This window comes from Nansenia antarctica, assembly GCF_963989245.1.
Source record: "Nansenia antarctica genome assembly, chromosome: 8".
NCBI lineage: Eukaryota > Metazoa > Chordata > Actinopteri > Argentiniformes > Microstomatidae > Nansenia > Nansenia antarctica.
The window spans coordinates 56,129,243-56,201,331 of NC_137678.1; the positions used below are offsets into that span (position 1 = coordinate 56,129,243).

The 72,089-nt window shown below is 43.6% G+C and overlaps 1 protein-coding gene across 1 annotated transcript; it reads right to left on the reverse strand.

Moving 5' to 3' along the window:
* Positions 1-16,030: 16,030 nt before the first annotated feature.
* Positions 16,031-37,947, reverse strand: LOC308163236 (creatine kinase U-type, mitochondrial-like; the record flags this gene model as incomplete). The annotated part of the gene is made up of 9 exons (XM_080537416.1): positions 16,031-16,144; positions 16,802-16,927; positions 17,769-17,903; positions 18,623-18,746; positions 20,649-20,734; positions 21,695-21,916; positions 22,440-22,535; positions 26,975-27,173; positions 37,796-37,947. The coding sequence occupies 9 exons, from the start codon at positions 37,945-37,947 to the stop codon at positions 16,031-16,033; spliced, it is 1,254 nt and encodes a 417-aa protein (XP_080393542.1).
* Positions 37,948-72,089: the final 34,142 nt, after the last annotated feature.

Sequence of the window (72,089 nt, forward strand, 5' to 3'; positions counted from 1 at the left end):
GCCCGGGTCATCAACGTTCAACGTGCGTTCCAGACTAAAGAGCCGCTCCGCTCTTTAGTCTTGTGTGTGTGTGTGTGTGTGTGTGTGTGTGTGTGTGTGTGTGTGTGTGTGTGCTTGAGAGACGCAGATCATTCAGAATGTGATAACATTACATTCTTCCTTCTAGTCAGCCTCTGGAGAAAACAAAGCCAGTGACCAGCAGTGTGTTGATAGCTCTGGCCATGCTTGCCCTAAAGGAGGCACATGAGGAGTATTGCTGATAGCCAGGTTTCCTGAAGGACACCACTCTCATTGTGGGCGACAACGTTGACCAGTTACCAGTTCCCCCCTCTTCACGTGGTCTCACAGAGGTTTGTTTTGGTTTCATCACTTGGTCATTCCAATTAAATGAGAGAATTAAGGTTGAGCCATGAGGATTGAGTTTACCATCTCAACCATAAACCTCTGAATTAATCATTTTCTCTCTACACTCGCCCCTCTAAACTGGTGGCCCATCTGGGCTGGTGTTTTTTTTAAATTTATTATTTGTTTTTCAGATTTTATCCCTTTTTCACCCAATTTGGTATCCAATTGAACCCAACCTAGCATCCAATTATCCCCTGCCTATTGCGTAGGATCCGCCGCACGACCCCGTGGCCGGCAGCCCCAGAGGAGGCCGCCAGGCAGACTAGCTGACTGGCTCCTCGAGCCCAGCACCGTTATTCCGGCACCCCGGGGGCGCTGTTGCGCGACGGATCCTTGTCCGGAAATATTCCTATACCGCCCTCGGGAGCGGCCGCTCAATATGCCGCTCCCTGTGTGTGCCCCGGCCATATCCGGGTCTGGCGAGCTGGGATTCGATCCCAGTCCCCGGTGGGCAGCTTGCACTAGTGGCTAGTGCTTAGACCGCTAAACCACCGCGGGGCGGGCTGGTGTTTTTTAACTGTTCTTGAAATAATGTTAATACAACTGTGATGGATTGAGGCCCTCTAGTGGACAAAGTGAGGTACATATACAGTGCCCTGCGTAAGTAAGACAGTGAAGCATTGTTTCCTCTTTCGGCAAACCATTAATATTAGGTTAAAGTAGAGATTTTCAGCTTTTATTTCATGGTATTTGTATACATATTGGTTTCACCAATCAGAAATTACACCACAGTTTCTATATTCAGTTTATATGTGCTGCCCCTTGGCAGTATCATCAGGTGACATCAGGTGATCAATTTTCACAGCTACGCCGATGACACTCAGCTCTATATCGCTGTGTCTCCTGATGACACTCAGCTCTATATCGCTGTGTCTCCTGATGACGCTCAGCTCTATATCTCTGTGTCTCCTGATGACACTCAGCTCTATATCGCTGTGTCTCCTGATGACACTCAGCTCTATATCTCTGTGTCTCCTGATGACACTCAGCTCTATATCTCTGTGTCTCCTGATGACACTCAGCTCTATATCTCTGTGTCTCCTGATGACACTCAGCTCTATATCTCTGTGTCTCCTGATGACACTCAGCTCTATATCTCTGTGTCTCCTGATGACACTCAGCTCTATATCTCTGTGTCTCCTGATGACACTCAGCTCTATATCTCTGTGTCTCCTGATGACGCTCAGCTCTATATCTCTGTGTCTCCTGATGACACTCAGCTCTATATCTCTGTGTCTCCTGATGACACTCAGCTCTATATCGCTGTCTCCTGATGACACTCAGCTCTATATCTCTGTGTCTCCTGATGACACTCAGCTCTATATCTCTGTGTCTCCTGATGACACTCAGCTCTATATCTCTGTGTCTCCTGATGACACTCAGCTCTATATCTCTGTGTCTCCTGATGACACTCAGCTCTATATCTCTGTGTCTCCTGATGACACTCAGCTCTATATCGCTGTCTCCTGATGACACTCAGCTCTATATCTCTGTGTCTCCTGATGACGCTCAGCTCTATATCTCTGTGTCTCCTGATGACGCTCAGCTCTATATCTCTGTGTCTCCTGATGACGCTCAGCTCTATATCTCTGTGTCTCCTGATGACACTCAGCTCTATATCGCTGTGTCTCCTGATGACACTCAGCTCTATATCTCTGTGTCTCCTGATGACACTCAGCTCTATATCTCTGTGTCTCCTGATGACGCTCAGCTCTATATCTCTGTGTCTCCTGATGACACTCAGCTCTATATCGCTGTGTCTCCTGATGACGCTCAGCTCTATATCTCTGTGTCTCCTGATGACGCTCAGCTCTATATCTCTGTGTCTCCTGATGACACTCAGCTCTATATCTCTGTGTCTCCTGATGACACTCAGCTCTATATCGCTGTGTCTCCTGATGACACTCAGCTCTATATCTCTGTGTCTCCTGATGACGCTCAGCTCTATATCTCTGTGTCTCCTGATGACACTCAGCTCTATATCGCTGTGTCTCCTGATGACACTCAGCTCTATATCGCTGTGTCTCCTGATGACGCTCAGCTCTATATCGCTGTGTCTCCTGATGACAGCTCTATATCTCTGTGTCTCCTGATGACAGCTCTATATCTCTGTGTCTCCTGATGACACTCAGCTCTATATCTCTGTGTCTCCTGATGACACTCAGCTCTATATCTCTGTGTCTCCTGATGACACTCAGCTCTATATCTCTGTGTCTCCTGATGACACTCAGCTCTATATTGCTGTGTCTCCTGATGACACTCAGCTCTATATCTCTGTGTCTCCTGATGACACTCAGCTCTATATCTCTGTGTCTCCTGATGACACTCAGCTCTATATCTCTGTGTCTCCTGATGACACTCAGCTCTATATCTCTGTGTCTCCTGATGACACTCAGCTCTATATCTCTGTGTCTCCTGATGACACTCAGCTCTATATCTCTGTGTCTCCTGATGACGCTCAGCTCTATATCTTTGTGTCTCCTGATGACACTCAGCTCTATATCTCTGTGTCTCCTGATGACACTCAGCTCTATATCTCTGTGTCTCCTGATGACACTCAGCTCTATATCTCTGTGTCTCCCGATGACACTCAGCTCTATATCTCTGTGTCTCCTGATGACACTCAGCTCTATATCGCTGTGTCTCCTGATGACACTCAGCTCTATATCTCTGTGTCTCCTGATGACACTCAGCTCTATATCGCTGTGTCTCCTGATGACGCTCAGCTCTATATCTCTGTGTCTCCTGATGACGCTCAGCTCTATATCTCTGTGTCTCCTGATGACACTCAGCTCTATATCTCTGTGTCTCCTGATGACACTCAGCTCTATATCTCTGTGTCTCCTGATGACACTCAGCTCTATATCTCTGTGTCTCCTGATGACACTCAGCTCTATATCTCTGTGTCTCCTGATGACACTCAGCTCTATATCGCTGTGTCTCCTGATGACACTCAGCTCTATATCGCTGTCTCCTGATGACACTCAGCTCTATATCTCTGTGTCTCCTGATGACACTCAGCTCTATATCTCTGTGTCTCCTGATGACACTCAGCTCTATATCTCTGTGTCTCCTGATGACACTCAGCTCTATATCTCTGTGTCTCCTGATGACGCTCAGCTCTATATCTCTGTGTCTCCTGATGACACTCAGCTCTATATCTCTGTGTCTCCTGATGACACTCAGCTCTATATCTCTGTGTCTCCTGATGACACTCAGCTCTATATCTCTGTGTCTCCTGATGACACTCAGCTCTATATCGCTGTGTCTCCTGATGACACTCAGCTCTATATCTCTGTGTCTCCTGATGACACTCAGCTCTATATCTCTGTGTCTCCTGATGACACTCAGCTCTATATCTCTGTGTCTCCTGATGACACTCAGCTCTATATCTCTGTGTCTCCTGATGACGCTCAGCTCTATATCGCTGTGTCTCCTGATGACACTCAGCTCTATATCTCTGTGTCTCCTGATGACACTCAGCTCTATATCTCTGTGTCTCCTGATGACGCTCAGCTCTATATCTCTGTGTCTCCTGATGACAGCTCTATATTGCTGTGTCTCCTGATGACTCAAGCCCTATTGATTCCCTCCAAGACTGTATTATAGACATTAATGCTTGGATGGCTCAGAACTTCCTTCAGCTCAACCAGGGCGAAACAGAGGTACTTGTCATTGGAGCAGAGGCTCTGAGAGAGAAACTGACCTCTAAACTGAAGTCACAGGCACTCAGTCCTAAGCACCAGGGCAAAAACCTTGGTGTCATCATTTATTCCAATTTAACTTTCGATGCCCACATCAGGAATGTAACCAAATCTGCGTTCTATCACTTAAAAACTATTGCCAGTTTCTCTCCCATGCGAATACTGAGATACTAGTGCACACTTGTATTACTAGCCGGACTATTGTAATGGACTATTGTAATGCTCTCCGCTGTGGTCTACCTAAAAAAGCCATTGATCAACTCCAAATTGTACAAAATTCAGCTGCTCGTGTTTTAACCAGGACTAGAAGGAGAGCACACATTACACCTGTTTTAACATTGCTGCACTGGCCACCTAATAGTTGTAGAATTGATTTTAAGATTATTTTACTGGTCTACAAGGCACTACATGGTCTCACTCTCGACTACGTCGGACATGGTTTTAGAATACACACCCACTAGATCCCTCAGGTCCTCTGGTACTGGTCTCTAGATCCCTCAGGTCCTCTGGTACTGGTCTCTAGATCCCTCAGGTCCTCTGGTACTGGTCTCTAGATCCCTCAGGTCCCCTGACTGTCCACTGACAAGACATCAATCAAAGATGACACAAAACATAATGGAATGTAAAAACTTTGACGCTCAATATCTCTGAACTGCCCTAAACGGAGATAGAACCTTATCATTCTAAGCTCACAATTTCACATCTCAGACAATATGCAACATCGCAGCCATGTAGGTTAACTTTTTAGTGATCGGTAGGGATGTTATCAGGGTTGCACATTATTATCTAGTAAGTAACTTACCAGGGGGCGAAGAAGTGTGGGGAAACACATACAAAACAATCACAAATCCAATTTATTTACTACAGAAAATAGCTATACGAATTATAAACAGAGCTGCCTATCAAGAACCAACTAACAAATTATTCATAAACACCTATGATCTCAAATTTAAAGAATTGGTGGACTTCAAAATGGCACAAGTAATGTATAAAGTAAAAAATAAGATGCTTCCAGACTGTATCCAGAGACTATTTCAAGTTAGACAGAGTAATTACGAACTCAGAGGAATATGTATGTTTATGAAAACAAAGATTAGAACAAATGCAAAACAAAGATGTATAACAGTTAAAGGAGTTAATCTATGGAATACTTTTGAAAAGGAAATGAAAATGTGTAGTACACTAAAAGGATTAAAAAAATTATTTAAAAATAAGATGATTAACAAGTATAAAACAGAGGTTTAAATATAGTTTTTGTTTGGTATTTTTTGAACTTTTTGTTGACATGCGTAAGTGAAATTTTGTTTATAAAAGTTTCAATGTTTTGATTATGCATTCATGGGGGGACATGCATACATGTAACAAGGGTAGGCGCAATAAGCCACGGCTTCAGCCTACACCTTTTTGGTCCTGGTGTTATGAATTGTGACTGTGTACATTTTTAAATATCTGTATTGTGAATTGTATAGGGGACCAAAATAAACATTCTCAATCAAAAAACTCCACCAGGACCATGGGCAGGTCTGCCACGGTGCTGTCGAAGTCATCATCCGACAGGTGGAGCACATCGCTGGCCTGGGCAGCCCCGGCGGCGGCGAGCACAGCCAAGAAAAACTACTTCAACATTGTTAAAGAGATGTTCTTCGATGCAGGAAAAACCACAAAATGGGGACATTTTCCAACTGTACTTGTTAACAAGCCTGTTCTGGACCAGGCCCTTTGACTGACAAGCCTGTTCTGGACCAGGCCCTTTGACTGACAAGCCTGTTCTGGACCAGGCCCTTTGACTGACTTGTTAACAAGCCTGTTCTGGACCAGGCCCTTTGACTGACTTGTTAACAAGCCTGTTCTGGACCAGGCCCTTTGACTGACTTGACGGATTGTGGGGCCCAGTGTTTGGTTTGGGAGGCAACTGTTCGATAAAGAAAGAGAAAGGGTTTGGCGGTGGTTGTTGTAAGGATGTGCAGACCGGGACTTTGTCAGAGTAACCAAAGTGTGGCAGCTCTCGATTGGCGTTTTGAACAGCGTCACGTGTCAATTACCAAAAAGCTGAAAGGCTTTCAAGAATGTAAAGTCACTAGCAGCCTCGGTTGATGTACGGGGTCTTCATCAAGAATATATATATTTTTTTTTTAAACTGTTATCCTTTACCATCTGGTTAAATCTTGCTTTCTTTCACAGAGATATCACCAACTCCTTCATCACCCTCTTCATCCTCTTCACCATGGACCACTGGTATGCGCTGCTCGCTGACACCAGGAAGGTTCCGGAACTGGACCAGGCCACATGCGGCCTCTACATCATCCTCTGGCTTCTCATTGGCACCTTCATATTCCGTAACATCTTTGTGGGCATTATGGGTAATGTAGTTCACCTCCAGGCTTCTGATAAAGAGAAGACATACTGGTGGTGCTGGAGTGTGTGTGTGTGTGTGTGTGTGTGTGTGTGTGTGTGTGTGTGTGTGTGTGTGTGTGAGTGTGTGAGTGTGAGTGTGAGTGTGAGTGTGAGTGTGAGTGTGAGTGTGAGTCACAGTGAGTGTGAGTCACAGTGAGTGTGAGTGTGAGTGTGTCTGTGTCTGTGTCTGTCTTTCTTTCATTTGGGAATTCCACCTATAGATCCTAAACAAAACATGTATCATACAAGCTCACAATCCATTCACACCTTCTTCCTGTTTGTGTTTAAGTGAACAACTTCCAGGCCACCCCTCCTAAATTTCGTTGTTTGGTACCTGTACTGTAGCAATGACAAATAAAGACCATTCATCAGGAACGACCTGTCTAAGGAGGTCCAGCAGATTGAGATGCAGGCTAAAGCAGATCTCTTTAAAGCAGAGATCATAAACAGGTCAGATAGAGATGCAGGCTAAAGCAGATCTCTTTAAAGCAGAGATCATAAACAGGTCAGATAGAGATGCAGGCTAAAGCAGATCTCTTTAAAGCAAAGATCATAAACAGGTCAGAGGTCACATTTCTCTCTGATTCCTATTGGTCAGATACTACAGAGATTAATTTCATATCCATTTAATAAAAATAAAAATACATCATTTTCTTTTTGGATGAGAATGAAATGAAATGAAATGAAATATAATACTACTTTCTGAATGTTTTTTTACGTGCGTGTTTTTCTTTTAGGAGGATAAGTCATTCAAAATTACTCAGGTAAGACTATTTAATTGTGTTGTGTACTCTCTCCTTATCTTGCTTGTTCAGCAATCTTTCAATGAACAAACTAAAATGTATCAGTATTGACCCATGATGATATCGTCTACTGGCAACGCATTTTTCTCCTCCAGGATGAAAGCAGGCAGGAGATTAATAGATTGGTCTTTGTCCGTTCGTATAAGTCACACAATTCTGTCCCTTTGTACGTCGCACGCTTTATCTCCGACACCACTGGGTCCATTTCTTTACGAAATGTGGGTGAATGGCGCGTTTTGCCATAGAGATTATTATTAGGAATAAACGCAAATCTGTATGAAGCAAGAAAGATTGATAATGAATCAATTGAAGCACTAACACGTTCTCATCATTTGTGGGGGACAACATGTTTACTGTACACTTCTTTTTCATTTCAATGCCGGTGTAGGTACCCAAGTAGAACGGTTGTCGGAATTTGATCTGGGTTATGGTTATGGTTATGGTTAGGGTGGAGTTCACATTGATATTGTTTGCTAACGTTAGCAAACTAGCCCTCTCCTACCCAGATGGCTTCCGTTTACAGCTCTGCAGCCAATCATAATGTGTAACGTCATCACAGCCAATCATACAGTGACATGTCATCAGTAATGACAGGACCCCGATCAAATTCCGACAACCGTTCAAATTCTGTACCTACACCGGCTGCAGGCAACAGTATGTATACACAACTGAATATGCATGTACTCAAACACCTCCAGGCTGAGCACGGTGTCAGAGGAGTGTCAGGTGTCAGTCGAGGATCAGGAGCATCATCAGGACGTTGAAGAGAAAGGTGGGCTCTTCTCGACGCCACAGAGACACCAGGATACTCTGATAATAACATTGGTTTTGTGAAAAGACTAACGCAAAGAATGTGTTTGTGTGTGTGCGTGTGTGTGTGTGTGTGTGTGTGTGTGTGTGTGTGTGTGCAGACTGGGAGGCGTATGTGGAGGAGAACATGCTGGTGATGAAGGAGCAGGAGGAGGATGAGAAGGTCACATGGCCCAGAGACTCCCTCTTCAGGTACTGTACCCAGTAAACAAAGAGTCCAAAAGACGTCCTCAGGGAAGCCGGAATGTGGGTTCAGATTACGTCTTTCTAGGACGTCTTATGGACTACAGATCGTCTTCTGTAGTCCATAAGACGTCCTAAAGACGTCATCTGGACGTCCTAGAAAGACGTCATCTGAACCCACATTCCGGCTTCCCTGAGGACGTCTTTTGGACTGTTTACTCGGTAGTGGCTATATGTCAACAAAAGAGTTTCAAACAAAATTAAACTTACCAAAAACCACTGATGCACCATTTCAATTAGGCTGAACTCAGGTACTTCAAAGTCAAATGTCCAGGCCAGAGATCCACACTTAAGTTGATTTATTATTATCCAGTTCCAAGCAAACACTCATGTTGAACGGCTGCCTCTCTCAAACTCTGGTAACAACCATTTCCTCTCCTGGTGCATCACCTGACACATGCACACCTGCTACCTTTATCCCTGATGCTTGGCCTGGTGCCCCTAGTGGTTACAAAATAGAATAAACTAATACAAAAAATAACAAATAATAATATAATAATAATAATAATAATAATAATAATAATAATAACAAAATAACCCAGTAAACAAAGAGTCCAAAAGACGTCCTCAGGGAAGCCGGAATGTGGGTTCAGATGACGTCTTTCTAGACGATTCTGTAGTCCATAAGACGTCCTAAAGACATCATTTGGAGGTCCTAGAAAGACGCAATCTGGACGTCCTAGAAAGACGTCATCTGAACCCACATTCCGGCTTCCCTGAGGACGTCTTTTGGACTCTTTGTTTACTGGGAATCAGACTAATGCAGTCGCTCCTCCAGGTACTTTGAGCTGCTGGAGACACTGCAGCAGAACCTGGACGAGAGGAGGAGGCTGCAGGACGTGGCAGGTGAGGCCACACACACACACACACACACACACACAAACACACACACACACACACCCCACACCCACACAGTTCCTGATTAAGGCTCTTTGTTTGTTGAGCCGATTCTGATTTGATACATTTGGCAAATACAAATGTTGTTATGAAGTTTGGACTGATCACACCTGAGTGAAAGTGTTAGGGTTAGGCTTGCATCCTGTCAGATAAAGTCTTCAAATATTAAATCTGTACATACTACACTGTCCCGCCCTGGTTGGACTTTGATTTATGAGCTGCATGTGTAACAGTGTCAACAGTAAGAGGAGGAGACAGACAGTACTGGCCGCGTTCGTAAATTCGCCGGAGCGCACACTGGGTTCAACGTCATAATGGAACCAAGTCGTTTTATTGGACGAGAGGCAGTCACGTGGACGCTCCGGCGCTCTCAGAGCGAATTTACGAACGCGGCCACTGAGTGTGACTCAAGTCAATCTCTTTTTTCCTCATCGCCTAATGTTCTCTCTCTCTATCTGCTCTCTCTATCTATCTGCTTTCTCTCTCTATCTGCTCTCTCTCTCTATCTGCTCTCTCTCTCTATCTGCTCTCTCTATCTGCTCTCTCTGTCACAGTTCAGGCTTTCCTTAACCTGCATGACTCCTAGGAATTACCAGCACCAACATCCATCCCCCCACATCGATATCCACAATATTTTGAAGAAAATAAAACACATATTTCTTCCCGGTATCATTTGTCTTATCATTCATTACATGGCCTAGTTTACTAAGGGAGACCAATGCAGTTAAAAGAGGTGAAGTCTTCTTTTTTATTTTCTTGCTCTAGCAAGCAGTGGACTTGAATGACCTCACAATTCCACTGGTTATCCACTAGGGGGCGCTCTCACACAGTACAGTGTCCCTGAGAGGCCACCATCATTATCCTTCCAGTTCACCTTGAGCGATTTTCTCTCCTCCTGACCTATGCTCACACAGGCCACGTGATGGTCTTATGCGGCTTGGGTATTTGAGGAATAAAACAACATTTGTATCGATAGGGCTTAAGTTCTATCTGTTTGTGGAACCTGTGCAGGGTAAAAGGGTAGTCTATAGATTGCGAGGGGGAGGAAAATTCATCGCTTTTGAAGGCCAATGAATGCTTGGTTAGTGCTCACCTCTAAGTGCAGGATAAGTTTCATGTATCAGTGACTGTTCTCCCAAGCTAGATATCATATATCACTTACGTGTGTTTAATTCTCGTCACGCCTTATTATACTAACTCAATTCAGAGGATTGTAGATATAAATGTAGTACATAGGTGGCCTGGGGGTGGTCCAGTGGTCTAGCACCATAGCCTGGGGTGGTCCAGTGGTCTAGCACCATGGCCTGGGGTGGTCCAGTGGTCTAGCACCATGGCCTGGGGTGGTCCAGCGGTCTAGCACCGTGGTCTACAGTGCACACACACGCCCATGTCGACATGGGTTAGAATCCGGCCCATTCCCTGCTGACATGCCCTCTCTCTCCCTTCTTCTCCTTACTTTCCTGTCTGTCTTCACTACATCTGTCCAATAAAATGAAACATTTGAGTGGGAAAAATAAATGTAGTACATAGAACTGCCACGACTATGATAGACAGTGCTGCTGTCCACTCTACCTGTGACACACGGCATGTTCGACCCTATCACACTGACCCCAGGTAAGACAAATTGCAAGGAGTCCTTCTGTATTGCGTATAATACGCCCCATTGCTATCCAGCTGTATTCTGTCCCTCTCATTCTGGTAGCTACCTTGTAGACAGGTCACTGCCCCCTTGGAAGGCCTCAGCGGATCCAATTTCCACTGCTGGCAAATGACCCATATGAATCTGGTTAGATGCAGAGAGACTGAGAGAGGCCCACTGTTTACAGTAATCCTGTGGTAGGCAGAGGAAATCTCATTTACTCATGATGGAAATGGCTTGTATGGTATTAAGCCAGAAATAATGACGAGTGTAATTAAGTTCCACTGCCTAGTTGTCAAGGAGATAATAAGACATTTGAAATGGAACTATAGTGCTGTGATTTGGTGTATGGGAAGCAGTTTAGATTATAGATATAACAGTATCTGCCAAGCTTCTGTCCTATGGTGTTGTATCTTTTTGAATGAATGATCTTTGTTGTCTAGTATTTGTACGACGAAATTGAAATGCAAAACCCTAGGTGCTAAGAATCAAAACACAGTCCTAAGATAATAAAACACAGACCTAAGATAATAAAACACAGTCCTAAGATAATAAAACAGTCCTAAGATAATAAAACACAGACCTAAGATAATAAAACACAGTCCTAAGATAATAAAACACAGTCCTAAGATAATAAAACACAGTCCTAAGATAATAAAACACAGTCCTAAGATAATAAAACACAGACCTAAGATAATAAAACACAGTCCTAAGATAATAAAACAGTCCTAAGATAATAAAACACAGACCTAAGATAATAAAACACAGTCCTAAGATAATAAAACACAGTCCTAAGATAATAAAAAACAAGAATGAGACATGAGACATAAATCTCTGGAAGAGCTTGAAGAGCTGTACAACATACTTGAAGAGCTGTACAACACACGCTGCCTCAGGAAGGCCTCCAAGATCTCCAGGGACCCATCCCACCCTGGGAACAAACACTTTGTTCGGCTGCGCTCAGGCAGGCGGTTCAGGACCATGTTCGCACGAACAAACAGACTGAAGCTCAGCTTCTACCCTAGGGCCATTCAGGCCCTGAACACAGCAAAGACCTAGGTTCTAGGCCCTGGACAATCTAGACAATTTGATGGCAGCTACTCGATTGTAAACATAAGTGCAATATTGTAATACAACTGTGAACATTCTAAACCTGCTAACTGCGACACTTTAATGAATGTGCAACAAATACTATGTGCAATATGACAACCCTTGTGTACATAAGGTTCAGATATAGGAAAACGTTAGGATATTTATAGCATAGACGACACCATAGACGACACCACCGTGGTGGGATGTATCTCGGGGGGGGACGAGGCGGCGTACAGGGATGAGGTAGAGCAACTGAGCAAGCTGTGCAAGGTTAACAACCTGCTGCTAAACAAGTCAAAGACCCAGGAATTCATCGTAGACTTCAGGAGGAAAAAGTCCGAGATCCAGCCCCTGCTCATCGACGGAGAGAGCGTGGAGAGAGTCTCAACCCTCAGATTCCTGGGACATCACATGCGGGATGACCTGGCCTGGAAGGACAACACAAAAGGCACCATCAAGAGGGCACAACAGCGGCTATACACCCTGAGATGCCTCAGGAAAGAACACAACAAGCAGGAGATACTGGTGGCCTTCTACCGCGGCGCAGTGGAGAGCATCCTCACCTACGGCATCTGCAACTGTTTTTTTTTAGTCTTTTTTTCCTAGCACCAGGGGAGCCCCCCCTCCTAAATTTCGTTGTATGGTACCTGTACTGTATTAATGACAATAAAGACCATTCATTCATTCATAAATAGGGGGGATATAAATAGGGGGATAAGTGATTGGTAGGAATCTGAGAATGTAGTCACAACATACACTGTAATAAACATACCTTGTTTGTCTCTCACACTACAGATAGGGAATGTCTATCCTTCCCAACCATACTAGGAGATTTCATACCATATCACTGATATTATGCCTGGCAAAATAAGGGCTATAGAGAAAAAGTCCACATTGTTTTTGTTTTTTTAAAGCAAATGGTTTCTGTCATTATACGACAGCCCTCTCTCTCTCTCTCTCTCTCTCTCTCTCTCTCTCTCTCTCTCTCTCTCCCTCCCTCCCTCCCTCTCTCCCTCCCTCCCTCCCTCTCTCCCTCTCTCCCTCTCTCCCTCCCTCCTTCTCTCCCTCTCTCCCTCCCTCCCTCCCTCTCTCCCTCCCTCTCTCCCTCCCTCCCTCTCTCCCTCCCTCCCTCCCTCCCTCTCTCCCTCCCTCCCTCTCTCCCTCCCTCCCTCGAAGCACGAAGGAACGTGCTTGTTCCCTCGTAAGACGGTTTCCATGGCAACAGGTTTGGTGAGCGAGCCAGCCAGGGAACCAACCAAGGTCTGCATGCAGCACAACGCTTGCAATGCATCATGGGAGCCAGGCTATGATAGCGTGTGTGTGACGGTGGTTTCAGTAGCACAGCAGTAACAGAGTGGAGCTCGTAACACACAACACTTCAGGGACTCAGACGCAACTGTAAATAAAGACAAATCCTTTGTGATGATGTCAGTGCTCTGCACTAGTCACAAGACTATACTGCTCCCCTGGCAGTGTCCTAGTGCTGTGTGTGTGTGTGTGTGTGTGTGTGTGTGTGTGTGTGTGTGTGTGTGTGTGTGGGTGTGTGTGTGTGTGTGTGTGTGTGTGCATGATTCAGCTGACCGGCTGATAGATGAAGTCACTTCGGGCCAACCCACATAAGGTCAACGTCAATATCAGTCTAACTGCATTTTGCAGTAGTGTGGTGGTGGTATAGTTAAACTATGTTAAAATTCTAGTTGTTAGTTTTTTCCAGTAGCTTACACTTGTATGGTAAGATACTGTCCCTACTAACGTTTTTTCCAAAAGAAAACAAAACGTTAATGGTATTTATAAACTATTAATCCAGCCCTTGAATTTCAAATGTCCGTACTGTTGCACCCCTCGTTGCCTCTCTCACCATTTCTCACAATGTTTCTCTCAGTGATTTTAGAGTGTTTCAGTCTTCCTACCAGGGTTGCCAGATGGGATTGACAATTTCCAGCCTAACCACAGTCTAAAAAACGCTAAATCCACCGAAAACCACCAGCCCAAATCCAATATTGTCCGAAAACCGCTAATTACTTTTGGGCAGGTGCCCATCTCCTGCCCCTAAACTGTATGTCTGTTAAAAACCTTACATTGTAGCTACTAGGGGGGGTGTTTTAACTTCACACATTTCATAACTTTCAGGCACTGACATTTTGATGCCGTCTAAATGCTATTGATCCAGCCCAACCCGCCCAAATGCTTTATTTCCGGCCCAGTGTGATCAAAAGTAGCCCATTCGGCGGTAACCCACCCCATCTGGCAACCCTGCTTCCTACCATGCTGATCTCAATCAAGCTCAGCGAGCTTGGTGACCATGGTTACCTACTGTACTGTAAGTCACTCACACAGCTTTGCTTATGAGGTATAATCTGCTCAGAAACAGCCAAAGATTAACAACGCTAGAACACGCAGAAAAGAAACAATATTTTTTTATTAACGAATGACAGAGGGGTGACATTAAATAAGATGGTTTTCTTTAATAAAACATGTTAAAGAATGATATTGCTTGATATACACACACAGTACATAGTCAAGCACTGATTATTAGTTCAGTCATGTTTGTGACATTGTTTTTTAACCCGTGTCTTATAAACTACAACTCCCAAACTCCCAAGGAACCTGAGTCTTTTCAGTCTTTTACATTCAGTAGCTGCTCTCTACATTCAAATCCGTTCACGTTGTAAAAGTAAACTACAACTAAATGTAATGTACACAATCCACTATGGATGTATATCCCGGTACTACCACAAATGTATAGAGTATTACTAGTACCAGTTGTAGGCTACAATAATAGTCATGTTCATCCACGTCCAATATACCGGAGAGGAGACACACAAGGAGGAGTATTATCCGACACGTTGGGTATAAGACATGCTCTGTCTGTAGGAGTGTCAGGGTTAGCAGTCGGGGGGTTTGAGTAGCAGTGTCATTGAGTTAAGCAAACTGGCGGCCAGAATCTGAATGAACTAGACCTGTCTGTCTGTCTGAATGAACTAGACTAGACTGTCTGTCTGAATGAACTAGACTAGACCTGTCTGTCTGAATGAACTAGACTAGACCTGTCTGTCTGTCTGAACTAGACTAGACCTGTCTGTCTGAATGAACTAGACTAGACCTGTCTGTCTGAACTAAACTAGACCTGTCTGTCTGAATGAACTAGACTAGACTGTCTGTCTGAATGAACTAAACTAGACCTGTCTGTCTGAATGAACTAAACTAGACCTGTCTGTCTGAATGAACTAGACTAGACCTGTCTGTCTGAATGAACTAGACTAGACCTGTCTGTCTGTCTGAACTAGACCTGTCTGTCTGAATGAACTAGACTAGACCTGTCTGTCTGTCTGAATGAACTAGACCTGTCTGTCTGTCTGAACTAGACTAGACCTGTCTGTCTGAATGAACTAGACTAGACCTGTCTGTCTGAATGAACTAGACTAGACCTGTCTGTCTGAATGAACTAGACTAGACCTGTCTGTCTGAATGAACTAAACTAGACCTGTCTGTCTGAATGAACTAGACTAGACCTGTCTGTCTGTCTGAATGAACTAGACTAGACCTGTCTGTCTGAATGAACTAGAATTCACACAATAGACGTTTTTTACTGTTGTCTTGGAAAGTCTGGTGCCAATTGGCGGCGATTGATTGAAATTCTATACCTCAATACCCGATATTGTTGAACTGAACTCTCTCTCTAACCCAGTAAACAAAGAGTCCAAAAGACGTCCTCAGGGAAGCCGGAATGTGGGTTCAGATGACGTCTTTCTAGGACGTCCAGATGCCGTCTTTAGGACGTCTTATGGACTACAGAACTACAGAAGACGATTCTGTAGTCCATAAGACGTCCTAGAAATACGTCATCTGGACGTCCTGGAAAGACGTCATCTGAACCCACATTCCGGCTTCCCTGAGGACGTCTTTTGGACTCTTTGTTTACTGGGAGATCAATGGTTCTGATTAGGATGAGGCAGAGAGGTCTGTATGTCTGGAAGGGGGGGTAAGGTGGTGGTGGTTATGGTGGTGGGGAGGGGAAGGGGGGGGGTGTAGCTGAGGTTGGTCTACTTGAACTGGCTGATGGGCGGGGGGATCTTGATGTCCTGGCCTCTCTCCAGCTTCTTCTCACATTCTATCAGGTAGTTGACCCCGTCCACCACCGTCTGCACCAGCTGGACCTGAGACACACACACACACACACACACACACACACACACACACACACACACACACGCACACACACACACGCACACACACACACACACACACACCAGTAGTGAGGAACACTGCTCTATGTCTGCAGTCTAACCCTAACCCTGCACAGAATAAGTCCCTTTGTCTTCCTTAATCTATGTCACTCTCTTTCTCTTTCTCTTTCTCCCAGACAGACATGACAGCATGACTGGCTACACAAGAAGCTACACAACCCAGACAGACAACAGCCAGTCTCTCTCCTCTCCTAGGCCTTTCAGTACAGTCCACGTCTGCAACCCAATAGTCTACAATGTGACACGTTCTAATGCTCTGGTCCTCATGTCGGGAAATGGTAAATGGACTGCACTTATATAGCGCCTTTTATCCAAAGCGCTTTACAACGGCCTCTCATTCACCCGTTCACACACACATTCACACACCAATGGCAGCAAGCTACCATGCAAGGCGCCGGCCCCGCTCATTGGGAGCAATTTGGGGTTCAGTGTCTTGCCCAAGGACACTTCGACATGTGGCCAGCCGGGGCTCGAACCGCCGATCTGCCAACCTTGCGATCATTAGACGGCGGCTCTACCTCCTGAGACACAGCCGGCCCTACCTCGGGGTGTGTGACAGCCCCCTACCTCTGACTTCCCCAGGCGGTCCAGGTTGGAGATGTCGAAGGTGCTCCCCACGGCGGCCGTGTCCACCCCCCCCGTGCCTCGCTTCTGCAGACGCAGGTTGTCCAGGATCTTAGAGAAACGAGGGTCCTAGAGTAGGGGGGCGGGGGTAGAAGAGGGGTAGTCAGGGGGGGACAGGGTTAGTGGGTGTGGCTGGATAAGTGAAATAAGCATTGAAATGTTGCTGTTTGGGTTTTTTACTGGTCACACTGGTGGTGTGAAGGTGCAGGTGTGTGTGTGTGTGTGTGGTAATAATAATAATAATAATAATAATAATAATAATAATAATTCATTGTATTTATATAGCGCTTTTCCAGGGCTCAAAGACGCTGACAATATGGGAAAAACTGAAAACACAGAAACAACAAGCAACAGATAACATGAGCACATAGAACACAGAGTTAACGAACAGGGAACAATTAACACCGCAATGTCCAGGGGGGGAGGGGGGTGGCAGGGTTAGGGGAGATGGTTAGGGGTAGGGGAGGTTGTATGCGTGGGAGAACAGGTAGGTTTTGAGGTGGGATTTAAAAGTGGAGAGTGAGGGTGAGTCTCTGAGTGGTTGGGTGAGAGAGTTCCAGAGGCGGGGTGCAGCTCGTGAGAAGGCACGATCTCCCAAGCCTTTGAGTTTCGAGGGTGGGACAGTGAGGGGAACAGTGGATGAGGATGGGAGGGTACGGGTAGGGCAATGGGGGAGAAGGAGATCAGTCAGGTAAGGGGGGGCCAGGCTATGGAGGGCTTTATATGTGAGGAGGAGTACTTTGAATTTGATACGTTCTTTGATGGGGAGCCAGTGGAGAGAGTGGAGGACAGGAGTGATGTGGTCACGGGACCGGGTGTTTGAGAGCAACCTTGTAGTACCTTGCTGAGTCTGGGCAGTTTGACGTGGTGTGAAGGTACAGGTGTGTGTGTGTGTGTGTATGTGTGTTACCTTGCTGAGTTTGGGCAGGTTGACGTGCACCCCTGCGCGGAGGCCGGTGCCCAGGTTAGAGGGGCAGGTCAGGACGTACCCCAGACGCTCGTTCCACATGAACTCCCAACCCTTCTCCTGGATCAGCTTCTCCACCTAGGACACACAGGGACAACGGATCTGAGTGTGAGTGTGAGTGTGTGTGTGTGTGTGCCTGTGTGTGGCACACACAGACACACACAGACAGACACACACACAGACATACACAGACACACACACACACACACACACACACACACACAAACACAGACATACAGAGTCAGACACACACACACACACACACACAGGCACAAAGTATTTGAGTGTGAGTATGTGTGTGTGTGTGTGTGTGTGTTAAACAGTTAGACATACACAGACACACATACACACAGATACACACACACACAGGCACAAAGTATTTGAGTGTGTGTGTGTGCCTGTGTGTGTCTGTGTGTGTATCTGTGTGTGTGTGTGTGCGTGTGCCTGTGTGTGTCTGTGTGTATGTCTGACTGTTTAATAACAGTCCTTGCTTGACATTTGGCATCTGTTGTGTCCGTCTCTTAATGTGGAACTTGGAACACTTAGATAAATAATTAAAGTATTTGTAGCCTTTTGAAAGAATGCAAATATGTGTGTGAAGAGGAAAGAAACTGCCCCCCCATACCCATGCCCGCTGGCTGACATTACGACATTATGTTATTTCTCAAGCTTGAAAACATCCGATACACTATTGGTGGGTTGGTAGATAAAGCCAATAGAGCATGGCAGCCCTTCATGACATGTCCTGGATAAAGCCACCACAACGTGTGTGTGCGTGCGTGCGTGCGGTCACTCACTGCTTTCAGGCCTGTACAGAACCTCTCAAACACTCTCTTCATGTTGCCTCCCTTCTCCATGGAGATGACGCGGGTGTGGTCCTCCTCGTTGATCCAGATCAGGAACGTCTTCTGGTTGTTGTGCCTGCGCACGGTCAGGTGAGGTGAGGGGGGTAAACACAGCGCCACGGTCAGGTCAGGTGAGGTGGTAAACACAGCGCCACGGTCAGGTGAGGGGGGGTAAACAACGGCCAAAGGAGAGAGCAGAGCAGAGAGGGTTACTCAGATTATTAGATTATCCACCATGCATATCTGAGAGACTGATCTCTCTCCCTCTATACCCATTCTCTTGGCTCGGTAATCTCCTCACATTATTATTATTATGAATCCTTTATTTAACCAGGGTAGTCATATTGAGACAGTAGCCTCTTTTTCAAATGAGCCCTGGCCAAGAAAAGCAGCACTTAGTTAAAAAAGACACCACATACAGTATAAAAACATACAATATACAACATAACATAACAACAAACAAGCAACAGAAACAGTGAGCAGACACAGGCTATAATTCACCGTGCATATCTGAGAAACTGATCTGTTTTACCACTGGTCATGGTGGTGGCTGTGTGTCTAATGTCAATAACCACGTTGGTTTGAGAGGTCTAGGAGGATACTTCTACAACAGCATGTTTGGATACTGGATTCTGATTGGCTAGCAACAGTGGTAAATATCCCAACAACCTTCAATTCAGACCGCATTTCCAGTATCAATGCACCTCCCAATCAATCTGATTAAGAACACCTGTGCTGACCTACAATGCAATGGTTGATCTGGTTTATTATTCTGTGGCGGAAGAATATATGTATTCTGAAACGATTAATGATTGTAAATAAATGAATTTAATGTTACAACTGTGTATTTTTTATATTATGTGGTGGCTGAATTTACCATTCGAGGGCGGGGGTTGTGAAATGGTAAACAGACTGACTTATATAGCGCCTTATTCCAAAGCGCTTTACAACGGCCTCTCATTCACCCATTCACACACACATTCACACACCAATGGCGGCAAGCTGCCATGCAAGGCGCCGGCCCGCTCACTGGGAGCAATTTTGGGGTTCAGTGTCTTGCCCAAGGACACTTCGACATGTGGCCAGCCGGGGCTCGAACCGCTGATCTGCCAACCTTGTGATCATTAGACGGCGACTCTACGTCCTGCACCACAGCCACCCCCATGTTGTGGAGACACTTACCACTGGTACAGGGTTGTGGCACGAGGCGCAATGTCTCCACAACCCCCTTCCTCTCATGGTAAATTGCTTACACAGAGTGCTTGGTGCCCTTGTGATCTCAGATGGGATTTTACAGAACTGCATTACAACCCTCCCTCCACTTAGCAGTGCATTATATCTCCCAGAAGACCCCCTCCCTCCACCCGCAAAACTGTTAAGAGTTTTAATGAGCTGATGGATGGATAAGTCCTGGAGAAAGGAGAGCAGAGTGCGAGGGATGAAAGGATGGGGGCGGGGGGGGAGATGTCAACTGAAGAACGGACGGGAGGATGAATTATTAAAGAGAGGTTGGCAGCCTGGCATGCTGTGGGCATCGGAGGGAAGGGGCGGGAAGGGCGGGGGAAGGGTGTCCGGTGATCGATCCTGGAGTGAGCCGTGGCTGGGGCTAGCTGTAGCGTCAGGCTATTTCTGTAATGCTGAAGGGACGTTGTCTGCACTGCTAATGCACCTGACTTTGGCTCAGTGTGGAGAAGCTACTGGGCACAGGGTTGCCAGATGGGATTGACACTTTCCAGCCTAACCACAATCTAAAAAACTGCTAAATCCACCAAAAACCACCAGCCCAAAACCTATATTGTAAGAAAACCGCTAATGACTATTGGGCAGGTGCCCATCTCCTGCCCCCTAAACTGTATGTCTGTTGCCAATGATGTTTGTAAAATAAAAAAAACCCTGCACAACGTAATGTCACACATCATCATCAATGTTTATCTTCCTCTTCCCTGAGGAGTAGTGTTTGGGATCGAGCGGTGCGTACCAGATACCACGAGCATCTGGCCAATCGCGAGCCATCCCAGAACACGTCAGCAGTGGGGAGACGGGTTTGTCGAACAGGAAGTGGTCCTACATGAAACGCAGGAGAGACAGGAAATAAAAAGGTTTTATGGAAGGGAAGAAGACATGTTCATGGGTGCAGCTCAACAGTCTAAAACGGCCTCCTCTCCTCTGGTTCACTGATCTGAACAGACTGTTCCCTTAACGAACACGGCAACGCAACATGATGAGCCACATGAAAAAGGTCTGGCGGAATGATGAAATGTCATTCTTCACATTAGCTAATCTCTGACGGTAGTCGCCCCACCTGCTTGTGCCTATGTCATATTGCTTAAGCCAGGCAGACACTGCTCCTAGCAGCTGGAATCGCCTACGTTAAAACTGTGAAAACCACAGTGTCCGCCTGGCTTTAGTCTACCTTTAAAATCTTAGTAGGAGGGTCTAACAAGCTACAGTTCTGTACAGTACAGTAAACAGTTACAAAGGTAAAACTCCTGACAGATGGCATTACTACTGGCATAACACCTGAGGTCTCTGTGGATTTACCTGCTCAGGGACTGCTGATGCAATTTAGCCATTTACCCAGCTAATTCAGGGAGAGTCAATGACTGTCCATTGTCCCTTTTACAGGGTTCCCGCGCTGGTCTTAAAAAGCCTAAAAGTCGAAAATCCAGCAATCCAATTCATAAGGCCTAAAAGGGCTCGAATTTCAGTTATTCGGTCTAAAAACGAGGTGCTAGGTCTTAAAAACGAGATTCTGCAAGGAAATCAGTCCGACCACATCTATTTACGCGGCAATTAATCAAGCTGGAACCAAAACAAAATCCAATTCGCTTCCTTTTTTGTCTGTATGGCAGTGAAATCCCTGATTTCATCACCTTGAGGATGACATAAAACTAACATATGGTGTCGCGAATAGGTCAAAAATTAAAAATAAATAAAGTCTAAAAAGGTCTTAAATTTGACTTGTTGAAACTTGTAGGAACCCTGCTTTTAAATAAACGAATAAATACAAATAATAATCCTCACGTCAATGAGCTGCTGCTGCTCCTGGTCGGTCATCTGGGTGAGGCTGTAGTACTTCCCCTCCAGGTCCCCCTGCAGGCCGCCGAGGGCGTCCACCACCACGCGCTCCACCTCCCTGCGCTCCGCCCGGGTGCAGGCGGGGGGCAGGCTCAGCCCCCGGATGCTACGGCCCGTCCTGACCCGCGAGGAGAGCACGTAGCGGTCGTCAAAGTTGCCCGAATGGATCTGACAGAGAAGAAACAGCTTGTTTGAATTACTCCCTTCTGGACAGCGGTACAGGGCCATCATGTCAAAAACATCACGCCACTTGAACAGTTTCTTCCCCAAAGCCACAGCCCTCCTCAATATCTCCTGATCATCGCACCTTGCACTTTCCATGTTTTTTCCAAGTTATCTTTATAATATATAAACAGTATATTTATTCACTGGTATTGGTACTGTATATATTGTGTGTCTTGAGTATTGTTGTGTTGTGGTCTTGTTGTTGTATGTACTGCAGCTTGTTCAGCATGGAGAATACCAAGTCATGTTCCTAGTGCACTGCACATGGCGAATAAAGTTGAATTGAATTGAATTGACATAATAGTTGACATAATTATGAAGTTCCGTAGATATTATAATACAGTATAGTCAACAATTTAGAGGAAAAATCAACATGCCCTGTGTTTCTGACAGAATGTATGGTAGACAGACGCTACATCAGTGTATTGTGTATATTGTGGAGTTGCACCTCTGCGCCTCTACCTACCTTGCTAGAGTCCAGGTCAGTGGGGTGGGTCATGGTTTTAGGGTCATACCCGTTGTGTCTCTCCTTGATGATAGGGTCCAGGAGATCTGCAAACACCTGAACCCAAAATATGTCTTATTATATAACCAATATAAAATATATATATATTACATACCAATTTGTTGTTGCACATAAGCTGACAGGAGGGTAATACTGTGCCCTGTGTAAATAAGGGACAGTTAAGCATTTTGTCTTCTTTTGGCACTATTCTACTGTATCTGTCTGTATCTCTGAGGTCCTCTAACACGGGCCTCCTCATCCAACCCAGCGTCAAACTCCGGACCTTTGGGTACAGAGCCTTCAGTGTGGCAGCCCCCCCCACCCTCTGGAACTCTCTACCCAAGGATATCCGCGACTCTCCAACCCTGGACATATTCAAAGCTGCCCTTAAAACCCACCTATTCACCATTTAAAACCCACCTATTCACCATTTAAAACCCACCTATTCACCATTGCTTTCAACCTGTAGCCTGCATGTCAGCTTATTAGTTCATTCTGCTGTTTCACTGTTTCTTGTGTTGTGTGTTTGTCTCTCTGGCTCTGTTCTGTTTGTCCCATTCCCTTGTAAAGCGACCTTGGGTTTGTGAAAGGCGCGATATAAATTGAAGTTGAATTGAAGTGAAATCTATGTATAGATTTTTACACTTTTTTGACATAGTCCCCCTTTTTCAGGTTACGGAAAAAAAAAATGGGACAGATTAATATACCGTCCAAATTAATGTTTAATATTTGGTCGACAATATTTGGTCGACAATCCTTTACATGCTATTACTGCCTGAAGTCTGCAATGCATTGACGCAATGCTGGATATCTTCAGCAGTTACATCACAGTGTTTCCTCTATATGCATTTATTGGTGGCGGGCCGCCACGAATGAATTTCCTCCGCCACAAATTGATTCAGTCCACAAAAAAAACAAAAAAATAAAAAAATAAAATCCACCTCTGAACATTTTAGCTGATTAAAATATATCTGATCCTAGATCAGCGCTATAATGGATGTTGACTATAAGTGCACCTAAATCCACGCCCATCTCTCTCTAACCGCTGATCCAAAATCAGATTAATGACATTAAACATTCAGTTGACGACGTGACACAAGGGCTACTCCTGATTGGTCTAAATGTGAACCGGCATGAGAACCGTGCAGACTCAACCATCCCTGCTGAAAAACTGTCACAAATTGAAGAACTCGCGCAAGTTGGAAACACTGGGAAACTTTCGCCAAGTTGGACATACTTTTCCAGTTGTGTTTGAGACGGAGCCAAGACTGCTCGTTTGGAAGGACATTGGATCCGTGAGTAACGTAAACCTTCAGAGCTGATGGATGGAAACCGGTATCACAAGTTTATATTCTGTATATTTTTTATTTTTTTTTGCCATCCCCTCTAGTTTTGGTTGAAATTAGGTCGTTGTTTTGAGCGCGCGTGCCTGGAGGAAACACTGCATCTGCGCTCCCTGTCTAACGTTATATATATATATATCTAACATTACATGTTATAAGGCTGATCTGTGCATGATAGTGCTGCATTCTGACATATTTCTTGTCGCATCTCCCCCCGTTGATGGCACATGACGCTATAGTCAGTCCCAATGGTCCAAAAGTCAAGTGCTTCGTAACACAGACGGGGTGAATTTCATGAATGAAAGTGAAAGTTCTGTCACTAAACGCCGTTACGTATCCTCACACATGTTTAAGTGGGTATTGCGTGGGTAAAGTGAAATTACGTCTTTGTTTTGAGCGGCAGTGCGCGTTTTATGCTGGTGCGCGCAAAAGAGGACCCCCCCGCCACTAATGTAAAAAATCCTGGAGGAAACACTGCATCATCAATTAAGATCTTAAGACAATCTTCTGCCTCTCATCCACATTTTCCACACTCCTCAACCCGCCTCCTCCCCCTCCTCCTTCCTCCCTGTCTGCCGGTGACTTTGTCACCTACTTTGAGAAAGAAAAAAGGTTGATGACGTTAGCAGCTCCTTCTCTCCTCCGTTTCCAATGACCTCCTTCCTTTCTTTACCTCCGTAATCAACTCCTCCTTATCCACAGGATCTGTCCCGGCTGCCTTCAAGCCATGTCAAGCTTCTCCTCAAGAAACCCACCCTTGCCCCGTCTTATGTTCACAACTACAGACCGGTATCCCTTCTCTCCTTATTATCTAAAACCCCTGAACTGCATCTAAACGACTGACTGACTATCTCCATCAGAACAACCTCCTGGACCCACCAATCTGGCTTTAAGGCTGGGCACTCCACTGAGACTGCTCTCCTTGCTGTCACGGAGGCCCTCCACTGAGACTGCTCTCCTTGCTGTCACGGAGGCCCTCCACTGAGACTGCTCTCCTTGCTGTCACGGAGGCCCTCCACTGAGACTGCTCTCCTTGCTGTCACGGAGGCCCTCCACTGCTCAAGTTTCCTCCACTTCTCCTGGACCTGTCTGCTGCCTTCGACACAGTAAACCACCGGATCCTTCTCTCCATCCTCTCAGAACTGGTAATCTCTGGCACTGCACTCTCCTGGTTTGCTTCCTACCTGGCTGATCGCTCCTAACAGGTGACTTGGAGAGGATCGTTGTCTTCTCCACGAACCCTCACCACTGGGGTACCACTGGGCTCTGTCCTAGGGCCCTTACTGTTCTCCCTCTATGCCAAGTCTCTTGGCTCGGTAATCTCCTCACATGGGTTCTCCTATCACAGCTACGCAGACAACACTCAACTCTTCCTGTCTTTCACCCCCGCTGACCTACATGTGGCAACACGTGTCTCTGCGTGTCTCGCTGACATCTTTACCTGGATGTCAGCCCACCATCTCAAGCTCAACCTCAACAAAACTGAGCTACTCTTCCTCCCTGGGAAAGCCTGCCTTCTCCAAGACTTCTCCATCACAGTTGAGAATTCTACTGTAACCTCCTCCCAGACAGCCAAGAACCTTGGAGTGATCCTGGACAACCGCCTATCCTGTGCGGACATCGCAGCGACGGCACGCTCCTGCAGATTCTTCCTCTACAACATCAGCTCAACTCTTGATCCAGTCACTGGTCATCTCCCGCCTTGACTATTGCAACGCACTCCTGGCTAATACCACTGTCACATGACCAGCGCACTGACAAATCGCCTTCATATAACTGAGCAGAATCATAGCTGTAACAATGAAAATAGATAACCTCATTATAGAGACAATTAGGAAAAGTTAGAAAATGAAGGACCCCTCCCTAACCTAAAATCAACCCCCATCTTGTTGCAGTGGCCTCAGTCTAAATCAGGACAAGACAGGGGAATTAGTGAGTCTGTTCTTCATACTCAGATTAAGCATAGATCAGATGTTAATAGAATAGACCATGGTGTGTGGCCTGGGGTGGTCCAGTGGTCTAGCACCATGGCCTGGGGGGGTCAACTGGTCTAGCACCGCGGTCTACAGTGCACACATATGCCCATGTCGGCATGGGTTTGAATCCGGCCCATGCCCTGCTGACATGTCCTCTCTCCCTTCTTCTCCTTACTTTCCTCTCTCCCTTCACTGTCTAATGAAAAATAAAAATATGAGTGGGACTGCCCCACTAAGAAAAAAAAAGAATGTATGATTATGATTCTAAGTGTATTATATCTGTGCCCATGTTACATCCCAACTTCAAACAGATGCGTTGCGTGATAGCTAAAAAGGTTCAAATAGTACCTCTTTCATGAAAAGGTTCCAACAAGAATTTCGTTTAAAATGGCTCTATTTCATGACTTTGTTGCACCTCAATGGTGCCATAAAGAATCCCTCAGAACCTTTTTTTCCAAAAGTGTACACACAATTCCATTACACTCTGTGACCTACAATTAATACTTAGAGTCCCTCTTGGAGATGTATCAAGAGAATCAATAGGGACAGATCCTGTGGATAAGGAGGAGTTGATTACGGTGGTAAGTAAGAAAGGATGTCAGAGGAAATGGATTGAAGAAGAGAGGAGGGGATGGGATCGCGAGGGCAGGTGGTTGCCCGCTTGGATGTGATCAGTGTGAGAATCTCATCAGGGAGAGACTTTTTTTGGAAGTAGGTGACAAAGTCATGAATGTCATGAATGTGCTGCTGGATGTAGTCTGATCCAGAAAGACAAGTTTCTCTCGAACATTGTTGGCATACTGCATAGATGCAAGGCAAAGAATGTAGATAGGCCCTTGCTGGTTGGCCAAACAATGCTATCAACATTTGTGACCTTAAACCCGCCTGATATACATTTTAAGAATTGTTGCCAATAGACTTGTATCAAAGATGAGTTGAAATAATCACAAAATAGTTCTGTACAGTTCAGTTTAAATACAAATATAATAGGTATGCGTAAAAATTACTTGTAATTGCACCAATATGGTTTAATGATAAAAAAACGGTGATATACGTTATGTTCGGTAACGTGTCCTTATTATTATTTATTTTTTAAATGCCGGCCAAAAAGGTTGAGTCAGCTGATAATAATAATTCATTGTATTTATGTAGCGCTTTTCCGCCCCTCCCCCCTGACCTCGTATGACTCCTCGTCCCCGGCCACCATGCCCACGGTCTTGATGAAGGGGTGCCCCGGGTTGTCCACGCCGGTCTGGATGGCCTCGTCCAGGGTGTAGCCATTGGGCGTGTGTTTGTCACACAGCTTGGCGTAGATGGCGGGGGTCAGGTGGCTGGCCATGCAGTTGTTGTGCTTACGCAAGTCGGGGTACTCCGCACTGTAGGGAGGGGGGGGGGGGCACAGGCAAAGTTAGTCATTGCCAGTTGCCACTGAAGAAACTAACCGTTTTCATTTATATAATGACCTCATCAAATAGGATATCAATCTATTATCCATCTCATCATCAAATAGTATATCAATCAATCTCATCATCTATAAAAGCACTAAGGGCGTTCTCCAGCCTACCTACCTGCCCTTTGACATTCACAGTGGCTGGCTTACTGCATGTAATGCGTGTGTGTTTTACACCTGGCAGAGAGTGCTGACATGACGGAAACTTCACAGTATTTAGGCGACAGTGAGATTACCATTATGCATCGGTTTCGTTTAATCTGAATGTGCGCGTATACATCTCAACCGCATAATCTTACAAGAGACACGGGACAATAGAGACTAGTTTCGAATTTGACCACAACAGTAAATGGGTCAATGACGAATAAGGCTTCTTAAAAGTTTTTTTTAAAAACGTTGTTCAAAATACATACAATTTATATTTTTGAGTATGTGACAATGTGCTTAAACATGCCGCATTTGTTAATTTGTTTAAATATTTTTTTTTACTGTATTTCTAACTTAATTGCTCAAAAACTGTCAGGTGGCGCAACCAATTATTTGTAAAAGTATTTATATTTTCCTATTATTTCTTTATTAAGTGAAATCTTTGTCATGTATCTATTATCTATATCTATCTACAGTATGGGCCGGTTTCAGAGACAAGGCTTAAGCCTAGTCCTGGACTAAATCACACTTTCAATGTAAAATCTCCATTGAAGATGTTTTTTAGTCTAGGACTAGGCTTAAGCCTTGTCTGTGAAACCGGCCCTGAATCTATTAGACAAAAAAAAAAAAAGTTTTTGGGCTGCTTTTTCCTTCACTGACAGTGGCATCTAAAATGATTAAAATTAAAGACATTATAATCGTGAAATGTTTAAAAGTGTTAATATATATTTAAGTAGACACAAATACACATTTTAGAGCATCTTGGAGCTTTAAATAACATTATTTATTCCATATAGGGCCGGTTTCACAGACAAGGCTTAAGCCTAGTCCTAGACTAAAAAACATCTTCAATGGAGATTTTACATTGAAAGTGTGATTTAGTCCAGGACTAGGCTTAAGCCTTGTCTCTGAAACCGGCCCTATATAGTGGCATTAATTGTGGTTGCGCCAACTGACATACCGGTTGCACCAGCTGACTTTTGCCACTGATTTCAAACAGGCTTCTACTTGGACACCTGCATTAGCTTTGACCTATGCTAGCAATATCATACAAATCATTTTAAAACAGAATAGTAGTTTTATGATAAAATAACATTTTCCTAGTTTTACATTGGTTGTACCACCTGACATGGAAAATATACCCTCCTACCTCTGAGGTGAAACTATCTATTTTTATCGATATTTGAGAGCGCTCTACAAATCTTTTCACTCAGCCACAGATGTCAGACAGGGTCCTCTGGATGATGAAACATTTGGCTGATGCAATAGTCTCTTGATTTCAAAATAAAAGTCCCATGTTTACGGTTGTGCCACCCTGACATTTGAGGAATTTTTTTTACGGGACAAAAGTTCCTCAATTATCTCAATAGCTTTAAAACTATTGTTATTTGTAAATGTGTGTTTATTTGAAAGGTTTCAAACATAAAATCATGACACAGTATTTTATATTGAATATATTATTATTAAAATACCACTTTTAACAGTGTTCTTAATCTGTTCCTTTGTTGAGACGGTTGCGCCACCTGACATTTTGGGGGTTTGAGATGCTAAAACACAAAGTAATCCATATTATTAGAATGTACTGACAATACATTCAAACTAACCATGTTGTATAGAATAAAATCATATATGACTTGAATTGATTAATCTATTTTTAAATGGAAATAATATACATGACACAAAAATATGCACGTCACGTCATTGACCCAAATGCGAAATTTTGTTTGGGAAAACAGTAATTCTAGGATTTATGCACACAGAAATACGCAATTAGGGTAGCCTATCACTATGATTTATAATGATACGAGCATGGGCGTCACCACCATATATTTGGGGGGGGACGTGTCCCCCCCACCTTTGAAACAAGGTCGTTTGGACCCCCCCACATTTGCCATCAAAAATATGTTGCATGACTGGTCAGCATTATTTTCATTGCTTCACAATCAAATCCGTTCCACTTTATGAGTAGGGGATTGCCCATATCCAGAAATCCACTCCGTGTTTTACTTCTGTTTTTAACACGGCAGCAGCAGCATCAGACACGCACGCAGATTCAAAACATTCAGACTGAGGCAAGATATTTAGATCATCCACCAAGATGGATATAAGGAATTTCTTTTCTAAGAAGAGAAAAGTAAGTCAAAGTCATCCAAGTTTTCCCGTGAGTGGCCAAACAGCAACATTGCGTTCTCCCAAGGTCAAACACAGCCAGCTTTTCTGATAAGAATGTTAGCACCTTATGAGACATTCTCTGTATTAGCAATAGAATTAGCATAGCCTACTAGCAACCAAATACGAGCTAGATCAGCTATATGGCACTAGCAGTTTTGTTAGGCATTACTAGTGCGGTTAGACATGTTTAAATGCAGAACAGACACAGGCGAAATGTCATCAAAGGCACAGAATGGCGACAAACACCTCACAGTGCTTACCTGTCCTGTCATTATTGCATCTCCTGCCCGTGTTCATTGCCCTGAGCATTTGCACTATTTAATTTGGCCATTGCACCCACCCAAAGAATCAATTTTGCATCTGATTGCTTGAGCTAGGGTTAAAAAAGAAGAAAACACCTGTTCCATTTATTTTTCTATTTCTAAAATGCTTGTGATTGTATTTTTTGTATTGATGATTGTATTTCTATGTCAAATGTTCTATTAGAGAAAAACAATATGAACAAGTGCTCAATGCATCCCCATTTCTCCTGATGGGTCAATGACGTGACGCCTACTTTTTCTGTCCAACTGAATTTTTTACCTTAAAAAAAACATAAAAATACATAAAAAGATAACATGTATGTCTATTACCTTCCCCATATACATAACCACTCTAACTTCTCCAAACATTTTAGTTATTGGTAATTTTTCTGCTATCTGAAGTGTCAAAACATCATGTGGGGCGACCGTCCAGCCTTGACTTCTATTTAGACAACCGGTTTAAAATCACTTTAAATCGATTTAAATATATCCCTTGCTCTATTTGGCATAATTTCAAACATGTTTTACATTAATTGACAAAATTATTAAGCATTTGCACTTATATTTCCATCATAAAATACAAACGAATGTTGTCCGAATATGTTAATTTTATGAAATATCATCTCGGGCGACCATCAAGAAAACACAATTGTGGGACTTTTATTTTGAAACCACCTCAAGGACAGATGTTGCATCCGCCAGTCACATGTGAAGGACCCAGAGAAACAACTGGCATGTTAGTAAGTCTCTCTCATATTTGCAAATAAATCTATTTTTTAACTGCTGTCATGTACTTGCCACTTTTGGATATCATGTGGGACGACCCCCACAAAACTGTGAATAATACGTTTTATCTGCAAATCTATATTTTGATGATAAATTTGATAGTGACATGTGGTAAGAAGTAGCTAGTTTGGTTTCTGTAGCTAACTGTTAGCCTGTAATATTTGACTGAACTTGAAAACATCATCTGGGGTGACCTAGTATCATGTGGGGTGACCACTGCTGAGTGTCTTACATGATAGATATACGTCCTGTATTTGTAGTTTCTGTATATTTATATTTTATTAATGATTTATATACATACAGTTCTTTGTTTTAGCATAACTCTTTGTATACTTTAACACATATTTGTCTACATTTCAGTCATTTTCCATTCCTATTTAGGAATTAACGTTTCTTTTTGATTATTGTGCAATCTTATGAAAGAAATGTAAAAAATTGTATAGCATGACATTCCATTTAGGTAATTGTAGATGTATTAGTTATGTTTAACTAGTTTAACCTATTTTCTAGATGGCACCACAAACAAGCAAACAGAAGACTGCTCGATACAGGCAGCGGGTCAACGCAGACCCTGCAGCAAGAGCCGACTATCTTGCCAGGAAAAAGGAAAGATAAAAAACTATAGGTAACATGCAGTAGGCTATATCTTTCTCTGGTGTATTTGGAACTGTCATGTTAGTAGGATTAGGAATGACCTTTTCTGTAATATCTTGAACTTAAGTTTGTATGTAAGTTAGGCCACCAGAATGCTTCTCGCGTCTCGAAGCTGACTTGCCAAGATTGCGTAAAGTTCAGAAATGCCTGGGGGCTCATTTATAAAAATGTACTTGAACGTCATCTTTAACTTGCACGTAAGCACATTTTTCTAAATGGACGTAAGCATTATTTATAAAACGGGCTGTGCTTGTTTAAAATTGCGTACGTCTGTCGTACGTACTTCCGTCTATAAATAACAAATATACTTGAAATTGAACGCAGGTGAATGAGCTTTGTATTTACGCCCTGTGATAGCGGCTCAATTATAGCAGCTGAATTAAGCCAAGTGCTATAAATAGGCTTGATTGAGGTGTTGAGCAGCACCTTTGACGAGTTCACATGATGGTAGACAAACAAAAGAAGAGAAACTTTACTGAGGAGGAGATCGACTGTCTTATCAGAAATAGATGCGCGGTCGCAAACGCTCGCCCCCGAATTCCCCCGATCACATCAGGCAGGATGCGGCTGAAGGAGGGCTGGGATATACCCGACTGCCTTTATCACGCCTCAATTTAGAATGATTACACCATACAATAGCCTAATGGCATATAAAGGAAGACTGAAATACAATCATAAACATCAGTTCCCTTTAAATCTTGAATTAAACTAATTTTCTCGGCTGATAACAACATTGTTAATTTTATTACGAGCCACTTTCACTTCGCATGAATTACAGTTAAGTAGGCATTAACGTGTTCGAGTGCGGCTCACATGCCTGTAATAACTTTACATAACTAGTAGGTAATGTGCGTACGTCAAGTCAAGACCTGACGTAGAGCTACGATCGTTTCCACTGTCAAATTGACTCACGTTGACATTTTATGATTCACTATTTTGACATGGTTTTCTACGTACGCCAAGGGTAAGATCACATTTTATCCAGATTCTATAAATGAGGCCCCTGGTGTTAAAGAAATGCCTGCAGTTTACCATGAGTCTGGTCACAATGATTAGATGGTCATTGGTCACAATGCAATGAGTAAGGAAAATGAAATGGCAATAAAATGGGGAAATAAAGGAACAAAAAGAAAATGGAAGTGACAAATGAGAATGAAATGACAATAGCAAAGACAATGAAATTACAGTAACAATGAAATGGAAATAGCCTAGTTTGTTACATGCTGATGTTCCTAAACATCGTTTTAATGTAACAAATGATCCACTGCTCCAACCAGCCTGTGTTGTAGGTCATATACAGGGAACTGATACAACTGTGTTGTAGGTGTTTAGTGTTGATTTCATCCATGCAACTATGTTGGTGTTTATTGTTTATTGACTCTATAGAACTGTGTTGGTGTTTAGTTTTTATTCCATATACAACTGTTTACTTTTTATTGACTGAAATTGTTGATCCCTGTGCAATGTGACTACCAGGGTCCACAAAAGTGATGCTACTTAACCCTCCTTCTCTCTCTCATAGATTGACAAAACCAAAGATGAGATGACAAGGATGTGAAAATTTACATTTGTGAAATATTTGTTCTTGAAGAAGTTCCTGAAGCATATAATGTGCATTGCACTAACTTTTTAAATGTTTAATGTTTTTAACATTTGTGATATTTGAATGTTCCTGACGAAACTTGTAACCTACGCGTTTTACGTTTTACATTTTTTTAGTTCTGTGAAATTTGAATGAATTTAAGAATATTTTTGACTTGACCACTTGAAAAGATTGTAATAAAAACTTTGTTCCGTTTTCTTTAGTCTGAACTGTATTGTGTACATTTTAAATAGACTTTTAACTACCTGCGGTTTTCTCATCATTTGGGGCGACCATCTGTCATGTGGGGTAACCAACTATTGGCAATTACTGTACTAAATTCAAAATAGAATATCCATCAGTTTTGGCTCAAATATTAATCAATTGTATACTATGCTTAAGTGGATATTATCTGTACACATTTTAAATCAGTTTTATGGGTTTTAGAACAAAAATGGGTATTGTAACTGCATTACGAGGGAGACACTGCCATTATAGAATAAACTTGTGAAGTCATGGTTTACAAAAAATGAAAGGGCACACAAGCCTGTCTTTCTTAAACAGTTTATTTAATTACTGATACTTGTTAAAATATTAGTAATGTTAAGGAAATATATGCATTTTTAGATCAATTACGGTCGCCCCAAATGACTTTTTTTTAAGGGCGTGTCCTATTAATTCAACTTTAAAAACACTAAAATCTCTTAATTTGGGGTTTTTGCATAAATGCATGTGTACACTACATTCCAAATGTTTGAATAATGGCCAAATATATTGTTATTGTTAGTATTTTAAAATTGGCCCATTCAAAAGTCTTATCCGTCAATGACCCTGATATAGGTGGTTGAGAGTGAGAGTGAGAGTGAGTCAGAGGCAGGGGCAGCAGGCAGGGGCAGTGGAGACAGCTCTGTTGCTGAGGTAAGTGCTGAAAGGTGACAGGCAGTTAAGGAAAATTTAGCATTGCTTATTATTATTATTATTAAATATTATTATTATTATTATTAATAATAATAATAATAATATTTTCACAATCTTCTAATGCCCAGTCCCTCAGTATAAACCAACTTTTGCAAAGGCATAATTTAGCATGCCTGAAAGCATGAAAGTTTACTGTGAATTATGAAAATTGATAATCAAATTAAATGAATGGACAATTTCATTCTTATTTTAATTTCTAGGAACAGGAGACATTAGATACGGAAGAGAGAGAGGGAAACATTGAGAATGAAGAGAGAGAGACCCATTCTGATGGAGATGCAAGAGAGAGGGATGTTGAAAGAGAGGAGGGTGAGAGAAGCCAGTCTGAGAGAGACGAGGGTGAGAGGAGCCAGTCTGAGAGAGACGAGGGTGAGAGGAGCCAGCCTGAGAAAGAGGAGGGTGAGAGGAGCCAGCCTGAGAGAGACGAGGGAGAGGATGTGTACCACAAGGCAAATCAACCTGACCCGAGAGTCATTCCACCCCAACGTCTGCTGAACAAGACTCTTACCTTTCAAGAAAAATGGTTTAGGGACTTTCCTTGGGTTCATTATGTGCCAAATGCTGGGGGCGTGTTTTGTTTCTATTGTAAAGAAGCATTCAAAAGGCAGGCAAGCCCTCTTGTGAAAAATGTGGATCTAGCCTTTGTGGTTTCTGGTTTTAAAAACTGGAAAAAGGCCATTGAAAAATGTCGAGCCCATGAAAATAGTCATGCACACAAAGTTGCTGTTACAACTCACACACACCTTCACAGGACAATAGAAACACAGTTATCATCAGTTAAGATGCAGCAGCAAAGAGAGGCCAGATCTTGTTCGCTGAAAATAATGCAATCAGTTCGTTTACTTGCCCGTCAGGGTCTAGCATTACGTGGACATAAGAGTGATGGGGGAAACTTTGTTCAGCTACTGAAGCTTAGAGCAGGGGATGATGAGGTTCTAAAGCGTTGGCTCAGTAAGGTTTGTCACCATTACACAAGTCCAGAAATGCAGAATGAGATGCTAACTATTATGGGCAACTCCGTTCTGAGAAATATATCAAAGGAAATACATGAGGTGTCCACACTCATGTACTCCATCATAATTGATGGAGTACAAGATTTGTCTGGGAATGAACAAGAGGCCATATGCCTACGCTATGTAGATAGTGATTTGCTACCTCATGAGGAGTTTTTGGGCCTCTATCAAGTCTCCTCAACAACAGGGAAAGAGTTGGCTCGGATGGCAACTGATGTCCTCCTTCGATTGAACCTGCCCTTATCCTGCCTTCGCGGGCAGAGCTATGATGGGGCAGCCAATATGGCAGGTGGAGCTAAAGGCGTTCAGGCAGTCATAAAAGAAACACAACCTCTTGCTCTCTACATTCATTGTGGTCCTCATTGCATTAATCTGGTGACTCAGACAGCCTGTAGCACAAGCACTATTGTGTCTGATGCGCTGGATTTAGTCCACAAACGTGGCAATCTGTACCATCTATCTGGGAAATACAAAACCATATTTAAGGAGGTTGCCCAGTCGGAAGCAGGGAGTTTCAGAACTCTGAGGCCCCTCTGCCCCACACGATGGCTCATGAGGATGGTAGCTATCCAGGCAGTTGTAGACCAATACGAACATATTTTGGTCAGTCTTGAGGAAATGGCACATGGCTCCTCTGACACTTGCATAACTGCAAGAGGGCTTCTGGAGAGGTTTCAGAAGGGGCAGGTTTTGCTTAGCCTGATTATGGCCCTTGAAGTTCTAAAAGAACTTGAATGTCTCAACCGCTCCCTTCAAAGCAAGACAGTGAGTGTCTCAGGGATGCTGGCTGCGGTTGATTGTGTGAAAAACACAATTTGGGTAAAGAGATGTGATGAAAAAGTTCATCAGATATACACCAAAGCCTGTGACATGATCCAGGAGTTGGACATAGAGGCTGTTAAAGGAGCACAGTCTAATACTGTGCTACTGAGATGCTAACCCGCGGACTCTGGTTGACGCGCCGTGCGTTCTAGTTTGATGTGTTCTGTTGGTTATACACGATCCGTAGTCATTGGTTTGCTGCACAAAAAACCTTTATTGCGTACGAATGTGCCACATTCCATTTGGCTTAATCACTGGTATAAAAACGATAACAACAACAAACTCAGCGCCATTGCGGTCAAACCTATTTGCCCTTCCGGGGTCAACACCTGACGATAACAACAATTGTACTACCTTATAAAGACCTGCCTCAGGTATTGTGACAGCGCCACCCCATGCCCACACAGTGAATTACCACACATATGACAGGACCATATTTGGCTCTTACAGAGGCTATCCAGACTCCTCATATCCGGAGACCCCCAAAGCGCTTCACAGGAAATGCACCAGCATTTAGGCCTACCTCCCCTGAGGAGTTCTACAGGATAGAATTCTTTAAAATGCTGGATGTAGTGGAGATCCAGTTGACAAGGCGCTTTGACCAAAGCAGCTTCGAAACACTCAGTCTACTGGAAAGAGTGTTAATAACTGGAAAGGTGGAGGATGTGGATGTGGTCCGTTCGTACCCAGAACTAGACCGTCATTCATTGGAGGTACAGCTAGCCATGTTCAAACTTCAGTATCCCTGCAGCACAGTCAGTGAAGTGGTGGATACACTGAGAGCTATGCTGCCAGAGGTTCGAGGTCTGTTCACTCAAGTAGAGGTGTTGGTCAGGCTTCTTCTTGTTGTGCCATGCTCCTCAGCAGAGGCTGAGAGAAGTTTTAGTGCCTTAAGAAGGCTCAAGACGTGGCTGCGCTCTTCAATGTCTCAAAAGCGCTTGAACAATGTGGCTGTTTGCCACATCCACCAAGAGCATCTTGACAAACTTGACTTAAAGGAGATTTGCCAGTCATTTGTGTCTGCAAATGACAAAAGAGGTCACACTTTTGGAGCCTTTGTATGATGTCTTATGTTCTAATTGTAGAAATCCTGCTGTATGCATGGTACAGATAATAGAGGATGCAGAATATGATTATAGGAGGAGATATGGAACATTTAATGAAAGGACAAAAAAGGGGAATCTTTGACATTTTGGGGAAAGAATGGAGTAAAAGCAAGTCTTTAACAGGTTGTATTGAGTTATAGTTGAATGTTCTGCAATGCACTGAAGAGGGCTAAGTTTGATTGTAATAGGCTCTGAGTAGCTTAGGTACATATTTTATGTTTCCTCATAACTTTTTTTTCAATTTGTTGACTCAAAGTTACCTCATTCTTTTCTAATTCACTCTTTGATTCTTTTTGAATCTTCATATTTAATAAAGTACCTAAAAAGTGCCAAGTGTCAGTGTCAGGCCTCTGTGAGTTAAACCAAACCATAATAGTAGTCAGTAATTGCAGACCATGCCAGCTCCAAGGAAAAACTAAGAAAGAGGGAGATTATTTTGGGTGTAAAACGCACAAGAATGCAGGAAATTGAATCTACTATTTAAAACATTTCGGGGGGTGGACCCCCAGACCCCCCGAAAAATAAGTGTCCCCCCCACATTCAAAAAGCTGCTGACGCCCATGGATACGAGACCCATGCAACCCAGGCAACCCATTAACATTTCATGAGATGAAAGATTGGTGGCAATTGTCACTGATAAGAAAAATATGACTAGTAAAAACAACTGACTGAAAAAATACCAATTTCATTCACCACTGCTGCTGAAATATAACGGCTCATCTTTTCACCCCAATTGTTTTAACGGCTACGCCTTTAATCCTGCATGATTCTGTCATGTATGACAATATCCCACGTCTCTCTCTCTCTCTCTCTCTCTCTCTCTCTCTCTCTCACACACACACACACACACACACACACACACACACACACACACACACACACACACACACACACACACACACACACACACACACACACAGTTTGAAATCCATAAGACAATCCACGAAGGGATAACGGGGTGTGTAAACCCGAGGCATGTGTGTTACCTGGCGGGGTATACTCTCCGTACTTGCGACCCGGCAGTGACGGCATGTTCCCGGCTCAGCAGAAAGCCCGCTGTCAGAGACCCGGCTCCGACTAAGGACAGTATCCCAACATTTCGTTTGGAGGACAAAATCCTGGCGAAGTTGTGTGCCATTGTGTCTAACCGTTCGAGGTGTGGGTGTGAGTGGACGTCTGGAGGAGAGTCCTGGTGATGATACCGCCTCTGAAATGATCGAAAAGCAGAAAGAAAGGATGAGAGAGGAGAAGGAGGAGGGCGCGTGCGTGCGGTGAATGCAGAGGAATCCCAGCAGTGGCGGCTGGCCAATAGAGGGCGCTAGGGCGCCCCCACCTTCCAACGCAGCCCCACTTCTTGTAAAATATTTTTTAAAAATAAACATTGTTTATTCATAAAATGCGGCTGATATTCTGTCGGCGCCTATCAGCATTCATTAAAAATCCTCCAATACAATAAACATTTTATCTGTGTGTGTGTAAAATTCACTGGCTCGGGGCTTACACGTGAGCTGTAGCAGCGCTCCAATTGGCTGTCTCCTATTTCAAAAAATGCGCCCCGAGCATGCGCAGATTATAGGCTTACCTAGGCTGCAGCCACTAGGGGTAGTGTCATGGTTTCTTAGGTTTTCATTTTGGAGACATCTAGTGGACATGTTATGACATTACATTCGTTACTGCCTTTATTAATTGGATATCGGTTTTGTTTAGTCACATGACGTGAGCACACTGTTCAGACGTGATAATAACTCGTAGCAGCAGCTAGCTGAGAGAAAGAGCTCCGGAGAATCTCATTGTTTACATTCTTGCCCTGGAAAAGGCTTTGCTTGTAAGTTTGCCTTTTATTTTCTTGCTTAACTACAATGTATAATGTATATGTTTATAAATACATAGCTTATATTATTTAAGTATAAATATTTTGGAGCTGTATTTGTATTGCTATATTGATATTATATGTTGGCTACATACTGTTGATGTTGAAAGTGTAACAGTATAGTTTTGAGCATTACAGTAATTGTACTCTTATGTTTATTTACAGTTTTACAAAATAACCAAACGACCACTCATGTTTCTGAAGATTTAGTAAAGAACTAAACTTTACTCCAGCGTCTGAGGATTCATTTATGTGTCAGTGTGTGTTCGCTATCTGTTGAAGTTGCGCCCTGGTTATGCGCAGTGGGAACAGAATAGGTAGTAAAAATAAAAAAATGCGTGAGACTTGAGAGCCCTGAATATCCATCCGGTTGTTAAGTCTGACGTCAAACGTGACGTTTTGCAATTTCCGGCTCCAAACCAGAAATTCTCCGCACCAGGGGGGTATTCCATCAATGTCGCTAAAGGAAAATCCTGGCTTATTTTTGATAACTCTCGCGAGACCTATCAGAATATGCCTGGATATTTTTAAGAACTCTCGCGAGACTTATCAGACTAAACCTGGATTTTTATTTAGCGATGTTGATGGAATACCCCCCAGAATACCAGTGTACTACAGAGGTAGAATGACAGTTTAATCGTTTTTTAGACTCGGATCTATTCATACAACAAGGGACACAGCACTTTCCCGTTTTCCCCATTGTCAGGGTATTTGAGCCTCGGAAAAGCGCTATATAAATATAATTAATTATTATTATTATTGCGGCATTTCGAAGACAGCGCCTCAGCCAACTTTGGACCCGGAAACACGTCGCGACTTAACAACCGATATTCGGACAGACAACAGGAGAGGAGAGCAACAGAGAGACAGACAACAGGAGAGGAGAGCAACAGAGAGACAGACAACAGGAGAGGAGAGCAACAGAGAGACAGACAACAGGAGAGGAGAGCAACAGAGAGACAGACAACAGGAGAGGACAGCAACAGAGAGACAGACAACAGGAGAGGAGAGCAACAGAGACAGAACTGAGGTGAGGTGAGCAACAGAGATAGTTCAGGATGATAACAAACAGTTCAGTATGACAGAGACAACTAATAGAAAGACAACTGTATGATTATAGAGTTTACATGTTCAAGGAAATATTGTATGATAATAGAAAGGTACACTTTAATTCAACTAAGTAACAAAGAACACATTTATTATCACAATTGCATTGTGTTCCATGTCTTTCTCCATTGAATAAATAATGCCTAGTTGAATGGCTAAACAAGACAACTGTCTGGACAGTACTGCTAGAATTATTCACCTTACCGCTGCACAGATAGACAAAGGGTATAAGTCCATTCTGTTAACATTAGGTCTACTCTGCTAACAAAGACTATTCCAGTTGATTTGTCAGTTGTTGTGCATTATACTTTTGTTGTGTTTGCAGTTTGCCCTTTAATAAGTTATATATAAAAATAATTAAGTTATATATATTCTCATGCTAAAATCGACTGTAAATCCAGATTTTAAAGTTGATATTCTTTCCCGTGGAGCATGCCCCCATAACCTGTGCCCCACCCAAAATGTTTATCACCAGCCGCCACTGCCAGTGAATGCAGCACCAGGCGGTCAGAAGTACAGTATGTCTGGCAGCCTTCCTTCTCTCAAATCCCTCAGAGGTGACAAATAAGGACCTGTTTTATGTGCACACACCGTGGAAGCAGGGCCGCTTTAAGGTGGTGCTAGCTGGGGAGGTGGCACAGGGCCTCGCGCTTTGGAGGGCCTCGCGTGAGGCAGGCAAAAAAAAAAAATATATATATATATATATATATATATACAGTATATCTCAAAAGTGAGTACACCCTTTAGATTTTTGCAAATATTCTGTCATATCCTTTCAGGGGATAACACTATCTTAATTAAACTTTGATATAACTTAAAGTAGTCATTGTGCTGCTTGAATAACAGTATAGATTTATTGTCCATTGAAAATTACTCAGTACACAGCTGTTAATGTCTAAACAGCTGGCAACAAAAGTGAGTACACCCCATAGTGAACATGTCTAAATTGTGCCCAAAGTGTCAATATTTTGTGTGACCACCATTGTTATCTAGCACTGCTTTAACCCTCCTGGGCATGGAATTCACCAGAGCTGCACAGGTTGCTTCTGGAATCTTCTTCCACTCCTCCATGACGACATCACGGAGCCCACGGATGTTGGACACCTTGCACTCCTCCACCTTCCTCTTGAGGATGCCCCACAAAGGACAAGGCCAAGTTGCAGCGGGTGCTACGTTCAGCAGAGAGGGTGATCGGCTGTCCCCTGCCCTCCCTCAACTCCCTGCATGACACCAGGGCTCTGAGGAGGGCAAGGAAGATCATGGCAGACCCCTTCCACCCCGGCCACGGCCTCCTCACCCTGCTTCCCTCTGGAAGAAGGTTGCGGCTGCCTAAGGCACTGAAGGCCCGCCACAGGCTCAGTTTCTATCCCTCAGCCGCTAGGCTGATAAATGACTCTGGCTTCCCCCTCCCCCCCGCCCCCAAGTCTGCTCAGGTCTGAATATGCACTGGACTCACTGTAAAAAAAAAAAAAAAAACTCTGCACTGCACTTTATACCGCACTATCCAATGCACTGTTGTCTGTCCTGTGTTGCTGTTGTTGTTGTGTTGTCCTGTTTTTGTGAAAAAAGTATAATACGCACTTACTGTAATGACGAAACAAATTCCTATATGTGTAACGCATAATGGCAATAAAAGTTATCTGAATCTGAATCTGAATCTGAATGTGCTCAATTGGGTTTAGGTCTGGAGACATACTTGGCCAGTCCATCACCTTAACCTTCAGCTTCTTCAGCAAGGCCGTTGTCATCTTGGAGGTGTGTTTAGGGTCATTATCATGTTGGAAAACTGCCCTACGGCCCAGTTTCCGAAGAGAGGGGATCATGCTCTGCTGCAGGATGTCACAGTATATATTGGAATTCATGTGTCCCTCAATGAAATGCTGCTCCCCAGTGCCGGCAGCACTCATGCAGCCCCAGACCATGATGCTGCCACCACCATGCTTGACTGTAGGCAAAACACATTTGTCTTGGTACTCCTCACCAGGGTGCCGCCACACACGCCGGACACCATCTGACCCAAACAGGTTTATTTTGGAATTTAGTGAAGAAAACCAAATGTAAAGGTGAAAGTCATTAGCTAGACGGTTATAACGGTAATTAGCTAGATGGTTATAATTGTCATTAGCTAGATAGTTATAACTGGCATTAACTAGGTTATAACTGTCATATGGTTATAACTGTCATTAGCTAGGTTATAACTTATGGTGACTACTTGCTATGACCTTCACTACCTATCTACCTAGCTAGTTTCATTGAACCACAGGTAGCTAGCTAACACTAAGAAAAACACAGCAAGTTGTTGGCTACAGACTAAATGTTTTTTTTTTAGCAAGAGTTTAGTGAAGAAAACAAAATGTAACAGTGAAAGTAATTAGCTAGATGGTTATAACTGTCATTCGCTAGATGGGTATAACTGTTATAACTGTCATTAGCTAGATGGTTATAATTGTGATTAGCTAGGTCAGGGGTGGCCAACCAGTCGGAGACTAAGAGCCCAAAAAAATGGTTGGGGTACCAGAAAGAGCCACATCATACATGCGGGCTCACAAAAGCTCTCACTCTCACACACACACACACACACACACACACACACACACGCAATACATTTCCAATAAGCTATGAGACCAGTGTTGTCATTTCAGCAAAGGCCAAGGTATGGCAAGGTACAGAGTGGGGGGGTTTCCCCCCCTTGGTGGATTTTTTTTTGCCAAATCAGTTGTGCAATAGTCCATTTTGGTGAGTTGTTTCTATACAATTGACTTATATGACATTAAGATAATGAATAAAGGAGACAACTACAGTATGTCGGTGGTAATCTACATCTTTCCTAGCAGGCAGACTGGTTCAATCTCCTTAGAAACCAAACATTACAGATTTAGCTATTCTCAACTCTAAATTAACTGCACTGTTAAAACACTAGTATTGTGAGACCTCACCTGTGTCCCTGTACTTGTCTCTGCTGCCCTTTGACCAAAAAAGGTCTATGTCCATTTTCCTTTTTTCCCTGGCATATTTTTGTTACAGCTCACCTACTAAAAGTGAGACGATTGACAATATCAAAACATGCTTGCACACACATCTAACTTACACACAAGTTAGTTTTACTGGCCCCAATTTGGTACAATTATTACAGAAATGATTGAGAATAGAGACATTGTTGACATACGTAAACTAGCTGTTGTAATCTTTAATGTTCGCTAACTAGCTTGTTAGAGTTAGCTTCACAATCGCGGGTGACGTTAGGTCCGTTTGTTCACTAAAATAACATTAGAACATGTTTGACAGAACATGACATGAACTTGTTCATTAATATATTACATTTGAACCAACAGTATTATGGCGTTTATACCGTTTGTTTAACCCACCTGAATGAACGAGAATCATGGACAAGATTTTAACATGAACGTTACTTGTGGCTTGTTTATTGAGGAACCGATGTCGCTCCACTAGTGTTGCCAGATTGGGCTACTTTTGGTCACACTGGACGGGTGAATTTGGCAGCTTTTAGACTGGTTGGGCTGGAAATGGTCAAATCCCGTCTGGCAACCCTGCGCTCCACTACAGCGCCTGGCTGGTGGGGTGAGATGGAGCCGGGAGGATTTTGAGTTACCGTTGTGTGGAGTGGATAAAATCACCAACATGACACAACGTGATTCAGATTACATTTTCTGGGGATTTATTTTTATTTTTGAATCCAGGTATGGCGAGTGCAATAGATTGCCATACCAAAACAATGTCTATCGAGACACAGAGAGTGAGCCACGCACTTTTAATGAATGGATTAAAGAGCCGCACAGAGACAGGCAAAGAGCCACATGCGGCTCGCGAGCCGCGGGTTGGCCACCCCTGAAAGATGGTTATCACTGTCATTAGCTAGGTTATAACTTATGGTGACTACCTTTAATGAAATTCGCTATATTAGCTATCTACCTAGCTAGTACCACAGGTAGCTAGCTAACATTATACAACAGTTAGTTCCGACCAAGTCATTTGATTGGACAAGAGGCATTCAATGAGTTACGATATATAGTATAACAGCACTGGGACTTTTAACTATATGTATCACTCCGCCGCACAGGTGTTAAATTACCGTTAATTAGACTACATTAACGGTCATATAGCCTAGCCTACAACAGAAAGAGAAGATGGATATATTTCCAAATATAACATTTGACTTAAATTATGAATCAGAAGGAGAGGACGAAGGTACTTCAGTGCAAACCCCCAGGTGTGCTGATATGACACCGGCCGACCTGGACAAATTGGAGAAGAGTACAAATGAAATTAACACCGTAAGGCAAACAACATGGGCCTTGAACTGCCTCCAGACTTGGCTAAGCCTTAAACATATAGACATCAACATTCAGTCCATTGAGAAGGCAGAGCTAAATACAGTCCTGAGGCAGTTTTTTGGGTCCATCCGGACAACTAAAGGGGAGCACTACAGCATCAGCAGCTACCTTGGGCTTCGTGCTGGTCTAAACCGTTACATCAACGAGCCACCGGTTAGCCGGTCTTGGAATCTGATGCAGGACCCAGAATTCACATCAGCCAATAATGTCTTCAAAGGTGTTGTGAAAGAGCTCAGAAGGGCAGGGAAAGACAAAACAACACACCGCCCCCCGATATCACCTGAAGACCAGCGCACCTTAAAATATTCTGCAACATTAAATCCAGACTATCCAAAAGGTTTACTGAACAAGGTCTGGTATGATATTCAGTTGCACTTTGGACGCAGGGGTAAAGAGGGGAACCGGGATCTCAAACCTGACTCATTCGTACTAAAACGTCATGAGAATGGAGAAAAGTATTTCACCATGAATGAATGAATGAATGAATGAACGCATTTATTTCGAACATGTGTAGAGATAAATAGTTATAACAACAAAAGACAAAACAAAAACAAGACAAAAACAAGAAGAAAAAATAAATAAATAAAAACAAAACAAGAAAAAAACAAAACAAAACAAAAAACACTATTTACTTCACATGTCCGAAAAGGAGTAGGAAGAAGCATAAGCTTATTTAATCCTACCCCTTCTCCAATACTCAGAGATTAATAATTAATAATCTGCAGTTGACTTCAATATAAATATATATATTTTTTTTTTTTTTTATTAAATCAAATGTATTTACATATTGACCAACAATAGAAAACAGATCATGTAAATAAACAAATAATCTGTGAAAACAACAACTATCAAAGCCCTTCTTCCTCCTCGTACCTGGTGAAAACCATGTTTTTATACCACTTTTTGAACTGGGTCATGCTTGGACACCGCTTTAGCTCCACACTCAATCCGTTCCACAGCTTCACTCCACATATAGAAATACAAAAACTTTTTAACGTTGTACGTACATAAATATGTTTTAAATTTAACTCCCCCCTCAAATTATAACTCCCATCTCTATCAAAAAACAATTTTTGAATATTCCTAGGGAGTAGGTTGTTATTTGCTTTATACATTATTTGTGCTGTTAGAAGGTGGACCAGATCCGTGAATTTTAATGTTTTTGATTTTAAGAATAATGAATTTGTGTGATCTCGATAACCGGAATTATGAATTAACCTTATGGCTCTTTTTTTGCAATATTAATAGTGATTGTAGTCTATATTTATAAGTGTTGCCCCAAACCTCCGCACAATAATTTAAATATGGTAAAAGCAGTGAGCAGTAGAGAGTGTGGAGTGATTTATGGTCCAGAACGTGTCTTGCCTTACTCAGATGACATTCAATGAAGAAACAAAAAACCATAAAGACCCACTTGAGCGAGACAGAGAAAATCGTAGGGGCGCAATGTTTGAGGAGCGAGGAAATCCCCTCTGCCCGGTAGCATCTCTCGAAAAATACCTGACCAAAATTCCGCCCAATGAAAAAGCCCTCTATCTGCAGCCCAGGAGGGTAACAGCGGAGACAGACAGCTACTGGTACACCACCGTTCCCCTGGGAGTAAACCAGCTGGCACAGATGTTGCCGAGGTGTTGCCGAGGATGTGCAAAGAGGCAGGGACACACATATCTTACCCCAACCACAGCCTGAGAGCCACTGCCATACAGAAACTGTCCGATGCGGGACTCGAGGCGAGGGAGATCATGGCAGTGAGCGGGCATAGGTGAGATTACGATCTGAATTGTGATTTATAATGATTGAGTAGCGGAACATAAAAATCTAAACAAAAAAACGTATGTGTTTTGCAGGTCTGAAAGCTCGCTAAAAAGTTATTGGAGACCATCCGCCGAGAGCAGAAAACGATGGAGCAGTGTGCTGTCTGATGTCAACTCGTCTGTCTCTGAATCACATTCACACATGCCACCAAAGCGACTGTCAACCGAGTCATATTTCACTGGTTGCACAATACATGGAAATGTACAAATAAATGTACACGATACAAAGTAGCTAGCCACGATACAAAGTAGCTAGCCACGATACAAAGTAGCTAGTTTGTGTTCAGGTTACTAGACAACAGTCCAGTTGAACAGTCCCGTTGCGGAACAATTTTTTCTTGACGGAGCCAAAATAAATGATTGAATAAACAAACAAATAATAATCTGTTGTCACTTATTACTGTTAACTAATAAATTGCGCTGTAGAACTGTTGTATAAAAGCAATATCACACACTTCGGTACTCGGCCTGCGGCCTCGTACCTACGACCGAATCACAGCCGTGCTGATATTCAGTATAACACACTCCCTCTCGTGTGATATTGCTTAAATAAGACAAACGAAGTTGTTGGCTACAGACTAAATGTTTTTTTGTTTTGTTTTTGCGAGAGTTTAGTGAAGAAAACCAAATGTAAAGGTGAAAGTCATTAGCTAGACGGTTATAACTGTAATTAGCTAGATGGTTATAATTGTTATTAGCTTTCTTAATTCTTTTTATTGATTTTTTTAGACATATACGTTAGACATTACACGTTACTTATGGGGTGGTCGGGTGAGCTGGTTCATATCAGGCATAGCGGCATGTAGACAGCGTTACATGAAAAAATAAATACATGAGTATATAGATATATATATATATCTAAAAGGTAGTAAATACATAGAAAATGTAGAGCCACCTCCATCAGCCCCTATACAGCCTAGTATGCCCCTAGATGTTTCCCACCCCCAGTTCATCATTGATAAAAAGAAATAAATAAAACGTAATGGTAATACCCCTAAAAGAAAAGTAATGACATTAACACAAACCAAAAGCATAACCCCAAACAAACAATAACATAAAATCAAAATCATAATAGGACAATAAGGGTAAGGAGGGGGGGGGGGGATCTGGTTGAATGGTGATCTTACTCAGGTGGTCGGCGAAAGGCTTCCAAGTCATGTCAAAGGTTGTATTGTACTTTCTAAGTGAAAATCTAATTTTTTCTAGTTTAATGTGGTTCAGGATCTCTTTGAGCCAGCTATTATGTGAAGGGGGGAGGGTGTGCTTCCATTTAAATAGGATAAGTCTTCTTGCCAGTAGCGTTGTAAAGGCAAGGACGCGTCTCTTTGTAAGCGAAAACATGGGTGTTGTAGGCGGTGGGATACCAATTCCAAATAGGGCTGTGAGAGGTTCAGGTTCGAGGTTCCTGTCAAAAACTGTCCCTAGTGTGTCAAATACCTGGCGCCAGAAGTCTGTCAATTTCGGGCAAGACCAAAACATGTGGGTGTGGTTAGCAGGTGATTGTTTGAATGAATGAATGAATGAATGAATGAATGGACTTTATTGTCATTGCTACAGTACAGGTACCAAACAACGAAATTTAGGAGGGGTGGCTCCCCTGGTGTTAGGAAAGGGAAAAAAAAACACTTTTAAAAAAAAATCACAAGAAGGGAAGGAGCTGGTTTACATAAATAAATGCTATGTACACTATCCACTGTACTATACTGTACAGATAGACGACTAGGGTTGTCATATTGCACAATAGTATTATTGCATCTGTTGCAAGTGTCGCTGGTGTCTGGATATATTTTTGCCAGTCGAGCATTCGTGTAATGTACTCTGAAGAGGACCTTGCATTGCAATAAGCCGTGTCTAGCACACATAGTGGTTGAATGGACTAAATCAAGGATTTGCTCCCACTGATCGTCAGGTATCGGCACCCCAATTTCCTGTTCCCAGGTCTGTTTCAGGTGGGCTGCTGGAGCCGGGTTGAGGGAGTCAATGGAGTCATAAATTATGGAGATAGAGCGTTTCTGAGCGGGCTTTAGACTGAGTAAAGAGTCGAACGGGGACCCGGGTGGGTGATTGGGGAAGTGGGGATATTTAGTTTTAATAAAATGTCTGACCTGGAGAAAACGGAAAAGGTGAGATTGGGGCAGTTCAAACCTGGATGAGAGCTCTGCAAAGTCTGTAAAAATTCCGTCGTTGTAGAGATCTTTGACACTAGCTAAGCCTTTGTCACGCCAAATACGAAAGGTGGGGTCAAAAGAAGAGGGTGGGAATAAGTGATTTTCATAAATTGGGGCCAGGGTGGAAGGTTTATCCATTCCATAATGTTTACGGAATTGTAGCCAGATCTTAGTCGAGTTGGTGACAACTGGGTTTTGGGAGATGTTGTGGATTTTAAGGGGAAGTTGTGCCGTGAGGAGAGACTGAAGGGAGACCTTTGATGACTGTAGTTCTATCTGGGCCCATGAAGGAGGTGTTTCGGCCCTGTCTTTGAACCAATGACGAAGTTTATCAATATTGCACGCCCAGTAATATTGAATGAAGTTGGGTAAGGCTAAACCGCCGGATTTCTTGGGAAGTTGTAGGATAGCTTTCTTAATTCGTGGGGGTTTATTAGCCCATAAAAACGAGGATATCAGCTGATCTAGTTGACGAAAAAAGGGACGTGCTGGAACAAGTAGAGAAGTTTAGGGAGAATCACCATTTTAACCAGATTAACTCTGCCCGTCAGAGACAGGAAGAGAGAGGACCACCGAGTCATGTCGAGCTTGGCCTTATCAATGAGAGGGCGGAAGTTTTTTGCAAAGAGGTCGTCAAATGATGTGGTGACGAAAACTCCCAGATATTTAAAACCATCCAGGACCACTCTGAATGGGAGGGAGGACCGGGGTAATTTCTTAGCTGATTTGTTGATGGGGAGGAGCTCGCTTTTATTGAAATTTAGCTTGTAGCCGGAATATCTGCCGAATTGTATTAAGATGTCTTTGATGACTGGGAGGGATGAGACAGGGTTGGAAACATATAATAGCAAGTCATCCGCGTATAATGACAGCTTGTGAGTAGTGCCCATCCTGGTGATGCCTTCAACTCTCTCCTCCCCCCGGAGCCAAATGGCCAAGGGTTCGATGGCCAGAGCAAATAGGAGAGTGGAGAGGGGGCATCCCTGTCTGGTGCCACGGTGGAGAGCAAAGGGAGGCGACCTCACACCGTTGGTGAGAACACAAGCCATGGGGGATTGTGGCCTCAGGAAGTGGCCCAGCCAGAGGAACCCTAACCCTCTGGGCTCTGGTGGCGGTGACTGTGACCTCACCAAGATGGTGGAGCTGTCCCTGACCAGCCCTGTGCCGCACCCAACCCCAGCCCAGGGATCAGAGGGGTTGACGGTGGACCGAGTCGCCCCCAGGGGGGTCACTTCGGCCAGGGGACAGTCGCTGCGGCTGCCCCCTCTCCTGGAGCTTCCTCCGACGGACCAGAACCTGGATATCTATGTGTCTGTGGCCTGTCACCCGGGCCACTTTGTGTTTCTGGCCTGGCAGGATCTGCATAAGCTGGAGGTTCTGATGGGAGAGATGATCCTCTAATATAGTGGTCACCAACCCGTCGATCGCGATCGACTGGTAGATCTTTGAGACTTTCCCTGTAGATCTTTGACTGACTTTCCCTGTCCCAAAAAATAATAGAACATGAGACAAATAAATACACAAAGAGCCTATGTTTTGCACGCGCCTCTCTCTCTCTCTCTCTCTCTCTCTCTCTCTCTCTCTCTCTCTCTCTCTCTCGTGTCGCAAATGCTGCATGAAAGTGACCAATCAGATAAGAGAATAGTACTGCCACGTGACTCGCAAAAAACAATCGACGACAGTTGGTGAAATAGCTAGCATGGCGGAAGCTCCACGGAAGAAACCCAAAATATATAATTTCCATCCAGAATGGGAAGAAGAATTTCTCTTTACCTTGGTGAAAGACAAGTGTGTATGTATGCTGTGCAACCAAACACAAGCACTGGCTAAAAGAGGAAATCTGGAGCGGCACCACAACACCAACCACCAGAAATTCAAAGACAGCTACCCGCCAAAGAGCACAATCCGTGCAAGGAAAGTTAACGAGCTGAAATCAGGGTTGAAGGTCCAGCAATCCCTTTTCACCAAACCTGCTAATCAAAATAAGGCTGCTAGTGAAGCGTCGTTTCGGACAAGTTACCTTTTGGCTAAACACAAGAAGCCCTTTACAGATGGAGAATTAGTCAAGGAAGCAATAGCCATTACCGCGGAGACTGTTTTCAGTGACTTCAAAAACAAAGAAGAGATCAAAACCGCACTACGTGGTGTACCTCTGGGCCCTGCAACAGTGACAAGGAGGGTCGAGTCACTGTCAGAGGACGTGGACAGACAAGTGTTAACGGATTTGGCACACTGTGAATATTTCTCATTACAGTTCGATGAATCCGTGGATGTAATGGACACAGCTCAGCTTGTTGCATTTGTCAAAATGGTTTTCCAGGATTCTACAACAAAGGAGGATTTCCTCACTCTTTTGCACTTAAAGGAGAAAACGAGGGGTGTGGATATTTACAATGAGTTCAAAAAATCTGTCGGTGAAAATGACATACCCATTCATAAACTAGTGGCGATTACTACTGACGGGGCCCCAGCAATGCGCGGTGCGCGCAATGGATTTATTGGACTGTGTCGTAATGACCCTGATTTTCCCTCCTTCGTCAATTATCACTGTGTGATCCATCTGCAGGCCTTGGCTGGTAAGGTGTTGGAGTTTTCCCATGTAATGACACTGGTGGTGAAACTAGTCAACTCGATTCGAGCGAAAGCGCTTCAGCACCGCTTATTCAAAGCGTTATTGGACGAGCTCGACGCTGCTTACGGAGACCTGCTTCTCCATGCTGATGTGCGGTGGTTGAGTCGCGGCAAAGTGCTGCAGCGATTTGACGACTTGCTGCCCGAGATCAAGACGTTCCTGTCGACAAGGCAAGTGGTAGTAAATATTTTCATGGCAAAGGACTTAAATTGGTGTGGAAAGTCAGATCTTTACCTTTTCTTTTTACTGTTTTCCCCTGCTTTTATATTCATTCTATGCATGTATATGTTTTTATATATGTTTTTATTCACTTAATGTTCTTATTCCTGTTGTAAAGCACTTTGAGCTGCATTTCTTGTATGAAAGGTGCTATATAAATAAAGCTTTACTTACTTACTTACTTACAAGGAACGAGGAGCACAAGGAACTGTCAGACGATGCGTGGCTACTGGACCTGGGGTTCCTGACAGACATAACCGCAAAACTGAACGCACTCAACTACGAGCTGCAGGGAAAAGACCGACATCTTCCCCACATGATAAGCGCAGTAAATGGGTTCAAGGCCAAGCTCGGTGTTTGGACCACACACCTAAAGAATGGGAGGCTGACACACTTTCCCAACCTGGAGAAAATGGCACAGGCCTTGGAAGACAATGATGCTTTTCACCCTGAGCAGTACTGTGCTCCCCTGGACAAACTGGCAACAGAGTTCAATCGGCGTTTTGGTGAGTTAGATGTCATGGGAGATATTGCTGCATTTGTCTCAAACCCATTTGTGCCCATTGATATAGAGCAGGTAGCAGCCAAATTCCAGCAAGTATTTACTTTGCCAAGTGGAGTTGACATGGAGATGGTTGATTTACAAAATGACATAGGGACAGTGACTTTTGGGGACTTGTCAGCAGAGAGAAGTTTCCTCTTCTCACTGCATGTGCACTAAGAGTGAGTGCCTACTTTGGATCCACGTATCTCTGTGAAATGTCATTTTCACAGATGAAAATAATCAAATCAAAGTACAGGAGCCGCCTTACTGACAGACACCTCACAGACTGTCTCAGACTGGCAGTCAGTAGCTATGAGCCAAACTACAAAGCACTTGTAGACAGTATCCAGTCACAACCATCACACTGACTTGAGTGAGTAACATGACTGTTTCGATGTGAAAAGTAATGCTGCATAAGATGACTGCACTTAGCACTGACTGAGACACAAGTACACATTACAGTTCTACTTTATAAAATGCTATAATTGTAAATATGTTTGTCAATGTTAATAATATGAGAAAGTACACATTAGTTTTACTTTTGTTTTGATGTGAAAAGTGATGCTGCATAAGATGACTGCACTTAGCACTGACTGAGAAAGTACACATTACAGTTCTACTTTATAAAATGCTAATTGTAAATATGTTTGTCAATGTTAATAAGTAAGAATAATAATTAAGTCAGTCAAGTGTCAAAATGTCAATTTGTTAACGTTTCAGTTATGTACAATTCTTAAAGCAAGACAGCTGCCTGATATGCTTGATACAGTCTTTTTTTTGTTGTTGCATCAATTTTAATGTTGGACCAATGCATTGCATCTAATTAAAATACAGGCAAATAAACGTCATTAAGTTTAAAGTACTATCTTGGCTGTCTTTTTCTCTCAACGCTTCAATAGGTAGATCTTGCCTTTACCAAGGCCGAGGTCAGGGATCTTGGGCTTAAAAAGGTTGGTGACCACTGCTCTAATACAACAAGACAGAGGAGGGGACCAGAGTAGAGGATGTGAGGAAAGGAGAGATCTACGCCGCCAAAATGGAGAAAGACTGGCACCGGGTGGTGGTGAAGGGGCTGCTGCCTAACGGCCTGGTGTCTGTGTACGAGCTGGATTACGGAAAACATGAGCTAGTCAGTGTCATAGTATTGACGTGACTACAATACGTAATCTATGCACGACACAGACGTAAACAGATATGCGTGAGTTACGACAGTAGAGGGTATATAAGTCATGCTACTGTGTCTGTATGCCATGTGACTGTGAGCCGGGAGTATTGAATATATAAAGTTAACGAACCCTTGAGTTGAGTCCTCCGTGATTTATTACATGGTGTCAGCAGTGGACCATTTTTGCTAAAGTCAGTAAATCATGGCGAAATTTAACCCACCGGATAGTTTTTCTTTTGATAAACCGACGGAGTGGACCGACTGGAAAAGGCGCTTTGAGAGATTTCGAGTAGCTACCGAGCTCAACAAGAAGACGGGAGAAATACAAGTATGTTCCTTGATATATGCAATGGGGAGTGAAGCGGATAACATCTTCAAATCGTTCACGTTTACCGAAGCAAGTCATGCGAATAGTTACAACGTTGTGATGAAAACATTTGATGAGTACTTTTTCCCAAGATGGAACGTTATCCACGAGCGTGCCGTCTTTTACCAGAGAGTGCAGCGGCATGGTGAGCAGGCAGAGACATTTATCAGAGCTCTTTATGACCTATCAGAGCACTGTGAGTTCGGCGAAGTAAGGGATGAGAACATTCGGGACCGGATCGTAGTGGGGATTGTGGATAAGGAGCAGTCTCGTAAATTGCAGCTCATGTCAGGTCTCACTTTGGCGCTAACCATACAGTCTGTTCGGCAGTTGGAGACCGTTAACATGCAAGTCAATGCACAGGAGGAGGCTAATGTAGCCACCGCAGCCGTACAAGAAGTGCGGGGAGCGCGAAATAAAAATCTAAAATGGCGGCGAAATGACCAGAGAGGAGGAAGAGCCGCGGAGTGTGGAGGGAAGTGCGGCCGGTGTGGGAAAACGGAGCACATTGACCCAGAGAGGTGCCCAGCTCGAAATACGACATGCAATAAATGCAACAGGACAGGACACTGGCAGAGCCAGTGCAAAACCAAAGCGGTGAGTGAAGTAACGGATGAGACAGATGAGCAGGAAGAATACTACATGGGATCAGTGAATGCAAAAACAAGTGTTGAGCAGTGGAATGTGCAGCTTCTCATTGGTGCAACATCAGTGAAGTTTAAAATTGATACAGGAGCTGATGCCAGTGTTATGTGTGAAGAGACTTTTAACATGCTTATTCCAGAGAGGGAACTGAAACAGACCAGTGTAGCACTCACCAGCCCAGGGGGTCAATTAGACTGTCAAGGACAATTCCAAGCTAGCACTACATACAAGAGCAAGTCATACTCGTTCCCAGTGTTCGTCATCAGAGGACAGTCTGTCAACAACTTACTCAGCAGGTCCACAGCAGCAGAGATGGGCCTTGTGAAACGTATCGAGGAGGTCCATAGTGCCTTCGGTGGATTTATTGGACTGTGTCGTAATGGATTTATTGGACTGTGTCGTAATGACCCTGATTTTCCCTCCTTCGTCAATTATCACTGTGTGATCCATCTGCAGGCCTTGGCTGGTAAGGTGTTGGAGTTTTCCCATGTAATGACACTGGTGGTGAAACTAGTCAACTCGATTCGAGCGAAAGCGCTTCAGCACCGCTTATTCAAAGCGTTATTGGACGAGCTCGACGCTGCTTACGGAGACCTGCTTCTCCATGCTGATGTGCGGTGGTTGAGTCGCGGCAAAGTGCTGCAGCGATTTGACGACTTGCTGCCCGAGATCAAGACGTTCCTGTCGACAAGGCAAGTGGTAGTAAATATTTTCATGGCAAAGGACTTAAATTGGTGTGGAAAGTCAGATCTTTACCTTTTCTTTTTACTGTTTTCCCCTGCTTTTATATTCATTCTATGCATGTATATGTTTTTATATATGTTTTTATTCACTTAATGTTCTTATTCCTGTTGTAAAGCACTTTGAGCTGCATTTCTTGTATGAAAGGTGCTATATAAATAAAGCTTTACTTACTTACTTACTTACAAGGAACGAGGAGCACAAGGAACTGTCAGACGATGCGTGGCTACTGGACCTGGGGTTCCTGACAGACATAACCGCAAAACTGAACGCACTCAACTACGAGCTGCAGGGAAAAGACCGACATCTTCCCCACATGATAAGCGCAGTAAATGGGTTCAAGGCCAAGCTCGGTGTTTGGACCACACACCTAAAGAATGGGAGGCTGACACACTTTCCCAACCTGGAGAAAATGGCACAGGCCTTGGAAGACAATGATGCTTTTCACCCTGAGCAGTACTGTGCTCCCCTGGACAAACTGGCAACAGAGTTCAATCGGCGTTTTGGTGAGTTAGATGTCATGGGAGATATTGCTGCATTTGTCTCAAACCCATTTGTGCCCATTGATATAGAGCAGGTAGCAGCCAAATTCCAGCAAGTATTTACTTTGCCAAGTGGAGTTGACATGGAGATGGTTGATTTACAAAATGACATAGGGACAGTGACTTTTGGGGACTTGTCAGCAGAGAGAAGTTTCCTCTTCTCACTGCATGTGCACTAAGAGTGAGTGCCTACTTTGGATCCACGTATCTCTGTGAAATGTCATTTTCACAGATGAAAATAATCAAATCAAAGTACAGGAGCCGCCTTACTGACAGACACCTCACAGACTGTCTCAGACTGGCAGTCAGTAGCTATGAGCCAAACTACAAAGCACTTGTAGACAGTATCCAGTCACAACCATCACACTGACTTGAGTGAGTAACATGACTGTTTCGATGTGAAAAGTAATGCTGCATAAGATGACTGCACTTAGCACTGACTGAGACACAAGTACACATTACAGTTCTACTTTATAAAATGCTATAATTGTAAATATGTTTGTCAATGTTAATAATATGAGAAAGTACACATTAGTTTTACTTTTGTTTTGATGTGAAAAGTGATGCTGCATAAGATGACTGCACTTAGCACTGACTGAGAAAGTACACATTACAGTTCTACTTTATAAAATGCTAATTGTAAATATGTTTGTCAATGTTAATAAGTAAGAATAATAATTAAGTCAGTCAAGTGTCAAAATGTCAATTTGTTAACGTTTCAGTTATGTACAATTCTTAAAGCAAGACAGCTGCCTGATATGCTTGATACAGTCTTTTTTTTGTTGTTGCATCAATTTTAATGTTGGACCAATGCATTGCATCTAATTAAAATACAGGCAAATAAACGTCATTAAGTTTAAAGTACTATCTTGGCTGTCTTTTTCTCTCAACGCTTCAATAGGTAGATCTTGCCTTTACCAAGGCCGAGGTCAGGGATCTTGGGCTTAAAAAGGTTGGTGACCACTGCTCTAATACAACAAGACAGAGGAGGGGACCAGAGTAGAGGATGTGAGGAAAGGAGAGATCTACGCCGCCAAAATGGAGAAAGACTGGCACCGGGTGGTGGTGAAGGGGCTGCTGCCTAACGGCCTGGTGTCTGTGTACGAGCTGGATTACGGAAAACATGAGCTAGTCAGTGTCATAGTATTGACGTGACTACAATACGTAATCTATGCACGACACAGACGTAAACAGATATGCGTGAGTTACGACAGTAGAGGGTATATAAGTCATGCTACTGTGTCTGTATGCCATGTGACTGTGAGCCGGGAGTATTGAATATATAAAGTTAACGAACCCTTGAGTTGAGTCCTCCGTGATTTATTACATGGTGTCAGCAGTGGACCATTTTTGCTAAAGTCAGTAAATCATGGCGAAATTTAACCCACCGGATAGTTTTTCTTTTGATAAACCGACGGAGTGGACCGACTGGAAAAGGCGCTTTGAGAGATTTCGAGTAGCTACCGAGCTCAACAAGAAGACGGGAGAAATACAAGTATGTTCCTTGATATATGCAATGGGGAGTGAAGCGGATAACATCTTCAAATCGTTCACGTTTACCGAAGCAAGTCATGCGAATAGTTACAACGTTGTGATGAAAACATTTGATGAGTACTTTTTCCCAAGATGGAACGTTATCCACGAGCGTGCCGTCTTTTACCAGAGAGTGCAGCGGCATGGTGAGCAGGCAGAGACATTTATCAGAGCTCTTTATGACCTATCAGAGCACTGTGAGTTCGGCGAAGTAAGGGATGAGAACATTCGGGACCGGATCGTAGTGGGGATTGTGGATAAGGAGCAGTCTCGTAAATTGCAGCTCATGTCAGGTCTCACTTTGGCGCTAACCATACAGTCTGTTCGGCAGTTGGAGACCGTTAACATGCAAGTCAATGCACAGGAGGAGGCTAATGTAGCCACCGCAGCCGTACAAGAAGTGCGGGGAGCGCGAAATAAAAATCTAAAATGGCGGCGAAATGACCAGAGAGGAGGAAGAGCCGCGGAGTGTGGAGGGAAGTGCGGCCGGTGTGGGAAAACGGAGCACATTGACCCAGAGAGGTGCCCAGCTCGAAATACGACATGCAATAAATGCAACAGGACAGGACACTGGCAGAGCCAGTGCAAAACCAAAGCGGTGAGTGAAGTAACGGATGAGACAGATGAGCAGGAAGAATACTACATGGGATCAGTGAATGCAAAAACAAGTGTTGAGCAGTGGAATGTGCAGCTTCTCATTGGTGCAACATCAGTGAAGTTTAAAATTGATACAGGAGCTGATGCCAGTGTTATGTGTGAAGAGACTTTTAACATGCTTATTCCAGAGAGGGAACTGAAACAGACCAGTGTAGCACTCACCAGCCCAGGGGGTCAATTAGACTGTCAAGGACAATTCCAAGCTAGCACTACATACAAGAGCAAGTCATACTCGTTCCCAGTGTTCGTCATCAGAGGACAGTCTGTCAACAACTTACTCAGCAGGTCCACAGCAGCAGAGATGGGCCTTGTGAAACGTATCGAGGAGGTCCATAGTGCCTTCGGTGGATTTATTGGACTGTGTCGTAATGGATTTATTGGACTGTGTCGTAATGACCCTGATTTTCCCTCCTTCGTCAATTATCACTGTGTGATCCATCTGCAGGCCTTGGCTGGTAAGGTGTTGGAGTTTTCCCATGTAATGACACTGGTGGTGAAACTAGTCAACTCGATTCGAGCGAAAGCGCTTCAGCACCGCTTATTCAAAGCGTTATTGGACGAGCTCGACGCTGCTTACGGAGACCTGCTTCTCCATGCTGATGTGCGGTGGTTGAGTCGCGGCAAAGTGCTGCAGCGATTTGTCGACTTGCTGCCCGAGATCAAGACGTTCCTGTCGACAAGGCAAGTGGTAGTAAATATTTTCATGGCAAAGGACTTAAATTGGTGTGGAAAGTCAGATCTTTACCTTTTCTTTTTACTGTTTTCCCCTGCTTTTATATTCATTCTATGCATGTATATGTTTTTATATATGTTTTTATTCACTTAATGTTCTTATTCCTGTTGTAAAGCACTTTGAGCTGCATTTCTTGTATGAAAGGTGCTATATAAATAAAGCTTTACTTACTTACTTACTTACAAGGAACGAGGAGCACAAGGAACTGTCAGACGATGCGTGGCTACTGGACCTGGGGTTCCTGACAGACATAACCGCAAAACTGAACGCACTCAACTACGAGCTGCAGGGAAAAGACCGACATCTTCCCCACATGATAAGCGCAGTAAATGGGTTCAAGGCCAAGCTCGGTGTTTGGACCACACACCTAAAGAATGGGAGGCTGACACACTTTCCCAACCTGGAGAAAATGGCACAGGCCTTGGAAGACAATGATGCTTTTCACCCTGAGCAGTACTGTGCTCCCCTGGACAAACTGGCAACAGAGTTCAATCGGCGTTTTGGTGAGTTAGATGTCATGGGAGATATTGCTGCATTTGTCTCAAACCCATTTGTGCCCATTGATATAGAGCAGGTAGCAGCCAAATTCCAGCAAGTATTTACTTTGCCAAGTGGAGTTGACATGGAGATGGTTGATTTACAAAATGACATAGGGACAGTGACTTTTGGGGACTTGTCAGCAGAGAGAAGTTTCCTCTTCTCACTGCATGTGCACTAAGAGTGAGTGCCTACTTTGGATCCACGTATCTCTGTGAAATGTCATTTTCACAGATGAAAATAATCAAATCAAAGTACAGGAGCCGCCTTACTGACAGACACCTCACAGACTGTCTCAGACTGGCAGTCAGTAGCTATGAGCCAAACTACAAAGCACTTGTAGACAGTATCCAGTCACAACCATCACACTGACTTGAGTGAGTAACATGACTGTTTCGATGTGAAAAGTAATGCTGCATAAGATGACTGCACTTAGCACTGACTGAGACACAAGTACACATTACAGTTCTACTTTATAAAATGCTATAATTGTAAATATGTTTGTCAATGTTAATAATATGAGAAAGTACACATTAGTTTTACTTTTGTTTTGATGTGAAAAGTGATGCTGCATAAGATGACTGCACTTAGCACTGACTGAGAAAGTACACATTACAGTTCTACTTTATAAAATGCTAATTGTAAATATGTTTGTCAATGTTAATAAGTAAGAATAATAATTAAGTCAGTCAAGTGTCAAAATGTCAATTTGTTAACGTTTCAGTTATGTACAATTCTTAAAGCAAGACAGCTGCCTGATATGCTTGATACAGTCTTTTTTTTGTTGTTGCATCAATTTTAATGTTGGACCAATGCATTGCATCTAATTAAAATACAGGCAAATAAACGTCATTAAGTTTAAAGTACTATCTTGGCTGTCTTTTTCTCTCAACGCTTCAATAGGTAGATCTTGCCTTTACCAAGGCCGAGGTCAGGGATCTTGGGCTTAAAAAGGTTGGTGACCACTGCTCTAATACAACAAGACAGAGGAGGGGACCAGAGTAGAGGATGTGAGGAAAGGAGAGATCTACGCCGCCAAAATGGAGAAAGACTGGCACCGGGTGGTGGTGAAGGGGCTGCTGCCTAACGGCCTGGTGTCTGTGTACGAGCTGGATTACGGAAAACATGAGCTAGTCAGTGTCATAGTATTGACGTGACTACAATACGTAATCTATGCACGACACAGACGTAAACAGATATGCGTGAGTTACGACAGTAGAGGGTATATAAGTCATGCTACTGTGTCTGTATGCCATGTGACTGTGAGCCGGGAGTATTGAATATATAAAGTTAACGAACCCTTGAGTTGAGTCCTCCGTGATTTATTACATGGTGTCAGCAGTGGACCATTTTTGCTAAAGTCAGTAAATCATGGCGAAATTTAACCCACCGGATAGTTTTTCTTTTGATAAACCGACGGAGTGGACCGACTGGAAAAGGCGCTTTGAGAGATTTCGAGTAGCTACCGAGCTCAACAAGAAGACGGGAGAAATACAAGTATGTTCCTTGATATATGCAATGGGGAGTGAAGCGGATAACATCTTCAAATCGTTCACGTTTACCGAAGCAAGTCATGCGAATAGTTACAACGTTGTGATGAAAACATTTGATGAGTACTTTTTCCCAAGATGGAACGTTATCCACGAGCGTGCCGTCTTTTACCAGAGAGTGCAGCGGCATGGTGAGCAGGCAGAGACATTTATCAGAGCTCTTTATGACCTATCAGAGCACTGTGAGTTCGGCGAAGTAAGGGATGAGAACATTCGGGACCGGATCGTAGTGGGGATTGTGGATAAGGAGCAGTCTCGTAAATTGCAGCTCATGTCAGGTCTCACTTTGGCGCTAACCATACAGTCTGTTCGGCAGTTGGAGACCGTTAACATGCAAGTCAATGCACAGGAGGAGGCTAATGTAGCCACCGCAGCCGTACAAGAAGTGCGGGGAGCGCGAAATAAAAATCTAAAATGGCGGCGAAATGACCAGAGAGGAGGAAGAGCCGCGGAGTGTGGAGGGAAGTGCGGCCGGTGTGGGAAAACGGAGCACATTGACCCAGAGAGGTGCCCAGCTCGAAATACGACATGCAATAAATGCAACAGGACAGGACACTGGCAGAGCCAGTGCAAAACCAAAGCGGTGAGTGAAGTAACGGATGAGACAGATGAGCAGGAAGAATACTACATGGGATCAGTGAATGCAAAAACAAGTGTTGAGCAGTGGAATGTGCAGCTTCTCATTGGTGCAACATCAGTGAAGTTTAAAATTGATACAGGAGCTGATGCCAGTGTTATGTGTGAAGAGACTTTTAACATGCTTATTCCAGAGAGGGAACTGAAACAGACCAGTGTAGCACTCACCAGCCCAGGGGGTCAATTAGACTGTCAAGGACAATTCCAAGCTAGCACTACATACAAGAGCAAGTCATACTCGTTCCCAGTGTTCGTCATCAGAGGACAGTCTGTCAACAACTTACTCAGCAGGTCCACAGCAGCAGAGATGGGCCTTGTGAAACGTATCGAGGAGGTCCATAGTGCCTTCGGTGGATTTATTGGACTGTGTCGTAATGGATTTATTGGACTGTGTCGTAATGACCCTGATTTTCCCTCCTTCGTCAATTATCACTGTGTGATCCATCTGCAGGCCTTGGCTGGTAAGGTGTTGGAGTTTTCCCATGTAATGACACTGGTGGTGAAACTAGTCAACTCGATTCGAGCGAAAGCGCTTCAGCACCGCTTATTCAAAGCGTTATTGGACGAGCTCGACGCTGCTTACGGAGACCTGCTTCTCCATGCTGATGTGCGGTGGTTGAGTCGCGGCAAAGTGCTGCAGCGATTTGTCGACTTGCTGCCCGAGATCAAGACGTTCCTGTCGACAAGGCAAGTGGTAGTAAATATTTTCATGGCAAAGGACTTAAATTGGTGTGGAAAGTCAGATCTTTACCTTTTCTTTTTACTGTTTTCCCCTGCTTTTATATTCATTCTATGCATGTATATGTTTTTATATATGTTTTTATTCACTTAATGTTCTTATTCCTGTTGTAAAGCACTTTGAGCTGCATTTCTTGTATGAAAGGTGCTATATAAATAAAGCTTTACTTACTTACTTACTTACAAGGAACGAGGAGCACAAGGAACTGTCAGACGATGCGTGGCTACTGGACCTGGGGTTCCTGACAGACATAACCGCAAAACTGAACGCACTCAACTACGAGCTGCAGGGAAAAGACCGACATCTTCCCCACATGATAAGCGCAGTAAATGGGTTCAAGGCCAAGCTCGGTGTTTGGACCACACACCTAAAGAATGGGAGGCTGACACACTTTCCCAACCTGGAGAAAATGGCACAGGCCTTGGAAGACAATGATGCTTTTCACCCTGAGCAGTACTGTGCTCCCCTGGACAAACTGGCAACAGAGTTCAATCGGCGTTTTGGTGAGTTAGATGTCATGGGAGATATTGCTGCATTTGTCTCAAACCCATTTGTGCCCATTGATATAGAGCAGGTAGCAGCCAAATTCCAGCAAGTATTTACTTTGCCAAGTGGAGTTGACATGGAGATGGTTGATTTACAAAATGACATAGGGACAGTGACTTTTGGGGACTTGTCAGCAGAGAGAAGTTTCCTCTTCTCACTGCATGTGCACTAAGAGTGAGTGCCTACTTTGGATCCACGTATCTCTGTGAAATGTCATTTTCACAGATGAAAATAATCAAATCAAAGTACAGGAGCCGCCTTACTGACAGACACCTCACAGACTGTCTCAGACTGGCAGTCAGTAGCTATGAGCCAAACTACAAAGCACTTGTAGACAGTATCCAGTCACAACCATCACACTGACTTGAGTGAGTAACATGACTGTTTCGATGTGAAAAGTAATGCTGCATAAGATGACTGCACTTAGCACTGACTGAGACACAAGTACACATTACAGTTCTACTTTATAAAATGCTATAATTGTAAATATGTTTGTCAATGTTAATAATATGAGAAAGTACACATTAGTTTTACTTTTGTTTTGATGTGAAAAGTGATGCTGCATAAGATGACTGCACTTAGCACTGACTGAGAAAGTACACATTACAGTTCTACTTTATAAAATGCTAATTGTAAATATGTTTGTCAATGTTAATAAGTAAGAATAATAATTAAGTCAGTCAAGTGTCAAAATGTCAATTTGTTAACGTTTCAGTTATGTACAATTCTTAAAGCAAGACAGCTGCCTGATATGCTTGATACAGTCTTTTTTTTGTTGTTGCATCAATTTTAATGTTGGACCAATGCATTGCATCTAATTAAAATACAGGCAAATAAACGTCATTAAGTTTAAAGTACTATCTTGGCTGTCTTTTTCTCTCAACGCTTCAATAGGTAGATCTTGCCTTTACCAAGGCCGAGGTCAGGGATCTTGGGCTTAAAAAGGTTGGTGACCACTGCTCTAATACAACAAGACAGAGGAGGGGACCAGAGTAGAGGATGTGAGGAAAGGAGAGATCTACGCCGCCAAAATGGAGAAAGACTGGCACCGGGTGGTGGTGAAGGGGCTGCTGCCTAACGGCCTGGTGTCTGTGTACGAGCTGGATTACGGAAAACATGAGCTAGTCAGTGTCATAGTATTGACGTGACTACAATACGTAATCTATGCACGACACAGACGTAAACAGATATGCGTGAGTTACGACAGTAGAGGGTATATAAGTCATGCTACTGTGTCTGTATGCCATGTGACTGTGAGCCGGGAGTATTGAATATATAAAGTTAACGAACCCTTGAGTTGAGTCCTCCGTGATTTATTACATGGTGTCAGCAGTGGACCATTTTTGCTAAAGTCAGTAAATCATGGCGAAATTTAACCCACCGGATAGTTTTTCTTTTGATAAACCGACGGAGTGGACCGACTGGAAAAGGCGCTTTGAGAGATTTCGAGTAGCTACCGAGCTCAACAAGAAGACGGGAGAAATACAAGTATGTTCCTTGATATATGCAATGGGGAGTGAAGCGGATAACATCTTCAAATCGTTCACGTTTACCGAAGCAAGTCATGCGAATAGTTACAACGTTGTGATGAAAACATTTGATGAGTACTTTTTCCCAAGATGGAACGTTATCCACGAGCGTGCCGTCTTTTACCAGAGAGTGCAGCGGCATGGTGAGCAGGCAGAGACATTTATCAGAGCTCTTTATGACCTATCAGAGCACTGTGAGTTCGGCGAAGTAAGGGATGAGAACATTCGGGACCGGATCGTAGTGGGGATTGTGGATAAGGAGCAGTCTCGTAAATTGCAGCTCATGTCAGGTCTCACTTTGGCGCTAACCATACAGTCTGTTCGGCAGTTGGAGACCGTTAACATGCAAGTCAATGCACAGGAGGAGGCTAATGTAGCCACCGCAGCCGTACAAGAAGTGCGGGGAGCGCGAAATAAAAATCTAAAATGGCGGCGAAATGACCAGAGAGGAGGAAGAGCCGCGGAGTGTGGAGGGAAGTGCGGCCGGTGTGGGAAAACGGAGCACATTGACCCAGAGAGGTGCCCAGCTCGAAATACGACATGCAATAAATGCAACAGGACAGGACACTGGCAGAGCCAGTGCAAAACCAAAGCGGTGAGTGAAGTAACGGATGAGACAGATGAGCAGGAAGAATACTACATGGGATCAGTGAATGCAAAAACAAGTGTTGAGCAGTGGAATGTGCAGCTTCTCATTGGTGCAACATCAGTGAAGTTTAAAATTGATACAGGAGCTGATGCCAGTGTTATGTGTGAAGAGACTTTTAACATGCTTATTCCAGAGAGGGAACTGAAACAGACCAGTGTAGCACTCACCAGCCCAGGGGGTCAATTAGACTGTCAAGGACAATTCCAAGCTAGCACTACATACAAGAGCAAGTCATACTCGTTCCCAGTGTTCGTCATCAGAGGACAGTCTGTCAACAACTTACTCAGCAGGTCCACAGCAGCAGAGATGGGCCTTGTGAAACGTATCGAGGAGGTCCATAGTGCCTTCGGTGGATTTATTGGACTGTGTCGTAATGGATTTATTGGACTGTGTCGTAATGACCCTGATTTTCCCTCCTTCGTCAATTATCACTGTGTGATCCATCTGCAGGCCTTGGCTGGTAAGGTGTTGGAGTTTTCCCATGTAATGACACTGGTGGTGAAACTAGTCAACTCGATTCGAGCGAAAGCGCTTCAGCACCGCTTATTCAAAGCGTTATTGGACGAGCTCGACGCTGCTTACGGAGACCTGCTTCTCCATGCTGATGTGCGGTGGTTGAGTCGCGGCAAAGTGCTGCAGCGATTTGACGACTTGCTGCCCGAGATCAAGACGTTCCTGTCGACAAGGCAAGTGGTAGTAAATATTTTCATGGCAAAGGACTTAAATTGGTGTGGAAAGTCAGATCTTTACCTTTTCTTTTTACTGTTTTCCCCTGCTTTTATATTCATTCTATGCATGTATATGTTTTTATATATGTTTTTATTCACTTAATGTTCTTATTCCTGTTGTAAAGCACTTTGAGCTGCATTTCTTGTATGAAAGGTGCTATATAAATAAAGCTTTACTTACTTACTTACTTACAAGGAACGAGGAGCACAAGGAACTGTCAGACGATGCGTGGCTACTGGACCTGGGGTTCCTGACAGACATAACCGCAAAACTGAACGCACTCAACTACGAGCTGCAGGGAAAAGACCGACATCTTCCCCACATGATAAGCGCAGTAAATGGGTTCAAGGCCAAGCTCGGTGTTTGGACCACACACCTAAAGAATGGGAGGCTGACACACTTTCCCAACCTGGAGAAAATGGCACAGGCCTTGGAAGACAATGATGCTTTTCACCCTGAGCAGTACTGTGCTCCCCTGGACAAACTGGCAACAGAGTTCAATCGGCGTTTTGGTGAGTTAGATGTCATGGGAGATATTGCTGCATTTGTCTCAAACCCATTTGTGCCCATTGATATAGAGCAGGTAGCAGCCAAATTCCAGCAAGTATTTACTTTGCCAAGTGGAGTTGACATGGAGATGGTTGATTTACAAAATGACATAGGGACAGTGACTTTTGGGGACTTGTCAGCAGAGAGAAGTTTCCTCTTCTCACTGCATGTGCACTAAGAGTGAGTGCCTACTTTGGATCCACGTATCTCTGTGAAATGTCATTTTCACAGATGAAAATAATCAAATCAAAGTACAGGAGCCGCCTTACTGACAGACACCTCACAGACTGTCTCAGACTGGCAGTCAGTAGCTATGAGCCAAACTACAAAGCACTTGTAGACAGTATCCAGTCACAACCATCACACTGACTTGAGTGAGTAACATGACTGTTTCGATGTGAAAAGTAATGCTGCATAAGATGACTGCACTTAGCACTGACTGAGACACAAGTACACATTACAGTTCTACTTTATAAAATGCTATAATTGTAAATATGTTTGTCAATGTTAATAATATGAGAAAGTACACATTAGTTTTACTTTTGTTTTGATGTGAAAAGTGATGCTGCATAAGATGACTGCACTTAGCACTGACTGAGAAAGTACACATTACAGTTCTACTTTATAAAATGCTAATTGTAAATATGTTTGTCAATGTTAATAAGTAAGAATAATAATTAAGTCAGTCAAGTGTCAAAATGTCAATTTGTTAACGTTTCAGTTATGTACAATTCTTAAAGCAAGACAGCTGCCTGATATGCTTGATACAGTCTTTTTTTTGTTGTTGCATCAATTTTAATGTTGGACCAATGCATTGCATCTAATTAAAATACAGGCAAATAAACGTCATTAAGTTTAAAGTACTATCTTGGCTGTCTTTTTCTCTCAACGCTTCAATAGGTAGATCTTGCCTTTACCAAGGCCGAGGTCAGGGATCTTGGGCTTAAAAAGGTTGGTGACCACTGCTCTAATACAACAAGACAGAGGAGGGGACCAGAGTAGAGGATGTGAGGAAAGGAGAGATCTACGCCGCCAAAATGGAGAAAGACTGGCACCGGGTGGTGGTGAAGGGGCTGCTGCCTAACGGCCTGGTGTCTGTGTACGAGCTGGATTACGGAAAACATGAGCTAGTCAGTGTCATAGTATTGACGTGACTACAATACGTAATCTATGCACGACACAGACGTAAACAGATATGCGTGAGTTACGACAGTAGAGGGTATATAAGTCATGCTACTGTGTCTGTATGCCATGTGACTGTGAGCCGGGAGTATTGAATATATAAAGTTAACGAACCCTTGAGTTGAGTCCTCCGTGATTTATTACATGGTGTCAGCAGTGGACCATTTTTGCTAAAGTCAGTAAATCATGGCGAAATTTAACCCACCGGATAGTTTTTCTTTTGATAAACCGACGGAGTGGACCGACTGGAAAAGGCGCTTTGAGAGATTTCGAGTAGCTACCGAGCTCAACAAGAAGACGGGAGAAATACAAGTATGTTCCTTGATATATGCAATGGGGAGTGAAGCGGATAACATCTTCAAATCGTTCACGTTTACCGAAGCAAGTCATGCGAATAGTTACAACGTTGTGATGAAAACATTTGATGAGTACTTTTTCCCAAGATGGAACGTTATCCACGAGCGTGCCGTCTTTTACCAGAGAGTGCAGCGGCATGGTGAGCAGGCAGAGACATTTATCAGAGCTCTTTATGACCTATCAGAGCACTGTGAGTTCGGCGAAGTAAGGGATGAGAACATTCGGGACCGGATCGTAGTGGGGATTGTGGATAAGGAGCAGTCTCGTAAATTGCAGCTCATGTCAGGTCTCACTTTGGCGCTAACCATACAGTCTGTTCGGCAGTTGGAGACCGTTAACATGCAAGTCAATGCACAGGAGGAGGCTAATGTAGCCACCGCAGCCGTACAAGAAGTGCGGGGAGCGCGAAATAAAAATCTAAAATGGCGGCGAAATGACCAGAGAGGAGGAAGAGCCGCGGAGTGTGGAGGGAAGTGCGGCCGGTGTGGGAAAACGGAGCACATTGACCCAGAGAGGTGCCCAGCTCGAAATACGACATGCAATAAATGCAACAGGACAGGACACTGGCAGAGCCAGTGCAAAACCAAAGCGGTGAGTGAAGTAACGGATGAGACAGATGAGCAGGAAGAATACTACATGGGATCAGTGAATGCAAAAACAAGTGTTGAGCAGTGGAATGTGCAGCTTCTCATTGGTGCAACATCAGTGAAGTTTAAAATTGATACAGGAGCTGATGCCAGTGTTATGTGTGAAGAGACTTTTAACATGCTTATTCCAGAGAGGGAACTGAAACAGACCAGTGTAGCACTCACCAGCCCAGGGGGTCAATTAGACTGTCAAGGACAATTCCAAGCTAGCACTACATACAAGAGCAAGTCATACTCGTTCCCAGTGTTCGTCATCAGAGGACAGTCTGTCAACAACTTACTCAGCAGGTCCACAGCAGCAGAGATGGGCCTTGTGAAACGTATCGAGGAGGTCCATAGTGCCTTCGGTGGATTTATTGGACTGTGTCGTAATGGATTTATTGGACTGTGTCGTAATGACCCTGATTTTCCCTCCTTCGTCAATTATCACTGTGTGATCCATCTGCAGGCCTTGGCTGGTAAGGTGTTGGAGTTTTCCCATGTAATGACACTGGTGGTGAAACTAGTCAACTCGATTCGAGCGAAAGCGCTTCAGCACCGCTTATTCAAAGCGTTATTGGACGAGCTCGACGCTGCTTACGGAGACCTGCTTCTCCATGCTGATGTGCGGTGGTTGAGTCGCGGCAAAGTGCTGCAGCGATTTGTCGACTTGCTGCCCGAGATCAAGACGTTCCTGTCGACAAGGCAAGTGGTAGTAAATATTTTCATGGCAAAGGACTTAAATTGGTGTGGAAAGTCAGATCTTTACCTTTTCTTTTTACTGTTTTCCCCTGCTTTTATATTCATTCTATGCATGTATATGTTTTTATATATGTTTTTATTCACTTAATGTTCTTATTCCTGTTGTAAAGCACTTTGAGCTGCATTTCTTGTATGAAAGGTGCTATATAAATAAAGCTTTACTTACTTACTTACTTACAAGGAACGAGGAGCACAAGGAACTGTCAGACGATGCGTGGCTACTGGACCTGGGGTTCCTGACAGACATAACCGCAAAACTGAACGCACTCAACTACGAGCTGCAGGGAAAAGACCGACATCTTCCCCACATGATAAGCGCAGTAAATGGGTTCAAGGCCAAGCTCGGTGTTTGGACCACACACCTAAAGAATGGGAGGCTGACACACTTTCCCAACCTGGAGAAAATGGCACAGGCCTTGGAAGACAATGATGCTTTTCACCCTGAGCAGTACTGTGCTCCCCTGGACAAACTGGCAACAGAGTTCAATCGGCGTTTTGGTGAGTTAGATGTCATGGGAGATATTGCTGCATTTGTCTCAAACCCATTTGTGCCCATTGATATAGAGCAGGTAGCAGCCAAATTCCAGCAAGTATTTACTTTGCCAAGTGGAGTTGACATGGAGATGGTTGATTTACAAAATGACATAGGGACAGTGACTTTTGGGGACTTGTCAGCAGAGAGAAGTTTCCTCTTCTCACTGCATGTGCACTAAGAGTGAGTGCCTACTTTGGATCCACGTATCTCTGTGAAATGTCATTTTCACAGATGAAAATAATCAAATCAAAGTACAGGAGCCGCCTTACTGACAGACACCTCACAGACTGTCTCAGACTGGCAGTCAGTAGCTATGAGCCAAACTACAAAGCACTTGTAGACAGTATCCAGTCACAACCATCACACTGACTTGAGTGAGTAACATGACTGTTTCGATGTGAAAAGTAATGCTGCATAAGATGACTGCACTTAGCACTGACTGAGACACAAGTACACATTACAGTTCTACTTTATAAAATGCTATAATTGTAAATATGTTTGTCAATGTTAATAATATGAGAAAGTACACATTAGTTTTACTTTTGTTTTGATGTGAAAAGTGATGCTGCATAAGATGACTGCACTTAGCACTGACTGAGAAAGTACACATTACAGTTCTACTTTATAAAATGCTAATTGTAAATATGTTTGTCAATGTTAATAAGTAAGAATAATAATTAAGTCAGTCAAGTGTCAAAATGTCAATTTGTTAACGTTTCAGTTATGTACAATTCTTAAAGCAAGACAGCTGCCTGATATGCTTGATACAGTCTTTTTTTTGTTGTTGCATCAATTTTAATGTTGGACCAATGCATTGCATCTAATTAAAATACAGGCAAATAAACGTCATTAAGTTTAAAGTACTATCTTGGCTGTCTTTTTCTCTCAACGCTTCAATAGGTAGATCTTGCCTTTACCAAGGCCGAGGTCAGGGATCTTGGGCTTAAAAAGGTTGGTGGCCACTGCTCTAATACAACAAGACAGAGGAGGGGACCAGAGTAGAGGATGTGAGGAAAGGAGAGATCTACGCCGCCAAAATGGAGAAAGACTGGCACCGGGTGGTGGTGAAGGGGCTGCTGCCTAACGGCCTGGTGTCTGTGTACGAGCTGGATTACGGAAAACATGAGCTAGTCAGTGTCATAGTATTGACGTGACTACAATACGTAATCTATGCACGACACAGACGTAAACAGATATGCGTGAGTTACGACAGTAGAGGGTATATAAGTCATGCTACTGTGTCTGTATGCCATGTGACTGTGAGCCGGGAGTATTGAATATATAAAGTTAACGAACCCTTGAGTTGAGTCCTCCGTGATTTATTACATGGTGTCAGCAGTGGACCATTTTTGCTAAAGTCAGTAAATCATGGCGAAATTTAACCCACCGGATAGTTTTTCTTTTGATAAACCGACGGAGTGGACCGACTGGAAAAGGCGCTTTGAGAGATTTCGAGTAGCTACCGAGCTCAACAAGAAGACGGGAGAAATACAAGTATGTTCCTTGATATATGCAATGGGGAGTGAAGCGGATAACATCTTCAAATCGTTCACGTTTACCGAAGCAAGTCATGCGAATAGTTACAACGTTGTGATGAAAACATTTGATGAGTACTTTTTCCCAAGATGGAACGTTATCCACGAGCGTGCCGTCTTTTACCAGAGAGTGCAGCGGCATGGTGAGCAGGCAGAGACATTTATCAGAGCTCTTTATGACCTATCAGAGCACTGTGAGTTCGGCGAAGTAAGGGATGAGAACATTCGGGACCGGATCGTAGTGGGGATTGTGGATAAGGAGCAGTCTCGTAAATTGCAGCTCATGTCAGGTCTCACTTTGGCGCTAACCATACAGTCTGTTCGGCAGTTGGAGACCGTTAACATGCAAGTCAATGCACAGGAGGAGGCTAATGTAGCCACCGCAGCCGTACAAGAAGTGCGGGGAGCGCAAAATAAAAATCTAAAATGGCGGCGAAATGACCAGAGAGGAGGAAGAGCCGCGGAGTGTGGAGGGAAGTGCGGCCGGTGTGGGAAAACGGAGCACATTGACCCAGAGAGGTGCCCAGCTCGAAATACGACATGCAATAAATGCAACAGGACAGGACACTGGCAGAGCCAGTGCAAAACCAAAGCGGTGAGTGAAGTAACGGATGAGACAGATGAGCAGGAAGAATACTACATGGGATCAGTGAATGCAAAAACAAGTGTTGAGCAGTGGAATGTGCAGCTTCTCATTGGTGCAACATCAGTGAAGTTTAAAATTGATACAGGAGCTGATGCCAGTGTTATGTGTGAAGAGACTTTTAACATGCTTATTCCAGAGAGGGAACTGAAACAGACCAGTGTAGCACTCACCAGCCCAGGGGGTCAATTAGACTGTCAAGGACAATTCCAAGCTAGCACTACATACAAGAGCAAGTCATACTCGTTCCCAGTGTTCGTCATCAGAGGACAGTCTGTCAACAACTTACTCAGCAGGTCCACAGCAGCAGAGATGGGCCTTGTGAAACGTATCGAGGAGGTCCATAGTGCCTTCGGTGGATTTATTGGACTGTGTCGTAATGGATTTATTGGACTGTGTCGTAATGACCCTGATTTTCCCTCCTTCGTCAATTATCACTGTGTGATCCATCTGCAGGCCTTGGCTGGTAAGGTGTTGGAGTTTTCCCATGTAATGACACTGGTGGTGAAACTAGTCAACTCGATTCGAGCGAAAGCGCTTCAGCACCGCTTATTCAAAGCGTTATTGGACGAGCTCGACGCTGCTTACGGAGACCTGCTTCTCCATGCTGATGTGCGGTGGTTGAGTCGCGGCAAAGTGCTGCAGCGATTTGTCGACTTGCTGCCCGAGATCAAGACGTTCCTGTCGACAAGGCAAGTGGTAGTAAATATTTTCATGGCAAAGGACTTAAATTGGTGTGGAAAGTCAGATCTTTACCTTTTCTTTTTACTGTTTTCCCCTGCTTTTATATTCATTCTATGCATGTATATGTTTTTATATATGTTTTTATTCACTTAATGTTCTTATTCCTGTTGTAAAGCACTTTGAGCTGCATTTCTTGTATGAAAGGTGCTATATAAATAAAGCTTTACTTACTTACTTACTTACAAGGAACGAGGAGCACAAGGAACTGTCAGACGATGCGTGGCTACTGGACCTGGGGTTCCTGACAGACATAACCGCAAAACTGAACGCACTCAACTACGAGCTGCAGGGAAAAGACCGACATCTTCCCCACATGATAAGCGCAGTAAATGGGTTCAAGGCC